The 72,089-nt window shown below is 25.8% G+C and overlaps 3 protein-coding genes across 3 annotated transcripts in view; all 3 read left to right on the forward strand.

Moving 5' to 3' along the window:
* The first annotated feature begins 3,534 nt into the window (after positions 1 to 3,534).
* LOC145837021 (N-alpha-acetyltransferase 15, NatA auxiliary subunit-like) lies at positions 3,535 to 17,742 on the forward strand. Its single transcript, XM_082944787.1, has 19 exons — positions 3,535 to 3,616; positions 3,841 to 3,925; positions 4,343 to 4,536; positions 5,876 to 5,944; positions 6,597 to 6,731; positions 6,849 to 6,996; positions 7,163 to 7,247; positions 8,121 to 8,251; positions 8,342 to 8,521; positions 9,902 to 10,068; positions 10,424 to 10,576; positions 11,595 to 11,723; positions 11,984 to 12,133; positions 12,911 to 13,085; positions 14,036 to 14,112; positions 14,842 to 15,055; positions 15,270 to 15,443; positions 15,656 to 15,747; positions 17,353 to 17,742. The coding sequence occupies exons 1-19, from the start codon at positions 3,560 to 3,562 to the stop codon at positions 17,539 to 17,541; spliced, it is 2,604 nt and encodes an 867-aa protein (XP_082800913.1). The 5' UTR covers positions 3,535 to 3,559; the 3' UTR covers positions 17,542 to 17,742.
* A 14,846-nt stretch (positions 17,743 to 32,588) lies between these two features.
* On the forward strand, positions 32,589 to 37,977 carry LOC145835654 (barrier-to-autointegration factor-like). Its single transcript, XM_082943336.1, has 2 exons — positions 32,589 to 32,745; positions 37,498 to 37,977. Exons 1-2 carry the CDS (start codon positions 32,620 to 32,622, stop codon positions 37,642 to 37,644), a joined length of 273 nt encoding a protein of 90 aa, XP_082799462.1. The 5' UTR covers positions 32,589 to 32,619; the 3' UTR covers positions 37,645 to 37,977.
* Positions 37,978 to 55,586: 17,609 nt separating this feature from the next.
* The window catches only part of LOC145837182 (translesion synthesis protein REV1-like), a 25,745-nt gene continuing 9,242 nt past the window's right edge, over positions 55,587 to 72,089 (forward strand). Inside the window, exons 1-12 of the mRNA XM_082944950.1 lie at positions 55,587 to 55,966; positions 57,251 to 57,456; positions 57,779 to 57,809; positions 57,873 to 57,974; positions 58,119 to 58,192; positions 58,305 to 58,461; positions 59,780 to 59,893; positions 67,677 to 67,897; positions 68,003 to 68,146; positions 69,214 to 69,350; positions 71,616 to 71,723; positions 71,856 to 72,065. Coding sequence (XP_082801076.1) covers positions 55,743 to 55,966; positions 57,251 to 57,456; positions 57,779 to 57,809; positions 57,873 to 57,974; positions 58,119 to 58,192; positions 58,305 to 58,461; positions 59,780 to 59,893; positions 67,677 to 67,897; positions 68,003 to 68,146; positions 69,214 to 69,350; positions 71,616 to 71,723; positions 71,856 to 72,065 — 1,728 coding nt within the window. The 5' untranslated portion in view covers positions 55,587 to 55,742. The remainder of the gene's footprint in view (positions 55,967 to 57,250; positions 57,457 to 57,778; positions 57,810 to 57,872; positions 57,975 to 58,118; positions 58,193 to 58,304; positions 58,462 to 59,779; positions 59,894 to 67,676; positions 67,898 to 68,002; positions 68,147 to 69,213; positions 69,351 to 71,615; positions 71,724 to 71,855; positions 72,066 to 72,089) is intronic.

Genomic DNA, 72,089 nt, shown 5'->3' on the forward strand with positions numbered 1-72,089 from the left:
AAAACACAACAAGAAATACTAGCATATACAAAATTATTAATTACTTTGGTAACACTTCAAAAACTGAAAGCTATTTAAATCTATATCAAGAGACTTAAAACAACAAACTAAAAGTTAAATAAAACTTTTAGTAAACAACAAACTGTAAAATTTTTAATAAACTATTAAACTATAAACCTGGCTTAAATATTTAAACAATTAAACACCAGTTGAAATATTCATTTTTAAAACAAAACACTACTTACAATAAGCATTCACAAAAAAGTTCAAGATATTTTGTTGCTTCAAGCTGCACACAAAACTAACTAACTGTTTACATATAAACTGCCTGTCATGTTCTGATGTTTTGTTGCATCAGTATTTAGTTTGAAACATTTCGTCATATGATTCTCATTGGCTCGTACATTCAACCGTATTAACTCTAAATAATCTCTGAGCTCAACTAAAAACAATAAATAATGCAAGTATTCATTTCAAAGTTTTCAATTTTACAACATATGTAAAGAGTTGCATTTATGAAATGTTTATTTCATAGTTTAAATGTAAACAAATGTAAATTAGTCACGTGTACAAAATGAGCCAATCACGGTAGGTGTTTAAGGCCATAGGGGGGGTAGGCCATGTTTTTTACAAGTTGATCTTATTTTATAGAGTTTTTACTAAGCTTCAAGTTGCTTTTTACCGTTTTTAAAAATTCGAATTAGTTTTTGAGATATGACCGGCCAAAATCGGGCCGCATAACAGGTTCCTTATGGGGAAGGAAAAACTAAAACGGTGAAAAAAGACTAATGCATTCAAAATCTATCTCCTCCTTCATTTTTAAAGCAATCTTCTTCAAACTTTCACAGTCTATTCTTTATACAATAACAAAAAAACGTTATTTGTGACTTTAAAAAATTTAAAGTAAAAATACTTTTTTTTTGAAAAAAAAAAATTTTTTTTGATAAAAAATCACTTTTTTTTTTAAATTTTTGTCATAAAATTTTTATTTTTTAAAACTATTAAAATTCTAAAATAATGTTTTTTTCTCATAATGTAAGGAACATTTCCTGAAAATTTGAAGAAGATTGCTTGAAAAATGAAGGAGAAGATAGATTTTAAAGCCTGTTTTTAAAAACTCGAGAAAAACGGCTTTAAAGTTACCCTTTATATACCCTTTATAAAGACAACCCTTTATATAACCCGTCATAAAAAAAAAGTTACTTAATATTTTTAAAATCTAAAAAAAGGATCCGAAAGATTATGAAATTTACTATAATATAAGTCTATATGTTATTTTTGGTCAAAAAATGGCTTCTACCCCCCCCCTATGGCCTTAATTTTAACTGACGAAAATGACTCTTATTAATTTACACAGGGTTTGTTTTAAAAAAAATATTTTTCAGTATGCTCTTTTTTCTCAGTTAGGATCTGGCTGGACCCGGATCAGGACTTTTTTTCAAATTAGAATCCAGCCAGATCCAGATATCAGACAAAAATGGCAATATCAGGCCGGACCCGGATAGTGAGTCCGGTACATCATTAATCTAGAATGATATCTAGTTGATCCAGTTGCAGTATTTTGTTATTTTATGTATCCAATTTTGTTTAAGAAGATTATTGTTATTGAATTGAAATGCTAATTAAATTTTTTTTAGCCTTTTGGCTAGCTCTTCACTATTCTTAGCAATAACATTGTGGTTTTTGTTTATCATGATTTGAGTTTATATTTAATAGCAACAGTTTAGAAACAAAAAAAATTAACTATGCATTCAAAAATGTTAGTAAAGTTTAAGTTACTCATGTAGTGTAGTAATTTTATATTGTTTTATCGTCCTTAAATCATAGATTAAGGGCATAGGGGTTTAAAACTTTTTTCACAATTTGATCTTATTTTATATAGTTTTTACTAAGCTACAAGATGCCTATTACCTTCTGTAAAAATTCAAAGAAGTTTTTGAGATATAGCCGGTCAAAGTTGGAGGCAACTATAGGTTCCTTATGGAGGCGCAAACTATAATGGCAAAAAAAGACAATTTCACTAAAAATCTATCTTCTAAGTTTTTTGAGATAACTACCTAAAAGTTTCATGAAGTGTTTCTTGATATATTTAGAAAACTCTGTCAAAAAACAAAAAAATGTTTCAACAGAATTTTCTAAATATATCAAGGAACATTTTCTAAAAATTTGAGGTAGTTATTTCAAAAAACGTAGGAGAAGATAGAATTTAGTGATTTCTAGTTATTTGCTGTTTTAGTTTGCGCCTCCCATAAGGAACCAATTGTTGCCTCCAACTTTGACTGGCTATATCTCAAAAATTATTTTTAACTTTTAAAATCTGTAAAAAGTATCTTGTAGCTTAGTAAAAACTATTTAAAATGAGATCAAATTGTTATATGTTTTGGTTTTAAGAAAACAAATAGAGAGATCTCAACTGCTGGAAGAGAAGTAATATATTTGTATATATTTATAATATATAACATTTATTTTAACTATAAGCTTTCATATAAAGCATTTGAGCGGGAATTTAAATTTTAATAACGATTAAAAGCACAAGATTGTTCAAATTTTCAATAATTACTTCACAATTAAAATAAGTTACACCAAATTCAATAAAATTTTAAGCTCATTTCATTAATTACACTTTTGCTTAATCAATGTTTACTCTGTAAATTATCTAGAAGAAAAAGAAAGCTACACACAGCTTTGATTATTATTATTATTGTTGTTATATTTATTTTAAGCTTAGCTAAAAATTTAAACTTCTACTAATACTCAGTCTTAATATTAAAATTAATTTGTTTAGTTTCTTTAGTAAAAATTTTCAGTAATAATTTGTTTTTATTTTAATTGAATTGTTTGAATACTATTTTCCATGACTGTCACATATCTTTTTTTAGATTTATTTAAGCACTGACGAGGTCTTTGACCGAAACTTAGTTTGCAAAGTAAATTTTTGAAAGAATAAATATAAGATCAAATTGTGATAAAAGTGTTTAACCACCCTATGCCCTTAAATTGTTTGTTATAACTTATAAATTCTTGTTATCAGTAAAAAAGAACAAAAAAATGATAATAGACTAATGTTGTTTAATCTTCAAAAACAGCATTTCTCATAAGTTTTGTTAACACCTAATGCCTAGCATACACATACAACTTTGGTTTTATTTATTAAGAAGTAAAATGAATTAAAGGTATAATTAGTTTGCTACATAGGGATTTTTTTCAAGGATTTAAAAAGAAAAACTCAGGGTGACTTAGGGCAGTCTAAGGTCACTCAGGACAGATTTTGGTCACTCAAGGAATTTTTTACTTAAAAAGTGGCAACCTCTATAATGAAGTTAAACATTTTACAATAAAAAATCCAGGTTTTCTAGCTAATAAATTAGTATAAAACTTTTAAAGAACTTTATTTGAAACTTTAGTTGGAACCCTGTAGCAATTTCTTATTGTTCATCTCCTTGGATTTTTAGTTAATATTTTTTTTGTATATGTACTAAACTTAGTTGATATAACTGTTTAAATAATTTATATGTAGTAAAGAAATCTATTTGCAGGTAGTTACGTATAAATCAAAGTAATGCCCAGCAACAATCCATTACCTCCAAAAGAAAAGGCTCTTTTTAATAGGATTGTAGTGAGTGCTTTATAAATTTATTTTTTGTATTTGTTCTTGTACTTTTGTTAGTAAATCAACGAACAATATTTTTTAATGAATTATTTTTATTGGTAGTACTTATTTAAAAATTAATGTTTATTTGTTTTTCATTCGTTGTTTTTTTTTAATGTGTTGATTAAAATTTGTTCTCTGCTTTAAAACATCCTTATTAAACTTTAAAGTTATATATATTTTTTTATTAGAAATGCTATGAGCACAAGCAGTATAAGAATGGTTTGAAGTTTGCAAAACAAATTCTATCAAATCCAAAGTTTTCTAACCATGGAGGTAATATTTATCTCACTAAATAATTATACTCACAAAGTTTTGTTTTTTACTAAACTGTTAGTCATCACTTATTATATTATCATCTAATAGTTTTAAATTATATGACTTAGAAATACTACTATCAGAAGAATATTTAGCTCAAACTTTAGGGATATAAAAAATCTGAAGCATGACTAAAGGTTTTTTTTTTTTAAGATTTTATTTAAACTTTTTGAACAAGTAGACAAATTTCTTCATTCAATTCAAAACTGGGTTATTATTTATAAAAGTGTACATTATTTTACATATACATATTTTTTTATTAAATTATTCACAGAAACTAGGTCATTGTGATGCTTAAATTAAAAACAAACAATTTATTATCACCTTTAATAAATATACCTTGAGTTGTACAATCAAAATTATCAATTACAACAGAAACACTTGCAATGAAAGGATTGGTTGTAAATTGTATGGGAAAAAAGGAAGAAGCTCATGTCTTAGTTAAGAAAGGACTTACAAATGATTTGAAATCTCATGTTTGCTGGCATGTTTATGGGTTACTTTACCGTAGTGAGAAAAATTATGACAAAGCAATAACATGTTACAAGTCCGCTCTTAAAAATGACCCTGTAAGTTATTATTACCTATAGAAATAAATTGACAAAGTGTTCTTCTGTTGCATCAATTTTAAAATGATTAAATTTGTATTATTTTCTATATTTATTGATAAAATTTATATTTGATTAAAACTGTTGTAAACTTTATGTATAAAATAATATTATAAGTACATTTTAATAAGTTGGTGTCAATTACATTTTTAACTAAAGTTCAATCTTTAAATGTAGATTTTTACCTATTAAGGTTGTTATCTTTAATTATAATTATAATTTGGTCGAAAAAACTTCTAAAGAAAATAATTTTTAGCACATTAACAAAAGTTGATACTTTCAAAATAAGTTAAGTGTTTTCCTTAACTTTATTTTTTGTTATAAAGGCAATTTTTAGAGAGATTGTAAATCATAGTTACTACTAAAAACTGCTTTCAAACTGTTTAATTTGAACTAATTAATTTATCAATTAAATTCAAAGTTCAAACTTATTTTTAAAACTTTTTACAAATATTTTATTTACTTAAGGGCATAGGAGGTAAATCACTTTTTTCACAATTTGATCTTATTTTATTAAGTTTTAACTAAGCTTCAAACAAGATGCTTTTTACAGATTTTAAAAGCTCAAAGTAGTTTTTGAGGTATAGTCGGTCAAAGCCAAAGGCAACAATAGCTTCCTTATGGGAGGCGCAAACTAAACAGCAAAAAAAGACAATTTCACAAAAAATCTATCTTCTCCCACATATTAAGAAAATTCTGTTGGAATTAATTCAAAAAAAAAAATACAAAAAAAAAATTTTTTTTTGTTTTTTTGTCATAAAATTTTTGTATTTATATTTTTTTAAGTTTTGTTCTTACAGATTTTTCTAAATATTGCAAGGAACGTTTCCTAAAAGTTTGAGGTAGTTATCTCAAAAAACGTAGGAGGAGACAGATTTTTAGTGATTTTTATTTATTTGACGTTTTAGTTTGCGCCTCCCATAAGGAACCTATTTTAGTCTTGGACTTCGACTGGCTATATCTCAAAAAATACTTTGAGTTTTTAAAATCTCTAAAAAACATCTTGTAGCTTAGTTAAAACTCAATAATTTAAGACTAATTATGAAAAAGGTGATTTAACTCCTCCACCCTATGCCCTTAACTTAAACAATAATGCGGTTAATAATCTTAACTTTTAATATAATTTGTAATCAAAATTCAAATATTTTATAAGTTAGTTTAGTTATACTGGAAGTAACTTAAATCAGTATTTAAGCAATTCGATCAAATTTTACTATATTAAGATCATAAATTTTAATTTTTTTCTGTCTACTTAGCAAATATTTTATTAAAAAATGTGTATATTGACTTTCAAACTTAGGAAAATTTGCACATTTTGAGGGATCTTTCAATGCTGCAAATACATGTGAGAGATATGGAAGGATACAAGGTTATTAATTTGTATTATTAAAAAATTGTTGCTACTAGCCTAAAGCTATTAGAATTATACTTGTTGTTTAAAAATATCTTATAAACAATGCTACAACAAAATTTTATAAAAACTGTTTTCGAATGTAGTATTTTTAATAGATAATTTAATTCGACTATGCCATAGTATTAAAGAATTATTAAAAGATTTTGGTTTATTGATAGCGCTAATATAAGAGATTCCAAAAGTTTCTCCAAGAGCAGTATTCTAAGAAATCTACATTTTGTTTAAGTTTCACTTTTATTTATATTTTAGATTTAAAGATTCATTATAAAAAAGTGGTTAAAAAGAAGAAACTACTTGTTAAGTTGTAATGACATAAAAAAATTGCTGGTCAAATACTTATCAGAAAATTAACTACAAATAAACATTTTTGTCTATCCCAAACAATTTAATACTTACTATTAATCTCAAATCAATTTTGAATAAATCATACTAGTTGGTTAACAAGTATTTTATTACAATTTAATGGCGGCCTTCGAAGACTTTTTATGTTAAATATAACCCGTTACTTATAAAAGGATTCTAAATAACACTATTTTATAGATTGTATAAATTTTGATTAGTAATTATAATACACGATTGTTTTTGTAATGTTTGTAATATTTTACAGCAAACAAAGTTCAAGCTCTTGCAGCTGAAACCAGCTCAGAGAGCACCTTGGATTGGCTATGCCATTTCTAATCATTTGCTAGATGACTGTGAAAATGCTTTTAGTGTTCTCGAAGAGTTTAGAAAAACCCAAAATGTTTGTTTCTTTTATGTGTAAAATATGGAAAAAGTTAAGTAATTATTAATATTAGAGCTTTTTATTTTAGTTCACTGTTTTTTCTGCAAATATGTTTATGAGTTTAATTACTTACAGTCTGAAGATCAAAAGTACGAGTATAGTGAATTGTTGCTGTATCAATGTGCTATTTTGATGCAAAGTGGCAAGTACAAGCAAGCTCTCGAACATCTTCAAAACAACAAAGACTTTATCATGGATGATTTGTCTCTACAGGAAAACCTTGGTTATTAAATTTTTTGTGTCCTTTACCTTTAAGTTAGGTGTTGATGTTTAAAATCTTTAGCTGTATTCGATATATGTGAATTTAAATTAAAATAAGTGTATTTGATATATGTTCCAATATTTATTTTTCAAAGTAATGTAGTCAAAAACAATCAGTAATTTCCTAGGTGAACTTTACATACAGCTTGGTGAATTAGAAAAAGCTGAAAAAGTTTACACTGGACTAATTGATAGAAATACCGAAAATGTCAAGTTAGTTTTGTATATATCAAAGTTATCTCAAATATCTTCTATGAAAACTCTTACCTATTTCCAGTTACTTCTAAAACTTACTTATATAAAGTTTAACCTTCTACTTGGATTATTCCTATATCTTTTAAACATTATAGTTGATTTGTGTAACGATTTTGCTTAATCTATTGTATTCTGAGTATAAAATACACAGACTAATTGTAACTTTTTTGTTTTAGTAATAATAGTTAACATTTTTATAAATAAATAAATCTAGTAACAAATGTGGACTCAATTACAAACCACATTAACACAATAGTTAAAATAAAAAAAAATCAAACAAGCTAAACTAATAATTAAAGTACATTGTCTTACTTGTTAAATTAAACTACAACCATTCGTAAGTTTACAACAGAAAAAATCAAATTTAATGCCAACTATCAAAAAAACTAACCATCTTAAAATATTTTCATTTATCGCTTTTAAAATTAAGTGACTTGTCAATCAATATTAAAAGTTTTACATTGAAAAAAATCACTGCTACAGTTTTTATACATTACAAAGCTATATAAGTTAAATATTTTTTTAATATTATCTGTCATCAAGGGATAGTTTCATATACAAATAATAGAGATAAGGTCTTTACAAAAATTAATTAACTTAAATTTTGTATTTTATTGATTGAATTAATAATATTTTAAAATTGAATTTTTATATATAAAAGTGTTGATAATTATTTTAGTTGATGTTGCTCATATCTTATCCTATGCACCAATTTCTGGTTAAATAAAAGTTTTAATTTTAATTTTTTTTTCATGAAAGCGACTTTCTAAAAAACACCATCAAAAAAACATTTAATGACTTGGTGTATATCAACAAAAAATATATTTGCAGATACTACAAAAAGTTAGAGCAAATTTTTCAACCCAGCAACCAAGAGGAAAAACTTGAAATTTATGATTTCATCCAAAAACGGTATCCTAGAGCTGATGCTCCTAGAATCCTACCATTGCATTTTCTAAGTGGTACATTGATTTTTAAGTTTTTAATTAAGTTGCAAATTTAAACATAAAAAATATATCCAGTAAATAAAATCGTACGTGACATATTTTAAGGTGGTTTACTTGAAGAAAGACTTGACGCTTACTTAAGAAGGCAAATCAAGAGGGGAGTGCCACCTTTGTTGATAACAATCAAACAGTTGTACCAATGTAATGACAAGGTGAAAGTGATTTCCAATTTAGCACAAGGCTATGTTGATTCACTCAGGAATTGCAATAAGTTCAACATTAAAGGTTTCCTTAAACTTACATAATCTAAATAATAAAAAGCATTGACAAATGTTCTAGTTTTGTTTTCACAAAAAATAGCTTTTAAACTAAATTTTTTATTTAAATAAAACTAAAGTTTTAATCGATTTTTATTTTAAATCCAACAGCAACCTTTTTTATTAGAATAAGCTATTTTAAGTTAACTTAAAAAATTTTTAAAAGTTAATGTGTTTTTGGATAATTTTGTTCGAAGATGAATCAGACAGTATCATTGATTTTTGAAATATTATTTTATTGTAGTACAAAAATAAAATCAAGTAGGTTCTTTTATTTTATTACTTATTAATATTTTTTGTAAATTGAGTTTTTTAAAGCAACTGCTTTAATTAATTTACTCAGATTTGATTTATTGTATAATTGTCAGTGTAGAGACAAAATTTTGTTTCATAAAAAGTTGATAAACTTAATAATTTAGTTTGATTTAGATCTAAAAGTTTTTCGTTTTTCATATCATAATTTAAGAAATCATAAAAATAAGGTGGTCAAAAAACCTGGAATGTGGAAAATTTTGAAAAATAACATAGAAAAACTTGTAATTTTGTACAAAATTTTGAAAAAAACTATATTTTTTTTTAATTTTAGTTTTTTGATAATTTTGTTATAAAAAAAGTTAAAAATTTTATCATTTTTAGACTTAAAAAGTATACACAAGTTTTTGATTAGTAGTTGATAAACTTTTAGATAAATTATTACTTTAGTTTTAGAAACTACTTTTTTACTTGCATTTCAATTGTTTGGAATTTTATGAAAAGTCAGTCAACAAGAACTTATTTCTGACTGATGCAGCTTAATAGAGTTTAGATTAAAAGAAAACAATATTTATTATAATATAGTTTCAAAATATATTTTTTTTTAATATTCTTACTTTGCTGTGTTCCCAAGGGTCATTGTTTTTTCCCAAATTTCTAATATTTTGATAATATATACAAATATGCCCGATATTAAATTTCAAAAACCTTCAATTTTCTAACGGTCACTGTAGCAAAATAAAAACTTATTTTAATACACTTAATTATGACTATTTTAAATGGTCTACGCTTTTTTTTAAATCTAAACTGTTTTTATGTAAAACGTGACCCATGCACGTTTTACTAAAATTTTAACTGTTTTTGCCGTGAAAATGCGTAATATGAATAAAGTTAAAACAAACTACAATAAATTTAGCTTAATCATTCAACCCAAAACAACTATTTCATTCCATCAAATGAAATTGTTATTTTTGTTTTACTAAGACTGTACTTGAAATATTAGAAAAATAAGTCGTAAACTTTGATTAAATTTAATATACTATATAGTTGTAATTTTACTTACAGCTTTACATTTATAAAATACTTCACCTTACAGACACTGATACACAAGTTCCAACAACTTTCTTATATGCTTTGAGCTTTTACGGTCAGCATTTAGACAAAGTTGGTGAACACGACAAAGCTTTGGAAATACTTGACGAAGCAATACAACACACTCCAACATTAATTGAACTTCATGTGTCTAAAGCAAGAGTGCTGAAGGTAAAGCGTTTATTAGTTCTTTAAATTTAGATAACTTCGATTCAATAACTTACTACGTTTTAGTTTAATCTGTTTAATGCATTTTCGAGGTTAATGAATTATTGTGTGCAGGGCTGCCACAAGGTCAGGAAAAACTAAAAAAAAGACTAAAGTCAGGAAAAAATGGGGCTTTTTGAAAAAAGTCAGGAAATTAAAATATAAATATTAAATCTAAATTAAATTTTCAATTAAGAGTTTGATTTAGAAAAGTCAGGAGAATTTTAGTAAAAAGTCAAGAAATTTTTCTCAGCTTGATCCGTTGCAACCCTGTATGTGTTAATTTTAGTTAGATTTAACCTGGTAATAATACATGCAGCATGTTGGCAATATACAAGGTGCTGTCGAAAGTATGGATGAAGCTCAGTCTTTAGACACAGCTGATAGATTCATCAATTGCAAGTGCGCCAGATACATGATGAGAAATAACCAGTTGGAAAAAGCAGCTACGACTGCTTCTAAATTTACTAGAGTTCGTTTTATTGTTGTCTTATTTGCTCTGTTATTGTTTAGTTTCTAATTTTATTGAAAAGTTAGATATTTCTATAATTTTAAAGAAAATACTGACTTTTTTTGTTGTATATATAACTGAAATTCTTTTTTCATAAGATCTCTACCTTTTAATAAAATGAAACTTTTACTTGATATCTTTGAAAATTGTTATTAAGCACCATGTGAAAAAAAAGTTTATTATTTAGAAGTCTGTAAAACAGAACACAAAACTATTTTAGTTGGTGTAGTCGATGATTTTTTTTGTATAAATTATTAGCGGAATTCCATTATACTTAATGTAATAGTTTTATAAGTAAATTATAAACAAATATTTAATATATCAAATGCTTATTTAATTTTTCATAGTTAGTTTTTTGATTAGCCCAATAACTTTTTAAAGGTACAATAGTTAAACTTCAAAGTTTGAGGTCTAATAACAAGATTTCATTAATTACTGGGTTTCCACCTATTTAAGCAACTCAGAATAGTATACTTTCTTTGAAAAACTTAAGCTAATTTAGGCTGGTCTAGTTTTTTTAAATATGTTATCGAAAAGTTTAGACTGATTCAGAATAGTTTGTTGATTATTTGAAAAACTCAGTCTACTATGATTTTGTTTAGTAAAACTTGAGCTTATTTTTGTATAAATTTTAATCAAACTGTAGCTAAAGTTAACTTGTGTATTTTAATTTGTATGATTTGTTGTTGTATTATTTAATTATTTAAGCTAAATTTTCAATGATATTTTCAACCTTAAGGCTACCACTACACAAAAACTAATTTGTTAGCACTTAAAAAGACTAACCTCAAAGTTCAGCCTGTTTTCAACAAAAAGCAACAGCATTCTTATAACTAAACATGATCTTCTTTCCAATAGTAGCTCATTTAAAGATTGCTAACTTTATTCAAATTCCAAAGTTAAAGTGACCTTTGAAACCACAAGTGTTCGAGTCTATTCATAATTTTTAATCTGCTACATTAACTTGGTTGTTTAACAGGAAAACACTTCAGTTGACAATTATGCTAGGGAAATGCAATGTATGTGGTATGAAATTGAAAAGTGCTCAAGTTTCTACAACCAGGGAAAGTTGGGAGAAGCGCTGAAAATGTGTCATCAAATTGAAAAAGTTTGTTGATTAGTTAGCATAACTTAAGCTTTAACTTGACTTTACATTTTACTAAGTAGTTTTTACAGGTTTATTTCAAAATATTACTAGAAACACTCGATACTTATGAAATTATTACTATGAATAAATCTAGTTTACAAACAACATTTAATTCAAAAAAATATCTTGTTTTACAATTACGTAAAGTTTTTATAAACATTGTTTTTTTTTTTAAATATACTATACAGTCAGTCATAAATAAAATATTTTGTACAAAATAGCATTTCAATGAAATTACACAAGACCAGTTGGAATTTCATCAGTATTGCATTAGAAAAACTACTTTATCAGCTTACACTAAACTATTGAAACTTGAAGACCAGCTAAGATGTCACGAATTTTATGCACAGGCAGCCGATATTGCAATAAAGGTTATTTTAACTAGCATCACTAACTAGTTGACTTTTTTTTATTCAGTGCTTCAAAATCAATGATAGATTGTTTAGGAAAATCTCAAAATAGTATTTATTAGAAGTAATAAAGAATTATCTATTTATTAGTATGGCATTAACAAATTATGTTTAGTATGCTCTTGTATATACTTATAATAATTTTGTATTTCGTTAGTTGTTTTTTGTACTACACTAATATTTTAGCTATTGAAACTATATGCTTTTTTTTAAGTTCTGGAAGTTTTTTAAAGTAATAGTTTTTTATCATTATAGGTATAGAGATGCCTTATATATATTCTATAGTTTTAGCTTTTTGTCCTAAAAAAGAAGTATTTAGAACTATATTACCTTACTTAAAAATTTTACCTTTTCGTTCTCTATCTAAGCTGTATGATTAAGAAAATGCTATCTGTACAAAAGTTTTATTTCATATATTATATTTTATAGTAGCTATAATAGCGCTCTATTTTATAATATAATAACTATTAAAATGCTTTTAATTTGTTAATTTTGAACAACTTGACGTATAATAGCTAGTAATAAATAACTTTATATTTTGCTAGACGGTTGAGCATTGCATTGTTTTTTTGATACTTTTTTTTTCAGCTATATTATAAATAATAGCATTTTAATTACGAACTAAAATTTCATGGCAAAATATGTTCTATTAAATCTTACTATGAAAAAAGCATGTGAATACAAATATTATTTCATCACTTGTAATAACTGAGAAAATTAAAGTAGAATTTCAACTAGATATACTTGCAACTGCATGATTCGCCGTACAAGTCTTCAAACGGAATGACTATTGAGGAAGAACAGAAGCTCACTCCCCAAGAACTTAAAAAGTTAAAAAACAAACGAAGAAAGCAACAGAAAAAAATGGAAGAAAAAAAGAAGCAGGAAAATAATAAGATAAAACAAAATCCAGGTTTTTTCGGTTTTGATAAACTTGTTTTTAAAATTAAAAATTTAGTGTACTAAGGTCACATTAACATTTTGTTTCACTATCAAGTGTCATTATACATTTATTTGTATAAATATCTGGAAGTGAGTTTTATGAGTTTAGGTTTTTTATCAAGCTACCATATTTTATTACACTTAAACAGTTCTTTTAATTTTTTGACGGAATTCAATTGTATGAGTTATTAAAACTTACCATCCTATTATACCTGAGATAGATAAGTTCTGATTCATCAGTATAAAATTAGAATTATCGATAATTTACAGTAGAATATTTGACGCAAGTTCCGATTATGTATCTGTACTTAAACTATATATTTTTATAAATTTGCATTTAGATCAAATAATTTTTCAGTAAAACACCATATTTTTATTTCTTTTAAACAAAACTATTGTTATCTTTTTAATACCGTCAAAAATTAAAATTCGTTATTTGATTTTAGAATATTTTCCATTGATTATCAGTGAACATTAATTATTTTATATAACAATTTTAAAAATGCTCACCATTTATCGATGTTTATTTTATTTAGAAAAAAAATCTATTAAAATCACTTAATAAACAAACTATTAATGTTTTTTATATAAATTTGTTTTAATTTTAAGACTAGGTATTTAAGTTATTTATAGTAAAAATATAGATTCTGCTTATCTTATAGTTTGTAATATTATAGCATTTAAATAAATCAGTTGTTTGTAAATAAGATGTAAATAAATTAAGAGTTATGGTTTAGTAGTAAAAACTCTTTTTTTAATGTTTTTGTTTTATGGTTATTTTTTCGTCTTAAAGAAGCTGCAAAAGATGCTAAAGTTTTTAACAGTATCTTAAGACTAAATTTTTTTTTACAGTTAGTTACAACAGTTGAGATTTTAAAACTTTACAAATTGAAAAAAGTTTATAGTAAAAAAAACATTCAGGAAACAACAACAGCAACAACAAAAAAGACGATGCGGACAAAAATGAAGATGTATTTTGTGCTGAAACTCTTTTGAAAGTTATTTTTGTTAAAATTATTTTATAAAACTGAAATCTGAGTAGTGAAATAATTGAATATGTTCATAGAACTTTTATTAATTTATATCTATTTTAAAATTTATTCAACTACTTAACTAGTTTTTTAACTCTAACTTAACTATTAAGTTTTTATGTTTTCTAGCAATTTTTTTAATCTAAATTGTACTAATGAATTTAATTGTAGTAATTTATTTTTTTACATATTTGTTTTTGTTCTAGTGTTAGATTACATTTTAAATTGTGTCGAATTATTATTTAGAATTTCATTATACTAAATTATAGACTGAATTTTTTTTTAAATTAAAGCTAGTTTTTGAAATAAACAAACTTAACCATAAACTAAAAAAGTAAACCCTAGGCCAATATTTCAAAGTATTCATATTTGTAGTTTTCTTTGCCTTTTCAAATGTTCTACTCTAGTTATAGATCTTCGGTAGTAGAATTATCTTATGGCTTTTTTAAACCCATTTCAAGCTTTGTTGTAAAATATATTTTTCTTAAGCTTGAAATATTTATTATTTTTATTAAACCTTGAAGTTTTATGTTTTAAAAATTATTCTTTACTATTACTGTAAAGCACTGCAAAGTTTTACAAGTATTGTAAGTAATAAAGTTTAAAAATTTATAGCAAAAGTATTTTGTTAAGACATGTTTTATCAAAAAATGTTTAATAAAGATAGTTGATATATATGGTACTTAATGTTTACAGACAGAAAAACCTATTGAAGAAGCCAAAAAATTTCTTGCTCCTCTAAAAACTTTCCGCAGTGAAGACTTCCAAACCAACTACCTCGCATTCATGATTGCAGAGCGTAATTCTAAACTACTGCAAATGCTGCAATCGCTACTAAAATGTTGCAAAACAGCGGAAAAACAAGATGAACATCTTCTGCAACTTTGCAAAATCATACTTGCTCAAAAAGGTGAACTCTTTTGAAGACTTCTTTAAAGCTCTTTTCGTTTAATATTGATTTACACTTCTCTTTTTCTAAACTAAGGTTGTATTTTTGAAACTCATTTTTAAATACTAGAACTTCTCGGAGTTTTGTAACACCGTTTAGAAGAATAACTGCATTATCAACTATACATTGTTTTTTGATTGCAAAAACCCTTTTATGAAATTAAATCTTGATACAGTTAATCAAATGCATTCTTCTAACCACTCCAACGTGTCTCAAGTTGTTTATGACGTTATCAATCGTCATAAAGAAACCTTGTTCTCAAGTACAGACGATTTTCGCAAGATTGCAGTTGATTTAAGCGATAAACTTTCTGCAGAAAGTTCTCTGTCATTGCCAGTTAGATTTGCTGGTTGGTAAAGAACAGCTTAGTTGTAATAAACTGTATAATGAATTGAGTAAAAATAAAAGTTAGTTGTAAAAAATAAATAGCTTAATTTTATTAAGCACTTTGATTTTTTTTCTAACCAAATAATAAAATAACTTTAGAGATTTAAACATAATACTTATTAAAAACCTAGTTTTTGTTTAGTACAAATATTTAATACTTGAATTACTTTGTAGCTGCGCAGTCAATGTACTACTTAAAAAACAAAGATCAAGCTGTAGATCTTCTCGTAAATTTTGATGAAAACTCTGAAGGTATAACTTTAAAGGTGAGTTTTTATAAGTAGTTGTTCTCAAATACTTATATACAAAATATTTTGTCTGTCAGGTTTCCTGAAAAACTTAAGCTTGAATTTGACAATTTAGGCTAAAAAAACTGGAATTTGAGAAGTAAAAAACAAAAACCTGGAATTTTAAACAATTTTTGCATTTTAAGTAGAAAAATTTTGATTTGACACAAAAAATCTACTATTAAAAAAAGTTTTTTTGTGGTCATCAAATTTTTTTTAATTAAAAACTCATTTAAAGTAGCTTTACATTATCTTTTCAATGTTTTTTTATACTATTTAACACAGTTTTTTACATTAAACTTAACTTTGAACTAAAAATAGACCCAAAAGTGTGTACTTCTAAAAATTTGAAAGAAATTTTAAAAACCTGGAGAAAGTTTGCCAAAAACATTTGGCAACCCTGGTAATGTTAAAGTTTATTTATTAAATATGTTTTTTTTTTGCCTTAACTTTTTTGGTGGTATACGACAATACAAATTTTAAGGGTTGTATAGTACAGTGATTTAAAAACTTTTATTTTGACGTATTTAAGGTTTATTTGCGAAAAGATGAGCTTATTTATCAGTCAGAGGGAGAATCATAAAGTAGTTGTAACAGTATTGCTGTAGATAAAGATATTTATAAAATTAAAGTTTGAGTAAGATAGCTTTCTAAAATTACAATTTTAAATATGTCTGTACTATTTACATGAGAACTCAAATTTTTATGATATTTTATTAGGTCCGTATCTAATTAGTTTTTTTTTTTAATAAATAGTGTGCCAAAATATCCTATTATTGTTAGGCTACGCCAGTACAACAAAATTTTTAGGCTACGATGTTCTTTCTAGATATAAGACAAACTGAGCACCGACTGACAAAAGTTAGAGAAAGATTCAGTCTTAATCAGTAGTTCTTTAAGTAAGGGGGCAGTATCGCGACCTTTAGAAAACCATGGTCTAAATCAAAACATATCAGTCTAGAATTACAAAAATTTTGCGTAGAATCCCTGTAAAATACTTTAAATTTAACTTTATTATTGCATTGTTTAAACTTAAAAAAGTTTTAACATAAGTTTTAAATGAAAATACAGGGGTCTATAGCCTTTTATAAATTGCGGACAATTTTTTTAGAAAAATACTAGTAGACCAAACCGTATAGAGAAAAGTGTTTTGCGGGCCGCAGTTAATTTATAATAATTTTTCTTGTTAATATAAAAACACTACTTTAGAAAAAAAATATGGTAAAATTAATGATATTACAGCAATAGTAAACAATAATTATTAAAATAAGAGCCCAATTTAAAGTTTTTGCCTCAAAAACATATTTTTATTCTAATAAAAATTGAAAATGCCTCGTGGGCCGTAGTTTGCCAACTTCCTCTGTAATGTAAAACTTTTGTTTTAGAAATTAGTTTATCTCAACTCAAATGAATTTAACATTGACTTCATTTAGTTTTCACGTAGTTAAAAAAATACCACTAACAGACTTAGAAACCTAAAAATTTTCCTTAACTTATATTGTTAAAATATATGTACTTTGACTTTTTTTTGCCTGTTGCATTAACCACAATAGTTATGAAGTTAATATATAATCGAATTTTCAGTTGTGCAAGGAAATTTTGCGTGCGATTAATAACAAGATGTTTGGTGAATTACCAGTCGGAAAAAAGGAAGTTTTTGTGAAAAAGTGTGCAGGAATATTCAAGCTTGCAAACTTATTTGGCTATGAACATTTAATTAAGACTGAATCCACTTCAGACAACGCTCAAGATGTTAAAATTAATGGAAAATAGTTCAACAAATTTTCAGCTGTTTTATTTTCTTAGGTCAATTTGTTTTAAGATTTGTACGTTAAGTTTTGTAGCATTAAAAACTACAATTATACTTTTGAAAATATATGCTAATGTTTTTCTTGAGATTTTATTACAGTAACTACGATTTACACTTTGATCCACATTTGACAAAATTTATTTATTTTAATAAACTGTACAAGTTGTTAAAGTTGAATATTCTTTTGAAATATGCATCTGTATAATACATAGTTATACCCAAATTTTTTTTTGAACTCAACACTAAAAGTAGTTTTTAACATATGCACAGTACCTTTTCTAAACAACTTTACATCTTGATAATGTCTTCACAAACAAACTTAATACAACGTTTATGAATATTTTTTTTAGCTTTTGTTTGCTGTATAGTCAAAAACGACTCTAAAAAATAAGCTTCTTTTACTTAAGAATCTAAAAGTTCACGCTCACTCTTGCCGTGCTCGCTTTTAAAATATTTTGCAACCGTAAAGTTTTACTTCGAATTCTCTCAGAACGAACAGAGGCACTTACAAACTTATTAGTCAGTTGATTATTGAAGAAAAACTACTGTGAATTAAGATAAAAACTATTATTTTAATGCAATTTTTGTTTGTAGGTTTATAGATGTTTAACTGCGTTTATGTTCTTTACAGTCATCAAGCAGGAATAGTCGCGAGAAACCGCTTTTGAGATCTGACCAAGCGGGTTTAAGTACAAAGTACTGAAGCGACTGCATTTGGGTTAAGCCCAAGATACTTGTAGCCAATTTTTTCTAAGACTTTGTCAGCTTGATGTGAGATTATAGTGTAAGCTTGTTAAGTCAGTCTTAACCAGTGTATATTTTGCCATCATCATCAAAGTTGAATAGTTGCGCCATCTGTAATAAATAATTAACTTCACCACACGACCAACAACAACAGCGTCTGAAACAACCTACGACTGATATCGTCCTTATTAGGTCTCATGGCCAGAAATCGGTCGTAGGTTGTCTTGGATGCTGTTGTTGTTGATCGTGAAGTTTAAAGCGGAAGTCATTATGGCAAATCAAACTCATATTTTAACTAATTTCGTTTTGTAAGTTGATGTTTATTAAATACTTTTTATTATATTTTAAAATTAAAAAAGAGCTGACAACAAAATAAAAGGTTATAATAGGGTGTTTTCAAAAAATACGTCAGTAAAAACCTACATGTTATATAATAACTACATAAGTGGACAGTGTTTTGTTAGTTTTTTTTATCTACTAAATCTGAGATGAGAAAAAATATAAGGATCTATTTATATTCTTAAAAATATTTTTTTTTCTAACATGTTGAAGTTAGCAAGATCGCCAACCGCTTTATTTAAACTAAAAGTTAACAATCAAATTTATAAAGCTTATTTAATTTTTAAAGTAAAGCAAAAAATGCTTAGTAAATGTGATACAAAATAGAAGCTTAAGCAAGGTTAAATTTAAAACGAATCTATAAGAAAATTTTAAATAACAAAAGTCACATGTAAAACTTCTTAAGGTAGTTCAAATATGCACGAAGGGGCACTTTGCACGGGTCGAAACTTATTTATAATTTTTTTCTTAGTATTTTTATCATCACTGTCACCCCTTACCCTTGGTCAGTTTTATTTTTGGGTTTTTTAATTCTTAAAAGTTTTTGTTTTACTCTCCTGCTAAAATTGACCCACCATACAAAAATAACCCTTCGTGCAAAAGAGACCTTTCGTGTAAAAGTGTCTTCATGTTCATTTAACCTAGGGTTGGGCAACGTACGGCCCGCAGAGTGAAAATGACCGGCCCCTAACCGTTTTTTAAACTTTAATGGGCTCCGGCCCGCAAATGAAAATGACCGTCCCGCAAGCGAAGGGTCAATATTACAAAGTTTTTATAAAACTTTGCATGATGTTTTTACAAATCAAGACTGTAAGAACTTTACTTCAAAAACGTGCTTAAAAAATTACTTTGTAAACTAATGTGTTCTAATAAATATACCATTTTGTCCTAATACTTTGTGTTGAATATCGTTTTGTCAAATTACCCCAAGCAAAGTGTTTTTTTTTAGTACGATGTTTTACATACGTACCTTTGTCAATTACAATGTCGATTATATTCATAAACATTGTTTTAACATCTGACATGTCTCAATATATATCTTAAGTTGTCAGACTTGAGAAAGGTTTGTGAACTTTAAGGATTCAAAAAAGTGATCAACTGTATCAATATAACTAGATTCCGGCCGGAGCCGAAGCTTATATTTCAATTAGAATCCGACCGAATCCGGATCTCGACTTAGAATTAGTATCTAGTCGGATTCGGATCTAAAAGTCATTATTCGACTGGATCCGGTAAATAACTAATTCAAAATGCTCCGGCTTGCATTTAACCCGTCCCTAATTTTTTTAATTACATATTAAGGACTTCACAACAAATCAAACTCTAAATTTTTTGATAGATACTTTACAAGCTTGTTATTTACTATACCCCAGCTAGTATTGGATTTAATCATTTCCTTTCATTTTGATATTTTTTCTTTAAGAATGGTTTTTGTTTAGAAAAATCATTCGTGTAATAATGATTTTTAAATGAAAGTGCTTGATTTGTAGCTAAATTTTCAAATACATGTTTGAAAACAATAAAAAATAGTCCTTAGCTGCTTTTTAACAGTGACCAGATTTATATAAGTTAAAGTAAAATTTTATATTTTTAAATTATTTATATCTTTTTTTACACTTTTATATAAAACAAATAAGTTTATACTTATTAATGAGTTCTTTATAATTTTAACTTCGTTTTTATTTTTTCTTTGATTATAAATTTAGTTTATTCTTATGTGTCGTGTTTAAGTGGCTCATGTTTGGATGCATGAGTTCGACATTGCACATTATAATAATAAAAAATGTTATTATATCTAAAAAAACTAAAATTTGCAAAGTCTAAGTTTTCAATTATTATTTTCTATCAACTAAATGCAAAGTATTTAAAAAACATTTTTATATCAGATTATGTCATAGAAGAACTTAAACCAAACAGTTTAACTAATAAAATTTTTAGTTCAATATTTTTCATAAATTTTTACAGAATGTTATAACTTTTTTTAAGTATTTAAGTTTTTTCAGCAATTTTAGTTTGTTTAGTGTTTTTTGTACGCTTGCTTTAAATGATAGGAGTCTAATTCATATTGAACTTTCATTTTTTATTTTTGTTGTGGTAACTTAGTAGTTTTAAAATATTCGTACAAAGTTAAATGTTTAAGATCGAAAATAATACCTTATTAGTTGTTTTTCTTTTTTACTATGAATTTAAACAAAAAAAAAAAAGATAGTAAATGGTAAAGTTTTTTAATTGTCTTTGACCATGGTTTATTGAATAAAAAAAGACGCTCAAAATATTTAGTCCAAGGACCTGGTGAACGAAGAAGCTTTTGGTTATCGAGTCTCACACCACGGATACCTTTTTACGTCTTGTCCAGAACAATCATTCTCTTCGGACTTCTTGTTTTCCGGTTTCTTGTCTTTCGCCTTAGCAAACGCTCACAATGGTTGACGTTGAAGAACATGAGGCATACCGGATTTTTTTGATTGTGACGTCATATATTGAATTTAATCATAGAATCTTCATATCTTCTATTGTCCATTATCTTTTAAAAACAAACTACATTTTTAATGCAGAATGGTAGTGTTGGGTGAACTTATTAAACAACATATACAAACAACTTTTTATATCAAACAACGTTTACAATAATAAAAACCTGAATAACTTTTAAACGAGCGACTTTAGCTAAATTTAAGCGAGCTAAAAAATCTTAATTTTTATCTATAGAAAAAATTTTAATACGGTTAAATACTTTAACTTGAAACGAGTAAAATTTGGAATTACTATTTCCTATTTTACGAGTTAGAAAAAACTTAAAATTCTTAAAAAACATTTACTTTAAACTTCAGCAAAATTTTGAGTAAAAGTTTACAACCTATATATCTTAGAAAAACAAATCAGTACATCAAAACAATCAACTAGTAGTACTAAACAAATTAGGAAGTTTGTTTTATCAACAAAAACTCAGACGTTATCGAGAATTATTGTTCTGCTCCAATGCTAACAGATGCTTATGAGGTTCTCAGTTTACGTTTATATGCTTAAATAAGTATTAATTGCGCTCTTCTTGGCGACTTAATAAATTGGAATTTTGCACTTAAACACCGTGTCCCTGATGACTTATGTTATTTGTAATATTTTCAATAAAACATTGTGCACTTGACCAAAAAAATTGTGCACTTTAGGATCGGTATACTGCGCCCTCTGGCGATTTATGTTAATTGCTACTAAGAAGTAGAAGTATTATGCTTGTCAGCATATAAACTTTTGCTTTAGCATTAAAAAGCATAGATAAAAGTATAAGTAGAAATAATCGCAAAAAACAAAGGCGCTTCTCATTTTTTAGCAGAAATTTCCGATAACAAGATTAATTTTTTTAATAAAATCAATAACCCAGCACTTCATTAGCTTTCTAAGCTTAAAACTAAATAAAGGAAATGAAAAAAAGTTTGCCAGCTCCTAGGGTTTAGTCAGAATAAAAATCAAATCTTGAAATTTGATTAGAACAAAGATTTAGCTGAACTGTTAAATAAAAAGTCTCAGTAGACTTTTCATGTTTTACAATGTGTCGTTTTAAAACAAGTGATCTTAAAAATGTACATAACAGTAAATTAATATCTGCGCTCTCTCGCAAATGTTAGAGTTAGAGTTTATAAAATAAGTAACTTAAAAAACTTGAAAAAGCAACAAAAAAAAAAAACTCGAAAGTAAGTGGAAAAAAAAAATAATATTTTGTCACGTCACGATTCGTATTGAGAACAGAAATAAATAAAAAGAAGCGTGAAGTATATTTGAGACAGTGAACTTAAAAGTTGTCTTGTAGACGCGCGGGAAAGGGAGACGTTTACAACGACGCAGAGACGAGTGGAGCCAACAAAGCGAATAAAGCACAATTAAAAAGGGCGTTTGTTAATTAATCGAAGATAGGAAAACTACATCGTCGAGTCTATTTCTTGTTAATGTTAAAATATTGTCAACAGAATGTTTAGTGCTTAATTATCGTGTGTTACCACGATTCGTGCCTACAAGACTCTTTTAAGCAGTTGTTGGTAGCACTTTTTTGTATTTTGTTTTCTTAAACTTATTTTACAATATAAATCACGTGCACTAATAACCAGTTAGACAATATTAGCTTAGTAGTAAGAACTAGTTTATTATACTTATCTGACGTTCCATCTGAACGTCTGTTATTTTTAAAATAACCGTTATAAATAATATTATTTAAGAACAGCACTAACTTTATCAAAACCCTACCATCCATCATGATTACTGATGATGGTTACAATTATATAAGTCTAACAGCTTTTTTTTAGCTAGTTTTTTATTAATTATATGAATTTCTCCGATGATCACAGTTCATATAAAATCGTTTTTAAAACTAAACGAGTACACATAAAAAGGTAAAAATGTAAAGACAAAACAAAATGGTGCTTTTTAAGAAATTCGGAAATTTTTACTTTTGGTTATTTCTGTTCAATACCAAAAGTTATAATAAACATTTCTTGAAAGTTAAAAAAAAACTAATCAAGTTACAATTGAAGTTTATGGTTAATTTTAATAAATTAAACTTATCAGGTGAAAAATACAATTTAAATTTTAAAGAAGTTAGAGAGATGGAAAAACTTTACTAAAAAGTAGTTTATGTTAGTGTAGGGTCGGCAACGTACGGAATAAGAATAACCAGCTTGTGTATATTTGCAGAATTTATGTGGAATCCGGTCAGCAAAATGCCCGCTCAACCAAGTTTTGTAACTTACAAATTAGATATTCTCGGACTTGAAATGAAGAGCAAAAAATGTCTCAGGTACATTTCATTGGAGATTTTAAATTTACACTAGATATAGTAAAATAAAAGTTTCACATAGAGTTAGTATCTTTTTAAAGTGAGTTTAATAATTGACTAATTTTTAAGAAGTAAATAAAATTCAACTATTCTGGCCTGCCAAAGACTAAAATGTTTCTCTTTTGACCGGCAGACTAGATGCGTTGCTTCCCCTTATGTTAGTTAGTATCTTTGTATTTTATTTTCTTAAAGTTTTTCGAGATACATATAAGTTATATTAAATAACTATAAGTAATTTTTCATAACATTCAGAATAAAGTATACTTATTAAATGTGCAAAAAAATTATAGGGAATAAACAAGAACTGAGTTATTTAAGCGTTTAATATAAATGTTTAATCATAAAAGTCTATATTTCTCGTTAATTAAGCAAAAAAAAGTGTTGAGTATTTAGTAAATTTAGTTGATTTAAATTTTATAGTATCAGTTTTCTTTCTCGACGCTTGTTTACTTAGTTTGTGTATAGTACAAAAAAATTAAAACGAACTTTAATTATTTTATTTTCAAAAATATGTATAACTACTGTTGATAAAAAAACTGTAGATAAAAGATTGAAAAATATATACTACCCTAACTTATGCTTAAAAGCAAAATAATCGTTATTGCTTAATAAATTAAATCAAAATTTAAATTCATAGGCGATTAGAATTATTCAAAAATTAAATACTAGCTAAATAGTTTTCGATGTAAGAAATTTGACTAATTATGCTTAGTGTTTTCCAAAAAATAAATAGAATATAAACAAAAAATTTTTAACAAACTCATGAACTTAATGCGTTTAACTAGCAGATTTTTATTGTACTATAAGATAACAAAAAAATTAAATTTAGATTCTTTAACGAAAAGTACTTGTTTCTTTTTTAAATTGCAAAAGTTTAACAGTTTATACTTATTATATATTAAATACATTTAGGTAGAACTACTAGAAACTTCAACTGTTTTAAGAAACATATTTGTATTCGTTAGTAATAGTCTTAAAATATAAAATGAAGTGGTTTAAAACTTCCAATACCAAGATAATAAGTTTTTAGATATCGTTGTGTTTCAAAATTTTAACTTTTCACATAATCTATTTTAGTTATTATCCAGTAAATAAGACAAAGTAACATTTAACTGTTTTATTTTCCGATTTAAAGATGAACATTTGAAGAAAAATTTAGCAGGTTAGTATTGTTAGGATATTTTTGAATGCATTGGCAACTGTAATAGTTATATTTTTTAAGGTTGAATTGAAACCCGTTAGTCGACGGGAGTCGCACATAAGAAATAACAAACTAAATAGAAAACATCATTTAAACTTTTTTCTAGATCTATTGAATATAAATTCTGTAGTATTTTACATTATTATCCTTATTTGTTAGTTTTGACATATATAATGAAGATAAAATTATTTACGCCGTTTCGATAACCGAAAGGTTCTTTGTATACCAGGTCCTACGACCAAATAATTTTAGCGTCTTTTTTTTGTCGTTCAATAAACTATAACAATAAATGCCAGATAAAAGTAAATGAATATCATAGTTTATTATTTAACGACAAAAATAACGTCAAACTTTTTAGTCTTGGGACTTTGTGCACGAAAAAACTTTTCACTTATCGAGTCGCACATCACGGTTACCTTTTAATGTCTTGTCAAGAACAAAGTTACTTTTTTAAAATTTATACTTAAAGAACAAGTTTATAACGTAACTATTTACTAGTTTAAAAAGTAATAATCTACCTGAAATTTGTATTTTTTTTTTTTTTGAATTTGCTACAGTCAAAAATTAAAGCCTTTCTACTTAAATAACCTTTGGTGCACCTATTCAACTTAATTTTGCAGCCATAGAATTTTAGCTCCAGTTTAATTAATACATAATGGGACATTTCTGATTGTTGTATATTTATGTGGGAATCTTTAAAAAAAAATTACACATGACTTATCATATAGGTGTGTTAATTCTGCTAAGTTAATATAGTATTGTGGTAGTATAATTGGAAATTTGGTTGTTGGTATTAGTGTCTGTTTGAGCTGCATTTTTGTATGTTACTGTTGTTGGCTAGTTAAAAAATTATTGTTTGTAAATTAGAACTTTTAAAAAGTTTAAATATGTTTGAAAATTTTTTTGTACATGTGTCAACCACTAGGTTTTAATCTTGCAACATTAACTCACTCAGATTGGTACTTACCTAGCATGATGTCTTTTTTAAGTAAAATTTTATGTTTAAAATTAATGTTTTTAGTCTGAAATGTTTAGTCTCAAAAGATACTTTGTTTTAAACAAGCTATTTGAATAGATAATCAGAATTAAATTTATTGATCATAAACTAATAAAATTTATGTTTCGAATTTTTTAATTTTACATTATATAGTGATAATAATTGGTGTATAAAAATTTTCATGAATAATAAACAAGTAATTTTGCTGGAATTGTGTTCCATACTTTTTACACTTTCCACTGCAAGAAGATTTACATAAGTGATTATATATTTTTTAGAGTAAAAGTTACTTTGAAAGATTTTGTACCAATATTAAGCTAAATTTATATAGAAAGCCTTATATTACTGTTTATATTTGATGTATTTTTTCACTCAATGTTCAATTTTAGTAAGAACAAACTTAATACATAAATGTAAATTGTAAAAAATAAAGCAATTAAACGTTAAAGTTTTATTAATTTGTGATAAATAAATTCAATTCTATTTATGTATTTATATTGATTGTTTGAAACAAAGTATCTTTTTAGATTAACCATGACAGGTAAAAAACATTGATTTTTAGCTTAAATTTATAAAAAAATGCAAGTATTAATATAAGACTAACTTCATAATTTCAGCTCAATGTTGGTGCAAAATCTTGCTAGTGAAGGTAATTACCAGTTATCTAATGCTGAGGCATTAAAAAAATGTTCAATTTATAACTTCTAATACAAATAGTTCTTCATATGAACCACTAAAAGCTTGCCAGAATGTAGTACAATGTATGATTTTAAGAAAACTGATTTTTTAGGTTCTAACTTCTGTATAGTAACTTTATATAGTTAGCCAATCACAAAAAACTACAAAATTGTAGCCTGTATAAATTAGCCTAAAAACGTACTAATGTATTTATGTAATAAGTATATCTATATAAATAAGTATCTTAAGTAGATCTTTTAGTAAATATAGTTAAGTTTCATAACATTTAATTGTTTTTTTTATAGTGTCATTAGTAAAAATACTTAGTTATTAGTTTTAATTTAATTAAAAAATTTTCTATAAGTTTCTAATTATGCAATAAATTTTAACATTGCATCTCAACTAATCTAACTTAGTGCATATAGTATAATTAAAATGCACATACTTCACTGTGCTTCTAAAATTAAAGTAAATAGTAAGTGCTGTCATCTGTAGTTTTAAGTTATAATATCTAATATAATATTGTACAAGCTCATCCTTGTATTTTGTTTTCGTAATTTTTCTTATATATCATAACGGTACTATCTCTACTCACTTTATAGAACTCTTTATTGTTATTGAAAAAAAGGAAAGTTGATTAAAAATAAACAAGTGTTTATAGTATTGTTTAAAGTAAATATTTTACTTAACACATAAATTCAGAAGAGTATTTTTTTTCCGAAATAATTTTCAGAATAGCAACTTGACTTTAAATGTTGAAGTTAAAAAAAAACTCTTTGAGAATCCTGGTAATTAAAAAAAAATGTTTGAAAATCCAAATTTTTTTTTCTTTAATCAGGATGGTCATTCAACCTGAAATAACCTGGAGTTTAAAATTTTAGGCTATAACAACCTAAAAATGGAATTTGGAACAGTTTTTTATGAAAAATAATAAATTTAAGACTATTATTAAAAACTTGGAAAAATAGTGAAAGATCAAATTGTTTAAGATAATTTTTTAAAATTAAATCATAAAAGTCATAGCTTGGTTTTGAGATATAGTCAGTTTATTTTGAAGGTTCCAATACGAGTGTAAAGAAATAACATTTTTTACCTATAATCTATTGGTACAAATAAACTGATATATTAAGGGGAGAGGGGGTAAAACACTTTTTTGATCATGTTTTATATAATTTTTCACAAAGCTACAAGATGCTTTTTCAAATTTAAAAAATTCAAAATAATTTTTGAAATATAGCCGGTCAGAGGCAACAACATGTTTCTTATGGGAGGCGCAAACTAAAACGGCAAAAATGGACTATTTTACTAAAAATCTATCTCCTCCTCACTTTTTGAGATAACTACCTTAAAATTTCAGAATATATTCCTTGATTTATTTAGAAAAATCTTACGAAATAATTTATAAAAGAAAAAAATATGTAAAAAAAAAAAAAAAAGTTTATTTATTTTTTTGTTACAAAATTTTTATTTTTTAAATTTAGTTTTGACATAATTTTCTGAATATTGCAAGGAACATGTCTTGAAAATTTAAGGTAGTTATCTCAAAAAACGTAGGAGAAAATAGATTTTTAGTGATTTCTAGTTATTTGCTGTTTTAGTTTGCGCCTCCCATTAGGAACCTATTGTTGCCTCCAACTTTGACTGGCTATATCTCAAAAATTATTTTGAATTTTTGAGATATGTAAAAAGCATCTTGTAACTTGGTAAAAACTATATAGAATAAAATTAAACTGTCATAAAAGTGTTTAACCCCCTATGCCCTTATTTTTTCTTAAATAAAAATAATCATTCTTTCTCTTCCCACTATGAAGATGATTGCTAAGGTTAGTCATAATTACATCATGTCTAATTCTACCTGGCACTTTTGTAAATTACATTTAAGTATAAAAAATTTTTTTTTTAGCTAATTCAAAAATCCCTAAGAGACATCATTTTACAAATACTCACTAAGTTAAAATCTCAAAACTAAAAAAAAATAAGAAAATAATAAAGCTGAAGTCCTCAAGAAAGTATCTGCCATCACTGCAACAAAAATACATCAATAATCCAATCATGTGATCACTGCCACCAAAGTGAACTCATAATCAGCTCTTACAAATTTAAACTAACCAAAATATGTAAGTAACACCATAAAGTTCTATAAAAATTTTGATAAGAAACTTAAAAATTAGTATATACAGTGTAGCCACTAAACCTGGAATACTGGAAAAATCTGGAATTTAAGAAATTTTGGAAATCCTTTAATTTTGAACAATTTTAACTTGTTAGTAGTCATATTTCAGTTTGACACAAAAAAGCTATCATTTAAATTGAAAATACTTGTTATCAACAAGATTTTTTATTAAAAATCACATTTAAGGTAGATTTAAAGTATTTTTTCAATTTTTTTACACAATTTAGTTTAGTTTTTATTTCAAACTTAATTTTAATTAATATAGACCTAAAAACATGTACTTTCAAAACCAGGAAGAAATTAAGAATACCTGTAAGAAATTTCTATAAACCAGTAGCCACCCTGTATATAAAATAAAAGTGTTTTGAAAATTTTGCAGTAAGAACTAAACACAATATTTGAAAAAAAAGTATATTAAACCTTTATTTTTACTGCTAAGTTGTAAAAAACTATTTTAAAATCTTTTAGGGAAAGAAAGGTATTACCTATAAAAGTATAATTTATTTTAATAAATATAGCAGTAACTTTTTCATTAACTGAATCACACTGAATCACTGAATCACACAAGAGAAACCCAAAACAATCTGGTGTTTTTAACTTTTTATGAAATAAACTTCAAGTTTTTAGTATTGTTCCTTGCAATTTAGTCAAGAATATATTGTAACAATATCATTAATATTAAAGGATAACAATTTTGCAACAAAAAGTAAGAAAGTTTTTAAATGTTTTTTATAGACTTCACCATAATTGAAAAAAATCTTACAATAGGTTCTTTGTTATTTAGTTAAGATTAGTCTCTAAAAGTTAAAGAAAAATTGTTAATAAACTGCATGATAAAATATTTTTTTTAAAGAAATTTTCTTTACCTTTTTAGTTTGGCCAATGTAATAATCAACTAGAAGCTGACTAAGTTATTAGAATAAAGTTTGAAATATTGGTTGACTAAGATTTTAGATAGTAGAAGAAACAAACAAAACATTATTTTAGATAGAATAACAATAAATTTCTTTAAAAATTGTATATTATTATTATGTTATAAGATGCGGGGTTGCCACACACTTGGGATAACTCAAGATAATTTGAAATTCTTAAAAACCTCAAGTTTAGTCATGATATTTTAATACATTTAAAATAAAGATGACTCCAGGTAGTTTTTTTTATTGGTTTTTTTTTATAGGTTTTGAATAAGATTTAGTAAGTTAAATTGAAATATGTTGTTTTTTCATAACCAGTATCAGGATTTTATTAATTTTGAAACATTAAATAAAAATTTTAAGGATTTTTTTAAACAACTTTAAAAAAACAAGGATGACTCAGGACAGGGTTGCAAAAAAATCAGGAATTCTGGTAAAACTATTTGGTGGAGGCTAAAAAAAACTGGAAAAATCTAAGTTTTCAGAAAATTTGAGAAAAATCTAAATTTTTGAACTAAAATCACTAAAAAACCTGGAATTTAAAACAATTTTTACATTTTAAGTAATAAAATGTTAATTTGAAACAAGAAATCAATCATGTAAATAAATTTTTTTGTTAAAAAACAAATTTTAAGTGACTTTTAAGGTTTATATCAGTGTTGTTTTACTATTTAAGATAGTTTTATACCTTGAATTTAATTTAAGACTTAAAATAGACTATTTCTTAAAAATATTTAGCAGCCCTGCTCAGGATAGTTTTAAGGTCACTTAAGACAGTTATTTTTTGAATCTAAAAGGTGGCAACCCCTTATTAGGATGATAGATGATTATAACATTCTTAACTTTGCATTTGTTTAAGGGCATAGGGGGATAAACACTTTTTTTTTTGAAATTTGATCTTATTTTATATAGTTTCTACAAAGCTACAAAATGCTTTTACATATTTTAAAAATTCAAAATAATTTTATAGCCGGTTAAAGTTGGAGGCAGCAATAGAATCCTTATGGGAGGCGGAAACTAAAAATCACTAAAAATCTGTCTCCAAGGTTTTTTGAGATAACTACCTCAAATTTTCAGGAAATGTTCCTTGCAATATTTAGAAAATTCTTTTAGATCAAAATTTGAAATATTAAAAAAATAAAAATTTATAACAAAAAACAAAAAAAAAACTGTTTTTTTAGTTAATTTTTTATATAAAATTTTTATTTTTAAATCTTTTTTAAATTCTTTCCAACATAATTTTCTAAATGTATCAAGGAACACTTCCTGAAAATTTGAGATAGTTATCTCAAAATACGAGGGAGAAGATAGATTTTTGGTGAAATAGTCTATTCTTGCCGTTTTAGTTTGCGCCTCCCATAAGAAAATTATTATTGCCTCTGACTTTGACCGGCTATATCTCTAAAATTATTTTGAATTTTTTTAATTTGTAAAAAGCATCTTGTAGCTTAGTAAAAACTAAATAAAATAAGATCAAAGTTCAAAAAAAGTTTGTTTATCCCCCCTATGCCCTTAGAGGCTTTCATTTTTAATTTTTTTCAAAATATTTCATTTAAATGAAAAAAAAATATGTTATGCCATTTTAAAACAACAAAAAATTGTGCAGGGCAATTTTTTTTAACAGTTGTGTATATCAATAAATATAGATTAGTTAATTAAAAAAAGTTTAAGAAAAAATAATGGCTAGTTTTTAGTGACTTTATTAGTTTCTGTACTTAAATTAACCTGCCTTGTAACTTTTTAGGTATTTGCAGTGTTCCAACTTCCCTAGAAAACCCTAGAAGTTAACAATATTTTAAAAAATCCCTTGAAGTCCCAAGAAAAAATTTAAAATTTGTGAAAATCCCTAGATCTCCATAAAAGTTACACTTTTTTGCTTCGTGATTGAAATTTATGTGATAATATAACCAATATTATTTTTTTGATTTCTAATTTTATTTATACTTGAAGTTATTTTAACTCCAAAAAGCATCAGATGGCTGATGCATAGAAAAAGTAAAGTTCTGTATATACAAAAAATATTTAGATGTCCAAATAAACTGATGTTTTTTAATTGTTTTTGCCACCTTCTCTTTCATCTTCAACATAATCCCTATAACTTAATGTTAATTTAGTTTATTTATTACTTATTAGTTTTTTAGTGTACTTATCTACCATATTTATGTTAAGAAATAAAAAAATGAATTGTTTATAATATTTTAAGGTTATAGAAAACAGTTTAGGCCTTTTAAAACTATTCAAAGTGTTAGTTTATAACTTAAGTATTTTTTGGTGTTTTAGAATATTTCTCCTGCAATCATTTTAATACTGTCCATATAACACGGTTGCCACAAAGTAAGGAAAATCAGGAAAATAACAAAAAAAGACACAGGGTAAAAAAAATCAGGGTTTTCAAAAAAAAAGTCAGGAAACTTGTTACAATCATCAATCATACAATGATTGTTCAAATGGTTCAAAATCGAAGTTAGATGTAAAATCCAGCAAAAGAAGTGTTTTATTAACCTGTGTAAAAATAAGACTGAAAACTTAACATGTTTTAAATTCTTTGGTTATGCATTTTAAAATCAGTTATAATTAAGAAATTGATTTAGAAAAATTAGGATTTTTTTTCAGCTTGATCTGCTGTGGTAACCCTGTTAGCATATAGTTTTCATAATAAGCTAAAAACTACATAAAGTTTACATGAAGACTGTGAAACATCTAATATTTAAATATACATTACAATCAAGTTAAATAAGAGTATGAATCAGTAGCTTAATACAGTTGGTCTCCAAAACCATTCAACAGACAAAAGAATTGATAATTTTTCCTTTAAACTTGCCATTTTTCTTGGATTCCCTGTATATTTTTTTCTGAAATTTTTGTGGGAGCCCTGTATATTGTTTATTATTACTCTCTTTTTTTTTAATTGGGATAAAAAGCTATAACTTTAAAGATACAATTTATAAGATAAGTATTTTGGTATAACATTATAAGTGCTAATTTATAAAACCTAATTAAGAAATAAAAGTTACACATTTAATTAAGTTAATTTTTAATGATGCTGATACTATATACTGTTATATGTATTTATTAATTGCAGAATTGCTTAACTTCCCTTAGAATTGTATATTTTTTATTATAAACTACTGTTTACAGGTAATTTACGCAACTGATATTTAACCAAAGCAAAAATGTCATCTACATCTCAAAAGCATAGAGAGTTTTGTGGAGAGCCTATGGGAGATAAACTAGTTACTGAAATTGCTGGTATTGGACCAACTATTGGAGGTAGATTGAAAGATAAGGGGTTTGATTATGTAAGTTTAGCTTGAATTATTTATAGTTATACTTATTTAGTCTGTTGTTTTTAAGCCATATTTAACAATTTTTAGTTTTTTTTTTAAACCAATTATAACAATTTTTTTTTTTTTTTAATATTTTTGAATATTTTTAGTAGCTATATTTTATGTTTTAGGTTATAAAATAATATTATTATTAAAGATAGAGTTAAACAATGCTTGTGAAATGTTTGTTAAACTTAATTTGTATTTAATTTACTAATATAAAAACTACAATAAACTTAAGTGTTAAGTAAGTTTGACCACTTTTTAGTTAAATATATTTAGTTCATCTAAATTTACTAAAACTTTAATTCATCTTTTGAAAATTAATTAAGCATCTACAGTTTTGCTTGAACGTAGTTTAGCATATTAGAAACAAATCAGTATGTTTTTTTTTAAACATTTATCTTATTATAACATCAATTTGTACAGCACTTTTCTTTCCTCAACTTACGCACATTTCTCTGTGTTTAACTATTGAAAGCATGGAGGGTAAATAAATTTTTTCACAATTTAATCATATTTTATTGAGTTATAACTAAGCTACAGATTGCTTTAAATTCAAAATAATTTATTGAGTAATAACGTGAAAGTCAAAGACTACAATAGGTTCCTTATGCGAGGCACAAACTAAAACGTCAAATAACTAGAAATCATAAAAAATCTATCTTCTTCTATATTATATGAGATAATTATCTCAAACTTTCAGGAAATCTTTCTTGCAATATTTAGAAATTTCTGTAAACCTAAAATTATTTTAAAAAACAAATTTATACAAAAAAACAGAATGAAATTTTTTTTTGTTTATTTTTATTGCATTTTTTACTGCAACACTCTTTTTGTCTTTAATATACGAAGTGATACACTTAAGAACATGTTCCTTTATTCTAGTTGTGAGGTGTCAAGAACTTAGACAAATGTATCTGCTGTCACAGCAGCATTTAAACATGTAAACTACAAAACTATTTTCTTCTGGTGACATTAGGTCTTTTCCCAAACGTTGAAGTATTCGATTGGACATGAAGAGAACCCTAGGATTCACCGCATGATATGTTTTACTTGTTATATCCACTACTTTCTTCTCAATTAATTTCGATTCAGCACCAATATATGGAAGTTTCAATAATATTTGGAGTTTATCTGGTCCATAAGGTTTAGCTATATTTGAATTGGTAGATTGTGACTTTATTACTTGGTTTACTAGCATTTCGCATAGTATACTCACAATATACTCATATACAATATACAATTGAGTATACTCAGTGAGTATCCCGAAATGCTAGTAAAACAAGTAATAAAGTCACAATTTACCAATTCAAATATAGCTAAACCTTATGGACCAGATAAATTCCCAATGTTATTGAAACTTCCATATATCTGTGCTGAATCGAAATTAATTGAGAAGAAAGTAGTGGATATAACAAGTAAAACATATCATGTGGTATATCCTAGGGTTCTCTTCATGTCCAATCCAACACTTCAACGTTCGGGAAAAGACCTAATGTCACCAGAAGAAAAAAGTCTTGTAGTTTACAAGTTTAAATGCTGCTGTGACAGCAGCTACATTGGTCAAACTTCTCCACACCTCACAACTAGAATAAAGGAACATGTTCCCAAGTGTATTACTTCGTATATTAAAGACAAAAAAGATTGTTGCAGTCAAAAATGCAATAAAAAAATCCGCGATAGCAGATCACCTTGTGAATAATCCAAGTTGTGGAAAAAAAATTGCATTATCTAATTTCAGTGTAATGTGACAATGTTCAAATACATTGAAATAAAATAGTCTTGAAGCCATTTTAATACATTTAATTAAACCAAATTTATATAATTTATTTAACTTTTCAAAAGTGTAGGTTTAATCATCTGCTAACAAAAGATCTTAGTGAAGTAACTTTACTGGAATATAAATAAAAACAAATTGTACAGTAATCTTCCTTTATTGTACCAACATATGTTTCTGTGTGTTAACGAATCAACACACTTCAACTGGGTTGTTAATGGAAAGAAAACCTTGAATGGAGTTTTCTTTCCATTAACAACCCAGTTGAAGTGTGTTGATTCGTTAACACACAGAAATATATGTTGGTACAATAAAGGAAGATTACTGTACAATTTGTTTTTATAATTTATTTATTTATATTTTAAATATTGCAATGAAAATTTCCTGAAAGTTTTATGCAGGAAATGTTGCAGCAATTATCTATGAAGATAGTTTTGTAGTGAAGTAGTCGTTTTTCACCTTCAAGTTTATGCCTCCTATAAGGAACCTATTGTCTTTGACTGGTTATGTCTTAAAAATTTATTTTAATTATAAAAAACCCTAGAAAGCAACTTGTAGCTTAGTTAAAACTCAACAAATTAAAATAAAATTGTTTAAAAAGTGATTAACTTCCATAGGCCTATAACACAGTCCCATTGAGTTTTGAATAATTTAACTACTGTAAAAAAAAGATGAATATGTGTTTTTACTAAATATAAGTTACTACAGATTAAAAACTAATAGTAGTTTTAATCTATGTAAATCACTCAAAGTATAAAATGGAGTAAATCAATAAGCATTATTTAATAAACAAATTTTCCAAAAAACTTGGGAGTATTAGAAAAGCCTAATTTTGACAATTTAGGCTAAAAAAATAGTTTGTAAAATTTTGAAAAAAATCTTGAATTTTAAATAAAAATTCTTGAAAAACCTAGAAGTAAAAAAAAAAATTATGTAAGGTAATAAAGTTTAGATTTGACACAAAAAATCTGTCATATGGATAAGTTTTTTGTTATTAATATTTTTAAATTTAATAAACATATATTACCACAGATGTTTTTGTATTAAAACTTTATTCTGAATAACAGTGTTTCACTGCTCTCAAATAAATTTAAGAACAGATCTATGGAGTCTAAAATGTATTAACACACATTAGAAAAAAAGCATGTATAGTATAATTATGTATAATATTTATGTGAGTAGTAACTATAAATGAACTTTATGGTTTAAAACAAAGTTTGGAATAAAAACATAAAAATATAAAATTGTCTACAAAAACTAAAAATTTAATAAAAGCATGTACTAACCTCAAAAAATCTCTAAGAATAGGCAAGTTTTTAAAAAAGAAACATAAGTTAAGTTGTGCAGAAATGTTACGTCATTAAAACAAACTAAAAATAAACCCAAAAAATCGTACTTTTAAAAACCTGGTTAAAATTTAAAAAATCTAAAAGACATTTCTTTAAAACCTTTGTCAACCCTAAATAAATTTATACTTTACGTGATATGAAACTTTATATGTTGATATTTAAGTACAACTTGATAAATTCAAATTGTAGTTCTTTTGTAAAAATTATTAAATACAACTTAAAATAGTTAAAGCTGTTTACGTTAGGAGTAATATAAAACAGTTTTAATATTAAGAAGAATAAAGGTAAATTTTAAATATAAAAGGTACTCATGATATAAATGTTAAAGTTAAAAGTTATAATTAAATAAAGGTTTTACAATTTATCTTGTTGTAAAGTAATGAGACAACTATGTGTTAAATTAAGTCTGCTACCTGCAGTAATTTACTTTATTTTATAACTTAGGTTGTATAAAACAGTTAAGTCGTACTGAATAAACAGCATACAAATTTTCATAGCACATAAAGTTCATTTTTATTAAATAATGCTAATTAATTTTCTCCTTTCGATACTGTGAGTGGTTAACATGTATTGTAACTACTATTAGTTATTAATTTATAATAATTATAGTTTATATTTAAAAAATAATCATATTAATCTTTTATTTTTAAAAGTACTTACATTTCTTATAACTTTGTGGAACTATGTTAATTTTTAACACTAAGAAACGTGTGTCAGTTGAATAAAAGTACTGCGTAAATTGTTCTTATTATTTTATACTCCAACAAGCTGATTTCGTTAAGATTTTTATAAGAAAAACTATTCGCAAACAACTTTCTAATTTTTTTTATACTCTAGTGATTTTAATTTTTTTTTATTTCTTTGCTATGAAATTTTTTTTATTTAACAATTTTACTCTTCATTTTCAATTATTTAAATTAGGTTTACTTCAGCTAAATAATGAATTTAGATTTTCCACAACTTTATTATAAGTTATAAAAACGAATTTTATTACATATAAATATTTTAATCTTCCTTAAATAATGCATAAAATGAAAATAACTCATACTTTTTTGTGTTCTACTGCAATTTTGAAGTGTTAAATCTTATTTCCTATCTAAAATTCATGAAGTTTTTATCCTATTTAAAATTTTGTTATAAAAGTAACTTCTTGGATATTTCTTAAAAATGTTTCAAAATGATTAAAGTTTTTTTATTTATTTAATAAATCACTTAATTAACAGACTTTGTATATTTTTTACTAAAACTATGTTTTTATTATTGATATAAAAAAAAGTTAAAGTTTCATATCCTCAACCTTTTAAAAATTACATCTGCAAATTACAAGATAAACTTTATTATAAGTTAAGAAAACTTTGTTTGAACACAAAGTCATATCTAATATAATGCCAGTATGATTTATAGAACAAATTATAAACAGTAAAAACAACAAAAATACGGATTAGAAAATGTTTTTGAAAAAAAAAAAAATTAAAAGTGAATTAAGTAAATTATTTTAGAAAAAACGAACAGTTTTGATCGTGAGTAATAGATCTATGGTCTTTTCTGCTAATTTTAATTACACAGTTTCACACTTTTACATTATAAAAAAAACAGGCTTATGTCTTGCTCGGTCAGTTTCTTGTGTTCAAAAAAGATAAAGATCTTTTTACTGATTGGTTCCAAGAAGAAACGGGAGCCAATAAAAAGTACTCAAAAGATGCGTATGAGTGTCTGAACGAGTGGTGCAATTCTTTTTTGTGAGCTGCTATCACTTAAAGCCAAGCAAAAATTTTTTTTTGTGTTCACATGTTCTTTCACAAAATTTTCTGTCTTTATTTTAAAATATATTAAGTGTTTATAAACAAAACTTGAGATTTATTTTTAGTTTTTTTTGTAAACACATATTTTTCTTTTGTATTTAATAATGTAACTTTAAAGTTATTTAAAATAGAAATTGTAGTTTGATTTCGTACAAATTATTGACAATAGAACGGTTTAAAGTTTTTACAAATATTATATATCTTTTCGTGTATTATCTTTTGTATATATAAAGCTTATTTTTAGCTCTTCTCATGAATAAAACTCAAAAAGTTAGTTTATAATTGTATTTACTAAATTTTTAAGATAATTTGTTTCTGCAGTAAAAAGTATGAAATTTATTGTTTATATAATAATTGATAAGCATTATTTTAAAGGTTTCATAAAGCTTTATATACTAAAATAAATATAATAGAATGTCTAGAACTATACTAGAATGTCTTTGTTAAATTAAAAATTGGAAGTCATCATAGTTTTTTGTACAATTAAATTTGGTATGTTAATTATAAACAATGTTTTATAGAGTTTAGCAATGCAGTATGATTTATGTAGTGTAACAATTTGGTCACTTGAAGATGGTTTGTGTTTCAAAAAAATTTAAACTATTGAGTCATACGTGCCAAAATGATTAATTTTTAATTTTATTCTGCTGTTTTATTCTAACATTTTGCTGTAATGTTTTAAGTTTAGAAGGCTTTTAATTTTTAAGCTTTAACACTTTACACTTTCATAAACTCTTAAAGTCAAGATACTAGAACTTGTAAATTAGATTTTAAACAGCTAGATTTGTGAAAGTTCACTTCTAGACAGCATGATTGAATCCCTGACGTTTTATTATTTTAAAAACTATGAAAAGCAAAAAATTGTTTTTCTGTTTTAAATTGGCACAATTATATTGTAAATATTTAGTTTTTACTTGGTCTTAAAATTCATAAATGTATACTAGAAGTTAAAATTTACCAGTGAATTTGTTACTGAAACCTCTCGCGAGTATACGAACTCGTTTTTCAACGCATTCTCTTTTACTTATACATTTAAAAATTCTCAAAAAGTACAAAAAAAAAAATAATGAGAAATGTTCATACAATATCGTACAAATTTTATCTATTTCATGTATCCAATTACAGGATGGCCACTTGACCTTGAATTTGACATTTTAGGCTAGAAAAAACTGAAGTTTTTAAAATAACTTGGAATTTTGAACTAAAATCAATGAAAAACCTAGAATTTAAAACAGTTTTAATATGTTATCTAGTGAAAATTCAATACAACTCAAAATATCTACCACATAGATAAAAAATTTATGTCATCAACTTTTTTCTAACTAGGAAACAGATATAAAGTAGCTTTACAGTGTTTCTCTATGTTGTCACACAACATAACAAAGTTATTCTCCTTAAATTTAATTTTAAACTAAAAATAGACTCAAAAACAAGTAATTTTGAAAACCTGGAAAAAAATTGCTGAAAGCAAGTGGCCACCCTGCAATTAACAAAGTATACAGTTTTTATATATAAATTTTTGGTTTTTTAATTGTTTCTTTTGCTACTTCTAGTTTTTCCCTCTTTAAATTACGCATTTTTGCTGTGGAATGAACATAAGCTTGCGAGAGGTTACTGTAATAAACTAAAACAATTTTTATTTTACTTGATAAATAAAGCAGTATGTCTTGGTGTAGAATAGTTTTATTATATTGTTATGCAAAGCAATATTGTCGCAGTCTCTGAAAAATATCAACTTTTTAGTTTAAAAAACAAATAAGTTTTAATGAGTTTTTAAAATTATAAAAATTAACTAATAACGATCAATTGAAGGTAATGTAACAACATGTAGGAATTTTCATAATCAACTTGTATACTATGATGATGTAAGTAAGATCATAACAGTTAAATTTTTAAACTGGTGCGTAGCATAGCATGGTGCCCGAACGGTCTTTGTAGCGATACTTACTTTAATCCTACCGTTTCGTTTGATTAAATTATTTTGAAAGAGAAAAAGTTGAAGAATCACAAATTGTTATATAACGTCACAATTCATACTGAAAACATGAAGTGAGAAAAAGAAGCGTGAAGTAAGTTTAAAAGTTGCCTGGGAGACGCAGAGACGAGTGGAGCCGGCAAAGCGAATAAAGCACAATTAAGAAGGGCGTTAGGTGATTAATCGAAGATAGGAAAACTACATCATCGAGTCTATTTCTTTACACAATGTTAAGTATAGTTTATCGAACGACAAAAAAGCGTTTGAAAAGTTTGGTTCAAGGACCTAGTGGACGAAAAAACCTTTCGGCTATATAGTCGTACATCACGGATACTTTTTAATGTCTTGTCCAGGACAGTATTTAGCTGTCGTGCCTACGAGACTCTTTCCAGCAGTTGTTGGTAGTATTTTTTTTGTATTTTGTTTTCTTAAACTTATTTCACAATATGTTTATTAATCTTGCATGTAAATCACGTGCACTAATGACTAGTTTTAAAATATTAGTTTAATAGTAGCAACTAGTATACTATACTTATCTGAATTTCCATCTGAAAGACTGTAATACCGTAAGTAGTGATTTTATTTAAGAGCATGATTAACCTTACCAAAACCCAACCTAATCGCGTTGTAATTGATGACGGTTACATCTTTTTATACATCAGGTTTTTTGAGCGTGGATCTATGTATTTTTCAACTAACGTAAACAGCATATCTACTAATGTCTTTTTTAATTTAAACAACTTTCTAGAACTGATACTAGACTGAATTAACAATATGTTTTAATCAAAAATTTTGAGATTATTGGTTAAACATTATTGTAAAACTACACAAAATTTTTAAATACTGATAAAATATCTCATTAAACAACGGAAAAAAGTACAATAGTATATTTATTATGTTTATTGGACTAAATGAAAAAAAAGTAAGTTTATATAGTCTAAAAGATAGTAAATAACTATGATCTTTTTTTTTTAATTGAAGTAAAAATTCTAAATAAAACATAACTAAAGTAGAAAATATGTCTATTACTACCAATACTTCTCACTATATGTTTATTCAAACTCAAAAATAACTAAGTATGCCGGGATCACATCACAAAAATCACTTACGGTCAAAGAGTAGTAACTATCAAACAATCTGTCTCTTGCTAAACTTCTCCTGCTGTCTTTAAGAAATTTTTTGTTTTTAAAATCTGGATCATGTTATTTATCTTTTGAACGTACGACAATTAGGAATGAGATCCTATTTACTCTATTCTCAACTTCACAGTGACTAAAATTTTAATAGTTTTTATTCATGTAAATAAGTTTTATGAAAGTTTTTCATCTTTATGATAACCGCTTATCAAGATAGCTTTTACGCTATTCAATTTAATTCTACCTAGATAAATAAAATTATGTTTAAAATAACGATTTCATTTTTATCAGTGGGGTTAATTTTAAACAATTATCTAACTTTTGGGCAATCTTCAGCTTTTTGTTTTCCGAATGAACGGAAATTAAATTTTTAATCATCACTCCCTTTTTGCAAAAGCTCTTTACTAAACTTAATTTCTAGTAAAATTTTAGATTTAAGTATATTGCTAAATTGAAAAGAAAGATGTTTGATGGAAAAAAGAAATTAGTATACGCTATTAATTTGGAAGTTAAACAACTAACTTTTGCATGATGATTTGTATAAATTTCATCCTCTAACTGTTTTTTAAACACTGTAAAAGTGTAAAGGAATATTGTAAAAATGCATTTTGAGTTTTGATTTCTTTTTTGTTTTCAATTTCATTGTAGAATTAGCATATGTTTTCTGGATAAATTCCTTTTTTTAATCAACTATAAAGTATTCCTATACCAATATCAACTAAATCATTTTTCTTTGATTTCAATTAAATAAGCAGGCACGACTAGGTTGTGATAAGCCACACTATCTTTGTTCAACATTTTGAAATCAAGTTATTTTTTTTTAGCTATCCAACAAGTCTAATGAAGATTTTTGAGAGGTTTCGCTAAACATTTTTATACATTTTTACTGATTGCTCGTTACCTAGATAAACTTCGAAGATGTATTTCTTTCAAATTTTTTATGCAATAGTAGTTTTCAATCGTTTTCTACACTGCTCACAAAAAAGTATCTAAACTTTTTAACCAACTTTTAAGCTTTCCTTTGTCGCAACACTTATACTGTATCTGTATGCATAATCAATACTACAAGTTAGATACCTTCCAGGTCCATAACTTGCAGCTTTTGAGGGATTAAATCCTATCTTCAGGATTCCTTCTACATTTGGTGCATTTTTCCTACGAAGCAAAAAAAAATTGAGTGATTGGAACCGCTTAACTTTTTTAGAATGTTATTGTTCGATACTATTTTGTACATTTTTAAACTCTTAGTGTTATTTATGTCCAGATTTAAATTTAGAGTCGTAATCTGTTGAAATAACTTTAAGTTTTAATAAACTTTTAAAAAGTTTATGATCTAAATCATTGTTTTTTAAGATCTCAAGTTTGTATTGAAATCCGGAAGAACAGATTTTTTGTAAACATTAACACCATATTCACATTATTATTTTTGCTTCATCAAACGCTTTTTTTTTGTAATCGTCGTTTTCATTTTTCATTTTATCTGCCTCCTTCTTAACAAAAAGATCGCGAAAGTCTGCAGAGCAGAAGCCTTGACTTTCGTATGCTTCGAGACAAGCTCAAGTTTAACAAAAGGGTTAATCATACCAATTCGATCACCAGACCACAAGCCTTAAGTAGACTGAGACTGGTTTTGTAGTTATTAGGGCTGATCAGTCAGTAACAACCTTGCAGTCTTAAATCTACAAACGGTTTATGATGCTTTCATATGAAACAACCATTTATTGGTATTGTTGATCATGGTTTACTATCATTTTTAACTCGCTATCATTTCTAACCTGATTATTTCTAACCCGATCATCTTTAACCCGATCATTTCTAACAAGATCATTTATAACCCGATCACTTCTAACCCGATTTAACCCATTATTTCTAATCCGATCATATCTAACCCGATCATTTCTAACCCGATCGTTTCTAACCCGATCTAACCCGACAGTTAATGACCCGATCTGTATTAATATGTTTGTTTATTATCGTTTTGAAAAAAGGGTTTGTTTTAAAAACAAATTAATCTCAACAAAGTTGCTTTTTTAATAAAATTTAGTTTGTTTTGTTTAAAATAAAACTAAATGTTTAGTTAGCTTTTGTTAAAGTTTAATTTTTGATATTTATTGCTATTGGATGTGTATTATCCTACGCTAGACCCAGGCATCGAACTATGGGTCATTTCAACTGAATGACACTTAACATAGAGACGAAAATTTATATACCTTAAAATCAAAAACTACAGTTTTATCTAACATTTATAGATTATCAGAAAAAGAAATTAACACTTTAGTATAATACTAATTGACTTATTTATGATTTGAAGGAGAAGGTTTTTAACAAATTTGGTTTTAACTCCATAATAAACAAGTTTAACATAAATTTTTTCATCGGTCAGTGAGTTTCAATAAAACCAAACACAGCTGCAAAATCTCTCAATTTAGAATTAATTTCCGATTTTTTTTCAACAAAAATCCTTCTCTTAAAAATTCAGCAATACATATTGAGACGATTTTGTAAATTATTTCAATAATTTTAGTGCAGCAATCAGCAAAATAGTCTGAAACACGCACTTTTTCATTAAAATAAGGTTCATGGTTAATTTTTTAAAATTCGTTTAGAACATACTAGTATGTCAGAATTCAAACAAACTACAAAAGTTCATGAATAAAATTTATTCTTGTTCAAACATCATCTGAATATACACATCCTGACTTTTAGAGTTAGGTTCTAAACATTTGTTCAACCATTTGGTATTTCATTGTTTTTTATCAATTATTTTTGTCGCTTTGCCAAAGCATAATCGATACAACTAAAATAAACATTATTTGAATTAAGTTACAGACAATTGTAAAAAAAAAATCAAAATTTAAGTGCATTGACTAACCACTAAATTTAAAATTTCAAGTCCAAAGCACATTCAGAAAATAGTTTAAATAAATATTTATCAAACATATTGAAAAACGGTTTATTATTTACAGAGGACATGCGCTGCTAACAAAATCAAACTATAGAATAAACCAAATTCTACATATTAAATCAATGGTTTATAAGTTTAAAAACTCGTTAAACTACTGATAGTTTCTAGTATATAGTATCTTATCTTAATCAATTAAATTTCAATCAAAGTTGTTCATTTTTTTGCAAAAATTAGTTTTGTTTGAAAGCTAACTCCACATTTAAACTGAAAGATAATTATGACTGCATGAATTTTTCGATTTATTTTCGTGATAATTAATTATTTTAATAAGGTTGAAAAATGGATTAAAAATTAATTGTAGTTAATTAGTTTTAAAAAGCATTAGGAAAATTATAAGTATTTTGAATTATAAAGATTAAATATTAAGTTTTGATAGTCGTAAATGTAAGAAATATAATGAGTATTGCAGCCGTTAAATACTACTCCGTACTTTATAAGAGATTCTATTTGGTTAATATATATTTTTCAAATATGGAGACCAGATTGGCAAGTTGCATTCAAATTTAAGGCGAATTTATATGAAATACAACTTTTTAAGAATATTAATACCAGTATATATGAAACTTGAAATAATACAGTTAATAAAAATTAGTATTTAGTATGGTGGTTTCATTAAAAATGATCATTATTAAAACTATAAGTTCTTTATCGAAATTGTATACTATTTAATAAGTCAAAAGTAGAGGTATACGTTATTTTAATACTTAAAAAACCTGTCATTTACTAGAATTTCAATTTTAATTTCTTTCCTTTAGACAATGGTAAATTATATTTAAAGATTAAATAAGACATATTATATAATAAACATAACTATAAAAGTTAAGTGTCGAAAACTTATTATTTAGCTTTTTTTCTTTCAAAATATGATGTATATGGAGTAAAATAAATTAACATTTATCATGAAAGTTTGAAAGTTTAAAAAATTTTAAATCGCAAAAACAGTTTTTCACGATTAAGAATAGAAACTTTTAAAAAAAGTTTCTTGTTTTTTTTTTAAAGTTATTGTTTCACAGGTTTCCAAAAACACAAAAACTAACGATTATTTAGCGAAATTTAAATATGAAACATGAGTTTAAGTTAATTGATTAATTTATATAACTTAAAAAACTTATAGTAGGTCCTGGACAAGACGTTAAAGAGTATCCGTGGTGTGCGACTCGATAAGCGAAAGGTTCTTTGTGCACCAGGTCCTAGGACTAAATATTTTTAGCGTCTTTTTTTTTTCATTTGATAAACTATAATAATAAAACAATAAAAGTTGTTTGTATTGTGAAATTCTGATATAGGTTTAAATTTCTAATGAAGAAAAAACTCTTAACATTTATAGAAATTTAAAGGAGCAGAAAAACACCGAGAATAAAGTCAATAGACTTTAAGCTGGCTTTACTGTAATGAATAAAAAGTAAATATGCTGCTTGTAATAATCGTCTGAAAAATAGTTGATTAAAGGAAACAAAGAACTTGATGAAGTTTATAAACTTCTGCTCCTAGTTATACTTAACTTAACTATACATCTTTTAGTGCTCTATTTCAAAATGTTTTTTCAGTACTTATTTAGTTTTTACTTACATTATTTTAACTGTTCTTAATTAAGTTAATTTCAAAGATTTCAAAGAAATTTTGTCAACTAAAGTACTAATTTAAGTCGTAACCGAAACATTTTGTATATTATATAGATTTAAGTGAAGGTTTTAAAAAAGATTACCTGGGCGAGATTTGATTAACTTCGGACTTGTTATACAAATAAACATCTCTGTTTAATTATTAGTGACTTTTTTTTCTCTAGAACCAAGAAGAAATTTATTAATGATGTGAAATCAAGACGGTCAATCGACGTAACTTACTTTTGCGGTTTGTTGTATGACATAACTGTTTCAATATTTAGGTTATACCTAAACCTCATGCTTTTCACTTAGTTTAACAAAAGTATTTAATTTCTCCGAGTGTTTTTTTGAATTTCATTATCAAAATAGGCCTATGCAAGTTGTATAACAATTTGTAACAGTTATTAAAATGATACTTAAAACTAATCTACTATAAAACGTTAATACATTAGTCAGTAATAATACAACATTTACAACAGACTTAAAATGTAGTTTTTAGACCGTAATGTAAAGGTTTTTGTATCTGAATATTACAATTGTAATAGTTTAATTTTAAAAATTTGCTTATGTTAAAGTTATTATAGTCACGTGAATTATTATAAGATCCAACTAAATATAAGAATTTTCGTGCACCAGGTCCTTGGACCAAACGATTTTAACTTTTTTCTTTTATCGTTCAATAACAAATATATTTGATCAAAAAGACGAATATCAAGTTAAAACAGAGTAGTTGAATAAATGTAAAATAAAACTTACATTGCATGCATGTGAGTAAATACCATACTACATATAAATGTCAATATGTAAATAATCATACAGTACGAAGTTAACAACTGTAGACAGACTTATAATAGTCTCACTAATAACTTTTAACTTCACATCAAAATTAAATCTCAAATTTAATATTAAGCTAATATGTTATACTACATCCAAAGTAAAACTTTTAAGAAATGTGGATTGTGTTTAATTTTCAATTATGAAGAGATACATTATTATTTAATTAAGTCTTGACATTGGTGTCTCTTTGGGCTACCTTTTTCTAGACTACCTTTTTGTGATTGGCTAACATATTAAGGTTATTATAGTTCAACTTTAAAAAAGGTAGCCTAGAAGTAGGCTACTTATTGTAAATGTTTAGCCGTTATAATGTCCTAACTAAAGAGCAGAAAAGCAAATTTTTTATAGTTTATGTTTAAACGTTTTAATAACTTTTTTAATACAAATTTATAATAAAAAACCTGTTTGAAACTTTAGTTCGCTCTAAAACAAACAATTCTCAAAGCTTAGTTAGCTCCCAAACTTACAATTCATAACATAAAAAACTTTTTTCAAACTTTAGTTTGCTCTAACTCAAACAATTCTTTACAGAAATAGCTCAAACTTTACATTAATGTTCTAAAGTGTATTAAAAAATTGCGCTTTAAATTTAAGAGCTCTAACTAAAGTATTGTTAAAGCTATAGCCATTTAAAGTTGTACTAAAGGAAAAACTAAAAAATACTTTTTTCAAACTTTAGTTCGCTCTAAAACTGACAATTCTTTACAGAAATAACTAAAACTTTGCAGTAATGTTATTAGGTGTATTAAAAAATTGCGCTTTAAATTTCAAAGCTCTAACTCAAGTATTGTTCAACTAACAGCCTTTTAAAGTTGTACTGAAGTAAAAGCCAAAAATACTTTTTTCAAAGCTTAGTTAGCTCTCAAACTTACAATTCATAACATAAAAAACTTTTTTCAAACTTTAGTTCGCTCTAACTCAAACAATTCTTTACAGAAATAGCTCAAACTTTACATTATTGTTTTAAAGTGTATTAAAAAATTGCGCTTAAAATTTTAAAGAAAAAGGTAGCCCAAAGAGACACCAATAAGTCTTGACCACTTAGTTTTGATGTAACAATGTTGTTGTTAGGAATCCTACACCCATTAGGCTACACATTTTGTTATTTTGTTAATTGCTTTCAAGTGAGTTAATGTGTAGGAGTAAAATATGCACGAAGGGACACTTTAGCACAAGTGGTAACTTTTGCACTAAGACTTTTTTGCACAGGTTTAAATTAAAAAAAAAAGTTATAAATTATAATTTTTTTAAATTTTGTTTTCTATTAATTTTATTTATTTCTACTATCACTGTTACCCCTAACCCTTGGTCATTAGCTTTTTTTCTTTGATTAATTAATTTTTATTTATTTATTTTTTATCTTGTTTTTTTATTAATGATAATTTTTCTTAGTTATTTTTTTATTTTTTATCACTGTTACCTATTTTGTTTAAATAAAAGAAAACAACTCTGATTTTACTCTCATGCAATAATGACCCTTTGTGCATATTTTACCTGTTCTTATGTTTAATACCTTGCCTATAAAGCGTTGATTGTTGCAAAGGGTATAGTTTGACTGATGTGTTTTATTACTACTAAAAAAATAATATCAAGTTATTATTCCTAAAAGTTCACTTCAAACTGATCATGTAATTTTAAATGTTAATGTTTTGTTAATGAGATAAAGTTATAGTGCCATATTAACTTTCTTATTAGTTTTTTTTTAATTTAGAAAAAAATAGTCTCACTATTTACTCCACAATGCAAAAATAAAAAAAGCAAATAATTTCAATTTGGATGGCTCACATATGCACAAAGGGACACTTTTGCACGATGGGTACTACTATGGTAAGGGATAACAGTGATTGTAAAAATAAAATAAAAATAAATAAAGAAATTAAAGTTGCTAAAAAAACTTATCCCCTGAATTAGTGACTTCTTTTGCAAAATTGATGCTTTAAAAATTTTTTTTGTGCTTAAATGTTTCTTTGTGCAAAAGTAATCTTTAGTGAAAAAGTGTATTTGTGCATGTTTGACACCTACCCAGTTAAATTACATGTATTTTTACCAATTGTATATTTAACAATTGAATTAGCATTAAATTATCCTAATAAAGAATTTTTGTTTTTATTAAAAGGAACATTTGGTTAAAAGTTGTTTGGAAAACACTCATAAGGTTAAACTCTCAACATTAAAAAAGACAAAGTGTAGAATAGAAAATCATGAAACTCAAATCCTTAAGCATATACTAAAGTAGGGTACTTATAAAATGGCAACCTTTGAATATTCAGCTGCACTATAATTTATTGAACAATAAAAAAACGCTCAAAATATTTGGTCATAAACCTGGTGCAATCCTTATTGTTATGGAGTCGCACACCACTGATACCTTTTAATGTCTTGTCTTTCAAATTAGTTAACATTTAGAAATTGTCAGAAAAACACTATGTGAAAAGTTTAAGATGATTTGATAAAATGTAGATAGAGGAGAAGTCAATTTTTCTGAATACAACCCTGTTTATAAATTATATGAGACCTTAAAAATTAGACCTTCAATTTTTTGCTTGTAAATTTTTCTACATATTGCAATTATCATAAAAACACATTCTACAAATTTTAGGACAATTAAAAAAATGTTTCATAGAGGCTTTCTTTGGTTTTCTCTAGTTTTATATATATTTTTTGTAAATTATATTTTTTGTGCCTTCATGAAATTTTCTTCAAATCATCTAAAATACATTGAATATGTTTCAAATGATAATTGGTACATGTAAAAATTTTCAATCAAAATTAAGATCAAATTTTAAGGTCCCATACAGTTTAAAAAGAGGTTCTTTTCAGAAAAATTGGTTTAGCCTCTATCTACACTTCCTCAAATCATCTTAAGTTTTTCACATTATGTTTTTGTAATATTTTCTAAGCATAAACTGATTAAAAATTTAAAGGTTGCCATTTATATAAGCACCCTAATCTAAAGTTGCTTTAAGAAAATACACCAACAATCCAATTATGAACAGGGTTGTCACAAACTCCGGAGAGTCAGAACTTTAGGTTAACTCAGAATATTTTATTTTTTTTGTTAAAAATCAGAATAGTTTTAAACATTTATAACTATCTTAGGACTAATTCTTTTATAAATTTTAGATGAGATTTAGTTGGTTTATTTTCAATATTTTTTTACTTAATAACCAAATTTGCGGAAGAACTTCATTTTTATTAATTAGAAAGAAAGTTAAAACAACTTTTTTAGGATTTAAAAAACTCAGAATGACTTACAACAGTTTAAGTTTACTCAGAACAGTTTTTGTTCATTTGATCAGTTTTTTTCACTTCAAGAGTGGCAACCCTGTATGAAATTATTATCATCAAACTGAATCCAGAATTAGCTGTTGCCAATTAAAAAAAGCCAATACTAAACTTAATGTAGAAAAGTCTACAAAGTTTAAAAAACAGTTATGATAGAATTTTTTTTTTACAAACAGTTTAAAAATTAATAAACTAGACAAGTAATAAAACATCTTATAATTTTTCAAGTGGTCAATTTTTTCTAGTAAAAACAGATTTTAATATCAAGTAAAAATAAAAAAATATATACTTGCTTTGTAACAATACTCCTTTAATTGTCAGAAAGTCCCAGCACAATCTGGTGTACACAACATGCATCAAAATACAGAACACAAAAACATTCAATCAAAAGCATTGTAAAGTATATTGTAGCAATGTGATAGTAAATTTTTCAGTTCTTAATTCATTTGGGACACTTGACCAAAACTAGCTTCCCTAGTACCAAAATACTTAACCAAAATATAGTGCTACATCTTTCATTTACAAAGTTTGTTTTCTTCAAAAGCCTTGTATTTTGTGATTGAAAGGAATTAGCAAGTGTAATTCTTTTGTGTTTAAGGTTGCATGCTCTCAAAGTATCCTGCAACAGTTTACAAGCTTGTCATTTTAAGAAATCATTTAGTTTTAGCAGACTAGTTTTTTTAAACAAAATAATGCTGAATGTGTGGATAAAACAAACTAGTTTCACATAAGTATTTTTTTTGCCTGACAGCTTTGATTTAAAAGATCTTAATTTGCCCTATGAATCAGCTTAACACCCTAAACTTTATTAACAAGTTACTTTTAACATCAATTAAAATTGTTTAATTTTCAAAGACATTTTAATTATACCAAGACTAAAAGATTTACATGGAATTTAAAGTTATCCGTTCTAATTACCGTTTAAACCTAAAACTAACGTTTTAACATATATAAGGTTGCCACAGATTCAAGTCACTCAGGATAGTTTACTGTTTTAAAAAAAAAACAAATTGTTTTTTATTGCTAAATTCTAGCTAGTTTGGAATATTTTCAGATATCTCAAACTAGTTTTTTTGATTTAAATTTATTTCTTTAAATTTATTGTTTTTACTTTAAAGTAATAAGTTCTTTTGTTACTGTTATGGTTCTAAAGGATTTCCAAACTTTTTTATCAGTAATTTTATTTAGGTTTAGGCTCTTTATGTTATTTAAAAATTTTTCTCACAATCTCAGACTGACTCAGGCTAGTTTGATCTAACTCAGTCTGGTTATTTTTAATTCAAAGAGTGGCAGTCTTGATCTACTAAACACTATCAGGACTTAAATAAGAATCCAGTTTCCTTTAAAAATTGTGGTTTTACAAATATCAATAAGTATCCTTAGATAAACTTGTATTAATCATAAAAAGCAGAATTATTCTGTATTTTAATTTTTTACCCAGAGCTGAGCCAATTAATTATTATATGCTAAAGGTAGCAAATACAATCCTATAAATTACAGACCAATTTATTTGACAAGTAGCTTTTGCACAACCTTTAAACATATAATTAAAAAAAATACTTAGCAAAGGTAGAACTCAAAAAGTAGTAATTAATAACACATTTCTAGAATGTTTACCTACTTTTAGTGGAGTCTCTCAAGGGGGGTTATTGGCCAACTACTATTTATTATTTACAAAAATTATATAGCCTCAGAAGCTGATGTTGGCAGCAACAATAACATCTTTGCAGATGACACAAAAGTTTTTAGCCAATCGAACACAAATTTACAGAATTCCTTTTTAGATTACTTTTTTCACAATTTGATCTTATTTTATTGAGTTTTAAATACAAAATGCGTTTTACTGATTGAAAAGTTCAAACATTTTTTTAGATATCAGAGACTACAATAGGTTTCTAATGGGAGGGCAAACTAAAATGACAAAAAAAAAAACTATTTCACTAAAAATCTACCTTCTTCTACGTTTTTTGAGATAAATACCTTAAACTTCAGGAGGTGTTGCTTGGAATATTCAGAAAATTCTGTCAGAAAGAATTAAAAAAGATTAAAAATTGAAGTTTTACATAAAAAATAAACAAATAAAAACTTTTTTTTTGTCATAAATTTTAAATTTTTTAAATTTTGTTTTGACATAATTTTCTTAATATTGCAAGGAGCATTTCCTAAAGGTTAAGGTAGTTATCCCAAAAAACGTAGGAGGAGATAAATTTTTAGTGAATTTTAGTTATTTGACTTTTTAGTTTGCGCCTCCCATAAGGAACCTATTGTAATCTCCAACTTTGACCAACCATATCTCATAAGTTATTTTGAAATTTTTTAATCTGTAAAAAGCAACTTATAGCTTAGTTAAAACTCAATAAAATAAGATCAAATTATGAAAAGGATGATTTAGCTTAGTCCAAAGTTCAATTTTTAAGGCAGTGCCTTTTCTCTATCAATTATTAAAGATGAGTCCTTTTTCAATATCTTTAATGATTTTTTATCCGGCCAGTCTATTGTTAATGGGCTTAAGGTTTTTATTTTTGTTGTTAATCAATTCATTTAAATATTTCATGTTGATCGTTCTACATCAATAAGTTGGAATAAATAAGTATAAGTTTGTGGTTTAAAATTTTGCATTTTATGTTGATATATAAATTATACATATATTATATTAAAATATGTTTTTACATTTGTTTTAAACAAAATAAACTTTTTGTGTCATTTTTAATTTTTAAAGTTTGATTTATTTTTTTATGTGTCTTTCTGTTTAAGTGGCCTAGGTTTTGATGCCTAGGTCCATCATGTGGACAAAAAAACTTAGAATAATAATAGTAGTATGTAAAAATTTACTAATAATTTAACAAAAATAATGAAAATAGATTGCATAAAAAGTTTGTTCTAATAAATATCAGAGCTTTCTAGACGTTCAAATTAATTTCATAATGTTTTTTTAGTTTTTGTTTTTCAATCCTGAATTTTTTATGTTTTAGTGGTAACCTTATAGAAATAATACTGTAGCTCAACAAAGATAAAAATTTGAATCTCAAGTTACAACTAATCAGTTAGTTAGTTTAAAAACATTTAAAAACAAAAGACATTCATAGTAGTATTCAAGTCCATTCATACTAGTATTTTTCATTTAAGTCTTTTTCAGTGGCTCATAGCTTTAAGAGTGGCAGCCCATTAACAAACGGCTAAATAATGCACTTTAAATTTTTGTACAAATTTACAAACACTTGACTAGTTTTGAAAAAACCGATGTTAAACAACAATGCATTAAGAACAAAAATACATTTATGAATTAGATTTAGGTTGAAACTAACTTGCACATAACTATTGTTTTATATTAAGCAAGTTTGTATAATACTAAGAAAAAAGCATAATTTAACAAAATATGCTTGATAATTTTGATTAAAAACTTTGAATGTAACAACAATAAAAAAAGTAATTTAGTAAACTTAATATAGACTTGAGTGAATACTATCAATTAATTTAAGTGCTCAAAATTTCTGTACAATATAAATAAGTTTATTTCTGCTTTATTGATTAAATGGGTTTTTTAATATTAGTTTGTATAAGTAATTAATTATTTTAGCATATACAGTAACCTCTTGCTTATTTACGCACATTGTGTCCACGGAAAAAGTGCGTAACGATATGAAAGATCGTAAAGATACAAGAGGTACCAAATATACTTACTATAATGGTTGTTTTTTGTTAATGCTTCTATTTAAAAGCATACTGGGGAACTTTCTACTTATAACATTTTGTTTACTTTGTTTATATGTACAAAAACAAAAGATAAAACTATACATGTATTAAAAAAAAACGAATTTAAGTTAATATAAAATAATAATACTTGTAGAAAAATTTTACTAATTTTAATAATAAGTAGATTTTATATTTATTTATATGTGACTTATTTGATACTTAACATTTACATTGTGTTCTAGTTAGCAAATTTAATTTATAATTAAGCATTTGTTTTCAATTAAGAAATGGTGAGGTGTCTATATTAAAATTTGTTTCTATAGCTTTTTATAAAAATATGCATTTGGTTTTGTGTTAGATTTCTACTTTTTTACAAAAATATATAAAATATAAGAAAAATGTCGGAGTAACTGATGCTGGTGAGCATTACAAAGAATTGAAGGCAACGTGCTAAAAATTTCAACGCTTGCTGTGTTACAAAAGATAAACTTAAACTAAAAAAAGCGTCAAATAAAAATTAGTGATATTTTTACTAAAAAAAAAACAATTGAGATTTGTGTTAAGTGTAAGCTCTATATTTATAACTGCTACTTTTTGCTAGGAAGTTTTAAAAGATTTCTTTTTTAGATGTTTATTCATATATAGGGCAAGAGTGTTGATTTATTTATTTGTGTTTTAAAATTTAATTATACCTTTATAATTTAACAAAGTCATATTTCTTTTAGAATTTTAACTTAATCCCTTATTGTCAACAAAGTTTCTTGTGTACTAATAACTATATGTTTTTTAATTAGTCAAGGAACATAAGTTTACAAAGTCTAAATATATAGAGAGGTTAGCTAGCATTTAAAAACATACTTTTAATTAAAAATATACAATATACCTAGTTTGTGCAATATCGAAAAAAATTTTTTTTTAAGTTTTTAGAATTCTAAAATGCGTAACTAAACAAGAGTGCGTAAAGTCACGAGTGCGTAAAGATGCGAGAGGTTACTGTAATTTTTATAAACTTGAAAAGTTTTTAAGGTTTAACGTTTAATACCACAAATAAATCTTAAAAATCAATGTAATAATTTTATTTTAGTAAGTGAAATACAGCAAATTTCAAACTGTTTTCTTTTATTAATTAAAAAATTTCAGAATAAAATTAAATATAATTATGGCTGTTGTTAGGTACAAAAAATACCTTAGAGTACTTAAACTATGGCCAACATCATCAGAATCCAGAACAAGGTTTCTACCTAGTTTAGATCAGCATCTTGCTCAACAAGTTAAAAAAGAGTATGAAAATGAAACAATGGATAAAAGTGAATGCGACAAAAATTTGAAGAGTTTAGAAACATTATTAGAGGACAAATATCTGAAAATGTACCCAAGAAGTGGAAAAACTGGATGTTTTCTTCAAACTCATGATGAAACAAAAAATGCACTAGAACACAGCTTTGAAAAGTACGCAAAGAGACAAGACAAAATTGCAATGATTAAGTCAGTGTTTTCATTTAGTAAACCAAAAAATGACTAAGCACTTGACTGATGATAAGCTGAAAACATATTCAGATACTATTGACTTCAATAAACTTTTATTGTTTAGCAAATTATTTTATTTTTTGAAAAACTTAAAAAAAAAAAATATCAGACAGAAAACTGGTACTTTTGCTTTAATAATTTAACAAATTATATAATTAACAAATAGTTAATTAAAGATTTAACACAATTGTTTGGTGTTAATTATTTAGTTTGATAAATTTTAAATTAAAAAAGTAACAATACTATATGATTGCATTTATAGATTTTGATAATTACATTTAAGTTTTTTTTCATGTAGTAATATCAAAGTTAAACTTTTTTTTTTCATAGCTTTTAAAAATGCCAAGACACGAGATAACTTTAATAACAAAAATTCTTCAAAGAAAGGAATCAGCTGATGTTTTGAAGTCTGTGGTAAGTCACATGCTTGGTAATGGTTTTGTAGTAAGAAAAGTAGAAAGCCTTGGTGACAGATGTCTTCCATTCAAAATGGCAAATTATGAAACGGGTAGTTATTTTGTACTAGATGGTGATTTTCCACGTGATGCAGTTCCTGACCTTAAACAGTTTTTTGGCATACATAATCAGATTATCAGGTCAACAGTTTTTGAACACAAAAAAGTTTATTCTGACGAAACTTTAAAATGTTGTGGAATGGAGCCGGTAGACTATGAAACCGAACTGAAAGAGATCAGTAAACCAAAACCAAAAGAATATTATTCGAATAGACTGAATGAAGACATTATTCCTTTTCCAATTTAAAATTAAATTTTAAACAGCATAAAAATTTACCCTTACTAATGCTAAATTTTATGAAATAAGTTGTTAAAAGTAAGCATTACTTTATATATGAATTGTTTAGGATACTAATGGCTAAGAAATATAATCGTTTTTACAGTTGCCTTAGAGTTTATATTTTTTTCTATATGTACATGTAGAAAAACTAAAAAAATAGTTCTATAATCTAAAAACATATTGTCATTTACTTTTGAGCTTTTAAGCATCAGCGGCTGAAATATGTCTGGTAAAATAGAAGATTGGGAGAATTGCGACAGTTACATGAAAATAAAAAATAAAAAGTTGATTCAGCAGTTTAAAGAAGACAAATTAAGACTTGGTGAACTTACTGAAATATTTAAAGGTGTGTACGTTTATGTAAATGGCTATACACAGCCATCAGCAAATGAAATAAAAATGCTAATGACACAGAATGGTGGTGGTTACAGCTTATACTATTCCAGGTAAGATTTTTATTTATGAACTTTTATAAATTATTAGTTTCAGTCCATAGTAAGTTTAAGTATAAAACAGTTCATGAGCTCTTATAAGATATCTAAAAAAGTGTTTGACTTGTTTTATTTAGATTAGTAGTAAACTGTTTAATTTTTGAGATATAATCAGTTAAAATAAAAGATTTTAGAAAACTTATAAGGTAAAACTAAATTTTAGTTAAATAAAAATCTGTTTGCCTCAATTAGTAGTGAAGATCACCCTATTATGACAATAAAAACATTATATAAATTAAAAAAATATTTTTTTTAGTTTATAAAAATCTTATTTTAAAACTTAAGTTTTCACAAATTTTATACTATATAATAAATAGCTAACATGTGCTAAGTTTATCATGGGCGTTTCGATTTATAAAATAATTTGAATGAAATAAAGAACTGTATCTCTTTAGAAAACTTTTGTTCATATATCTACTTTTTAGATTTATGTACTTTTACAATCTTGATTTTTTACTTTCTTTTAATAGTATTCGTTACACGATGACTTAAATAATTTCCGAATTAACTTGTAATAGTTTGAATATTTATCCTTAATGAGTTGGTTGAAAAAAAAATAATACATAAGTTTGTATTATTATAAAATTGATCATGCAAATGATTTTATGAATAGAATTACTCATTCTACGAGTTTTAATTTATAAAGACAGATATAATAAATAAGTTTTTTGTTAAACTCAAAATATCTAGTTGATAAATAAAAGTTAAATTATAGTGTTGTATAGGTAAGGCGCTTATTATAACTTAGAATATGTGGTAAAGTTAGAAACTGTTCAAAATTGATTTTGTTTTAGATTATATATTTTTATTTAAAAAAAAGTAGTTATTCAGATAAAGCAAAAAAAAAGTTTACTCAACAGGCAACTAGGTATCGTTTTTATTAGTTTTACATGGTTTTGTTCTTTTTGTAAATGTTTTAAGTCTTTCATTTTTAAGTGTTGATATAAAATAGTTCAGTTTATTTTTGTACATTTTATAAAATCATTAGAACTAAGTTATTAAATTATGTTGTATATTATAGTCAAAAAACTAAATTTAGACTATTAAAATGTTTTGATTTCCACTGAAGCTATTTGTTTACTTATTTATTATTTGAATTATAAGCTTTGTTAACTAAAAATATATTAGCTTCGAATATTTATAGAATTTAGCATATATTTGATTTTTGAAAAACTTAGATATATTTACATAAGTTTTATTTCTACTTGTCAATGATTTAATAAAAGATAAACTAAACAGAAAGTTGACAACACACATAATAGCAACAAGTCTTGCTGGTGTAAAGCTACAGAACATGCGATCTGACCAAATAGTAGTAACACCCAATTGGGTTTCTGATTGCTTAAAACAGGGCAAGCTTTTAAGTACAAAACCATACATTCTTGCTACTGCAAATCTTAATAAAGTTAAAAAATCTATTGACTCCCACTTCAGTTCCTCGAAAGGTTTTTGTTTATTAACTTTTATAGTGTAGATAATTCGAAATAATAGTTATATAATTTAGAATATTTTGTCTCATGAAAAAAGTTAAATAATAACATTATTATCAAGCACTAGATAACTTATTGGCTTTTAAAGAAATATTATAACTGAGAGTTTAAAAACTTAACATGAGTTTATTATTCTTTACAAGATACTAAGAGCATGAGCAACTTTAAAAAAAGGTTTAATTAAACAAGATGAATATAAAATAACATTAAAGCATGTTTTGTGTTTTTCAATTTGTACTTTTTGGAAGTACATTTGATTTAAAAAGAGTATTTTTAGGTGGACCAAACAACCATATTGCAGACTCAAGGTAAGCTTAAATGTTATTTATTTTAAAGTTTAAATCTTGTTTCAACTAATGATTATTACAAAGGATGACAGCTACAAGTGATAAAAACTTTATATCTGAATTCTACTCAAGATCACGTTTGCATTTTATTTCAAGTTGGAAAACAAAATTAGCTGATTATTTAAAGTAAGTTTATTAAAAAGATACTTTTTTTTTGCAAATTTTACTACTCACTACATTAACAGACATTATTTAAAAAAAAAGAATAAGTGATAAGTTATTAATGAAGTTGAATCTTTAGTAGTTTTATTTAAAACGCCTTTTTTTTAGATCGCTCAAAGAAAGTGATGTAGAAATGAAAGGTTATGAAAAATTACTTGAGAAGTACCTTAATTTTCAACAAAGTTAGTTTAAATGAACAAACTGTATAAAAGACAAATTACTTATTTTTATATAATTAACTTATTTTATATTTTTATTTGTAAAAGCAGTGTATATAACTTAAAAAAAATGTAGAGCCTTCTTTACTTAAAAGAATCGAAAACAAAGTAATTATGCACATTGATATTGACTGTTTCTTTGTACAAGCCAGCTTGATGTCTCACCCACATTTAAAAGGAAAGCCTATCGCTGTCACCCATAAGTCACAAAATAGTGATATATCTACATCAATGTTAGTTTTATTATATTCATATTTAAATCTTGGCATATTAAACAAATAACTCTCATAACTATAATAATTATTTAAATACTTGTATAAAACTGTATATCAAAAATAGAAAAAAATTTAAACTTTTTAAATAAAAATAAAAATATCTTAAGTGGTAATTTTTATAGTCTTACCGCTTGTAATGACATTTTTTACTGATAACTTAAAAACTATTTAAATACTTCTACATATTTAATCTCAAAATATTTTTTTGAATATTTTGGTTCAAGTCTAACATCAAAGGTTACTGTCTCTTTTTGTTAATATTAAATTAAAATATACAGACAAAAAGAAACTTGATTTTTTTAAAAGTTAGCAAAGATTCTCCATTACATATATACAACACTTCTTTTAATTGACGTTTTGCTTTTTTTTTCAGTGTTAAGTAATTTAAGTTGCTAAAAATTTAAGTAACAGTCTATTTTATGCTGTAGTGAGATATGTTATTTCTAAATAGAAATAGGTTATTTCACATAAGTTACAACTAATAAGCTCTATAGAGCGCTTGTACTAACACGAAATCACGCGAAATAGTAAGAAGCCGAACAGTTCTTAGATCAGTGTTTCTAAAAGTCTGCATATAAGTTTAATTAGTAGTGTAAACATTTATTTATTTTTGTTACTACTTAATGATCTGTTTATAATTTATATTTACATTTTAAGTATGTTATGATAAAAGTAGTAGTAGTTTGTTTAAAAAGTAGGTGATTACATGCTTTGCACAAAGTAGTGATATGAAATTTTCAAGTTATTCACTAAGTGTGCAGTCCACAGTTTAAATGATTTAAAAACTACTAGTTTTGAACATAGTAATGTAATCTATTGTTATATCTTCTACTTCCTGTTTATCATGTTGATTTGAGTAATAAGCTTTGTACTTGTATTGTGTTCTATAAATTATACATATTTTGTGTTCTCCGTATGTTAAGTACTAGCTAGTTACTAGCAGTATGTCAGACTTATAGTAGACAATTAGATAAATAATCATGATTTTTTTTATACTTGACCGGCAAGATAGTTTGTACTACTTATACCACCGGCAGTGCAAACTTGAGTTACTTAAAGTTTAATCAGTTTAACTTACTTTAAAATATTTTCAAACCATTTATAAGTAGGTTTGTTTTTGTAGTTCAAATCATACTTATTAGATTTATCAAGAAAATGTAAAGTATATAAGCAATAAAAATATTTATAATTCACCCCCTTAATCTTTTTTTTTTTTAATTATGTGTTTTACAGCAAAAAAAAATATATATTTACTTAACATTTTTTTAATTAACAGGCAAGACAGCTCAAGTTATTCGGAAATAGCTAGTTGTAACTACGAAGCAAGAAAGTTTGGGGTAAAAAATGGAATGTTTTTTGGAAATGCCAAGCAACTATGTCCTGATATTGTGTAAGAAATATTTCATTGATTTCATATATAAGATTAAATGTTCTGATTAGTGATGTACCGGACCCACAATTTCGGGTCCGGCCGGACCCGGATCCGGACTTTTTTTTCAAATAAGAATCCGGCCGGAACCGGATCCGGACTTTTTTTTCAAATTAGAATCCGGCCGGAACCGGACCCGGACTTTTTTTTCAAATTAGAGTCCGGCCGGAACCGGATCCGGACTTTTTTTTCAAATTAGAATCCGGCCGGATCCGGATATCAGATAAAAATGGCAATATCCGGCCGTACCCGGACCCGGATAGTGAGTCCGGTACATCACTAGAATAAACTAGCCTGAGTCAGAATGAGGTTTTTAATCTAATAATATAAGTAGAACAGCTAGCCACAAGGTTTACAAATTTAGGTGTTATTTACAATTAAAAATCTGAAATCAAGTTCTTGAACAAAATACACTAGATAATTACAAAATATTGAAAACTGGATCAGCTCAAACTCATTCAAAATCTAAAAGAAAACTAGCCTGAATTTTTATAAAAAACTAAACTAGCCTGAGGCAGTCCAAGATTTTCTAAAATTCCCAAAAATATTCAAACTAGTAGGGTTGCCACTGTTTAAGTCAATAAAACTAGCTAGAGTGAGTATAAACAAGCCTGAGTTAGAATGAGGTTTTTAAAAACTGAAAAAATTACTTTAATCTAATAATCAGTAGAACAGCTAGCAAAGGTTGACAATTTGGTAGTAAAGTTGTGGACTGATTGTGGTACAGTTAACTTATTAGTACTACCCATCATAATTAAATCCTACCTTATTTAATTAATATCTAACAAATACTAAATTCTAACTGAGACTACTTTTTATAATCAGACACGACAGTTTTGAGTGATGAATCTTTTATATAAAACACAACAAGAAATACTAGCATATACAAAATTATTAATTACAGTAGACTACCGCTTAAGAACGCAAATTGAACCTGACCAAAAAGTGCGTACTTAGAACGAGTAGTGCGTACTTTTTGACGACATAGTATTATATGAATTTTAGTTGTTTGTTTTCTTTCTTACAACAAGCCACCAAATAATTAAGCCAAATAAACAAGTTTTTTTATTTTAAATAACATTTAATACATAATTCTAACCTGCAACATTTTTTAATAGATTTTAAAATGATTTATATTTTCTAAAAAAAGTTTCTACACAATTAATTCCTACATTTAATATAGAAAGTCAATTTCAGTCAATGACATAAAAAAGAATATTAAGCCATTTTTTGTATTGTTAGAGGGAAAGTACCAAACTACATTTTGTTTACCAAACATTTTCAAAACATCAATGTGTGTTCGTTTAAATTAAGTTATGACTTAACTATGTTGTATTTGTAGGTTTTTTTAACCTTGTCATCTAGATTTATTTGTTTTATAGCATTACAGCTCAAATATCATTATTCTTTTCTGCAACCACTACATAATTCTTTAGTTTATTAACATTTAATAACAGGATTTTCACAATCTCAGGCCACTTAGACTACTCAGGATTACTCACCGTAGTTTAAAATTTGATATATATATATATATAAAATTTAGATTTTTTTTTGTCTTTCTGGATAAGTGCGTACTTAAGACGAGATGCGTACCAAAAAAAGCGCAAACTTAAGCGGTAGTCTACTGTACTTTCGTAACACTTTAAAAACTGGAAGCTATTTAAATCTATATCAAAAGACTTAAAACAAAAAACTAAAAATTAAATAAAACTTATAGTAAACAAGAAACTGTAAAAATTTTAATAAACTATTAAACTATAAACCTGGCTTAAATATTTAAGCAATTAAACACCTGTTGAAATATTCACTTTTAAAACAAAACACTACTTACAATAAGCATTCACAAAAACGTTCAAGATATTTCGTTGCTTCAAGCTACACTCCAAACTAACTAACTGCTTACATATAAACTGCCTGTCATGTTCTGATGTATTGTTGCATCAGTATTTAGTTTGAAACATTTCGTCATATGATTGTCATTGGCTCGTACATTCAACCGTATTAACTCTAAATATTCTCTGAGCTCAACTTTAAACAACAAATAATGCAAGTATTCATTCCAAAGTTTTCAATTTTACAACATATGTAAAGAGTTGCATTTCATGAAATGTTAATTTCATAGTTTAAATGTAAACAAATGCAAATTAGTCACGTGTACAAAATGAGCCAATCACGGTAGGTGTTTAATTTTAACTGACGAAAATGACTCTTATTAATTTACACAGGGTTTGTTTATGAAAAAATACTTTTCAGTATGCTCTTTTTTACTAACTAGATCCGGGTCTGGACTTTTTTTTCAAATTAGAACCCGGCCGGAACCGGACCCGGACTTTTTTTTCAAATTAGAGTCCGGCCGGAACCGGATCCGGACTTTTTTTTCAAATTAGAATCCGGCCGGATATCAGACAAAAATGGTAATATCCGGCCGGACCCGGATAGTGAGTCCGGTACATCACTAGTTCTGATTGAAAGATATATATTGGAAGCTGATGTCACATTATTTGTCAATTCAACTAAATTTTATTATTCTATATAATTTTTTTTGATTCTTTCCTGATAAAAATTGAAGCTATATAAACTAGTTTTTTAACACCATTAAGAGACAATTTCAGGGTTTCCCAAAAACCTGAAATCCTTTAAAAACATGGGATTCGAAAATTTAGGCAAAAAAAAAACCTGGAGTTTTAAAACATTTTAAAATACATAATGAAATTGCCATGTGATACAAAAAATCTATCGTATAGAATATATATAAAAATATTTATGTATAATTAATTAATTTATAAACACTTTTTTATTTGGGTTTAAGTATCTTTTCAATGTTTCTATACTATCTAAGAATTTTTTTACCTTAATTTTAATTTTCTATTAAAAATAGATCAAAAAACATGTTCTTTAAAAAAACCTGAAAAAATTAATAAAAAAAACCTTTGGTAACCCTGTAATTTTTTATTTTGAAGAGGAGTCAAATAGCTTAAAATTATTTTCTTAACTAAAAAAATTGATAAAATAATAATACTTATCAGGGTAAGTAGCAAGCTCAATAAATAATTAAGCTGCAAAAATATAAAATATCAGTGACAACGCCATATAACGTCATAGGGGGCATAGAACAATTTCAACTCTCTTTATTGCAATTGTATTTTATATTGATGTGTAGTGTGCAGTTGTGATAAAACTTCAAAGTTAAATAAAATGATTAAGTATGAAGGATAATTGTATACAATTCAGTTTATGTTGCTCCACACCTTTTTGTACTCCCTAGTCCTTATGGTCACCACTTGTGTACAATTATAAATTTTTAATTCAAATAAGTATAAAAAAATTTTTTATTTTATTAAAAGAAGTATGGTAGTTAGGCTGAGAGTTAGTATTTTTGATACAGTTTATAAAATTTTAAAGTTATTTACAAAAGTTGTTGCTAATATAATCAGATAAAAATGCAAAGTTTTTAGAACTTTATTGTAAAATAAAAGAAATATTTAGTATTAAAGTTCAACATACTCACTAATATTTTTTAACTTATGATATTAATAAATATCTAGGAGATTTACTAGGTTTTAAAAAGTATAGTTACTTAACTTTTATCAAGCATTATTTTATAAAAAAATGAAAAATCTCTATTTTTTTATTAATTTTTGTTCTTACTTCTTTGGTTACATAAAAGAACAAACATTTTAAATAAAGAAACTAAAATTTAACCTGTTAGAACAATCAAAGATGTTTTTTATATATCTAGTTTATTGAAAAGTCCTATGTATATTTTTTTAACATATTTAAAAACACACAGAAAAAGTAAAAATTGAGAAATATTTAAAAAAAATTCTAAAATTTTGAACCACCTAAAAAAATATTTATTAAATAAAGCAAAGTTTTTATATTAAACTTTTGTGTTAATAAGTTATAAATATTTAAAACAGAGAAAATATTAAAAAAGTATTTTTCTTCATTTTCTAAAGAGTCTGGTATGATCCGAAAATGTGTCTTAATTTACTTAGTTTAAAACTAACGTCTTGTATCTAAATTTTTATTTTAAGAATTTTATTAAGTTCAATGAATCCAAAAAAAAATCAAAATACTTTTTTATTTTCAAAATGTCTGGTACGATCCAAAACTAAGTATGAAATAACTTGTTGTACCTAAAAATGTATTTAAAGAATTTAATGGGGTCCAGTAGTCCTAAAAAAAACAAAAAGCTTATTTTTTTTTCAAAACTTCTTGTCAATATATAAATAAGTCAATTTAGGGTTGCCACAAAACCTTGAATACTTGAAAACCTTAAATTTGAGAAATTCTTAAGAAAATACTTGGAATATTAAACAAATAATTATATGTAAAATTAAAAGTTTTGATTATACACAAAAAATCTATCATTTACAATTTTTTTTTGTATCATTAAGTTTTCTATTTATCATAAAACACTTTTAAAGTAGCATTACAGTATCTTTTCATACTTTTTATACTAAATAACACAGGTTTTTACCTTAAAATTAACTATAGAAAAGACGAGCAAAAAACGTTTACTATTTGTATTAATTTATATTGATTTTTTATATGAATGCTTTTCAATTGAGGAAATGTCTACTAGGCTCATTGATTTTATATCAAAAGTTTTCAAATGAGTTTTAGTCGTTAAGATTAGGTACAATAAAATATCTAAAGACCAGAGTAATTTATGTAAAGGAATTAATTTTTTTTTCTTTTAATCCTTTGCTCACTACTGGTTTTAAAGCACTCTCAAACTGCAGCATGATGCACAGCAGCGATGAATTAATCTTAATAGATTTTAAGTGCTCTTATTAAAACCATTCAATTACCAATGAGACTCTCTTCATGACCAAAATGTACAACCAAACCGCAAAATTCATCAACAAGATGCGATGGAAAGTTTTCTTTCTTGACAGAGACAAACTGACCCAACCAGCTGATGAATTTGCAAATATTTACACCAGTCGAAGATCAGCACATGAATCAGACAAGCTCAAATCCTTTGGAAATGACCTTTATGAAATCATCAGAAACCTCAAGTTTTCAAAATTCAGATCAAAATACCAAAAGACCCTAAACAAAGACATAAAAAACCTACTCAGTAAAAAAATAGTAATAGTTTTTTCAGATAAATCATCAAACTTGTACTATATGAATGCAAATAGATACAAAAAGCTAATAAAAATAGCATAACAAGCGAATATTCAATTGACAATGAAAATACAATTAATGCTATTTACAACGAGGCAGCCCAGATCCTAAATAAACAAATAAGTTTAAAAAACAAAAGAGTTCCAAAATATGAAATCAACAAAGCATTCCTTTCTATCAAAGACCATAAAGCGAATATTCCGCATGATATCAGCTGTAGAACAATTAATTCATCTAAAACTCACTTAGGTAAACTATCCAGAACCATTCTACAAAAACACATCACAATCATAAGAAACAAATCCATGCATAGACAATGGAAAAACTCTGACAAAATGATAGATTGTTTCGAAAAAATCAACAACAAAAATCGCAAGTGTTCGTGAACTTTGACATGAAGCACTTCTACCCTACCATTAAAAGAAAGCACCTAGTAGATGCCATTAACTTTTCCAACTCTTATTCAAAGTTCACAGATTTTGAAATAGATACAGTTATGCACACATGCAAATCAGTCATGTTCTATGATAATACCATGTGGAAAAAAACCAACAGCAATGACAACTTTGACGTACCTATGGGTTCATTTCATGGCGCTGAAGTATGTGATCTTGTAGGTTTATACCTATTACACCATTTGTCCACGATAACTAATACTTAGTAAATTGGACTCTACAGAGATGATGGACTTGCCATTATCAAACAAACAAGTAAGAGTAATATTTGCAAAATGAAAAACAAAATAACACGAAATTTATCAGACATAAGATTCGATATTACAATTAGCGCAGGTGAAACTTCTACTAACTTCTTCATACATTTAAACCTCCTAACTGATGACTATTGCCAGTATATAAAGCCAAACGCAAAAACTATTTATTTTGACAAAGATTCGAAACATCCTAGAACAATTAAGAAAAACATCCAAAAAATTATTGAAAATAGAATTGCAAAACTAACAAAAAGCAAAGTATCATTTGATAACGCAAAATAAATTTACCAAAACGCTTTAAACAAAAGCAACTTTCATTATAAGCTCGAATATAATCCGACAATTGATAACAACAAAGCAAAAAACAGAAAAAGAAAACGTATATTTTACAATCCACCTTTTTGCGAATCAGTGAAAACAAAATTCGGAAGCCTCTTTTCAAAACTGCTGGACAAACACTTCCCGAAAACAACAGAACTCTACAAAATCTTTAACAGAAATTCCATCAAAATATCATATTGTTGTTCCCCAAACATAAAAACAATCATAAGTGGTATCAATAAAAAGCTGCTCGAAAAACTACCAACAGAGCTGAAGTGCAACTGAAATGAATGAAACAGAAAGCAATGTCCAATCATGAACAAATGTAAATGCGAAAAAGTAATCTACAAAGCAATTGTCTCATCTGAGAAAAATGAAAAAGTGTCATATATTGGATCCACCCGAAGACCCTTCAAGAACAGATTTTACGAACATAGAGCATCATTTCCGAAACCCAACGAGAAGAAGCCAACCAACTGTACACAACCCGCCAACTACATATGGAAATTGTATGAAAAAAACAAAACATACACAATTGAATTGAAAATACTCAGACTGACCAACAGCAGATTTAAACCAAACTTTATGTGCTCATTATGTAACCTAGAAAGACTGTATATAGCAAACGCTAACCAAAGAAAAATCCTTAATGAGAGAAATGAACTGGTCACTCGATCCCCTCATTACCCTAGGGAATATTTTTAGTTTATATTTAATCGCATTAACTGTTCTATTTAATTTAGTTTTTCAGTTGTATTTATGTTTGTATTGTGTGTATATTTTTGTTTTTGAGTTACAACCTTTTCGTAAAAAGACCATTTCTGTTTTCTTAAAATCCCCTATAAGTCTTAATATATAAAATGTATACTTAATAGACTACTAAAATGAAACTTACCTATATTTCATTTTAAATTAGTTTAACTTTTGTAGACAACATATTTAATGGTAACTCGTATTTTAAATTTAACTTTACTTTTACTTTTATGTGTACTTTTATTTGTTAATTCATCGCTCTGTATACTTTTGTTTTTCATCTTTTTTAGTGTCTGATGAACTGATCTGCAGGGAAACGGCGTAACGCAATAAAAGTTAGACAATAAATTAATATAACAGAAATTAAGTTTAATAAGCGCTAACCTAAGTACAAAAGCATATTAAAACTAATAAAGCAGAGTCTTTCTAAACCAAATAATTGAAAGAAAAGCATGCTTTTGTGAAAGAAAAAACATTGCTGCAGATTTACAGTAACATACCAAGCAACGTGCCTGGTACTAACTATCAAGCTATTTTCAAGTTGTTAAGCTATCAGTTAGAAATTTCAATTTCTAGTTACTAATAACCTGGATCTTTTTTTTCTTCTCTCTAGTTTTAATAAACTGTTTCATTTACTACTTAACCAACTATAATTGATTCAATGATAGCTTCTATTTAGCATTAATTCATGGTTCTGTTTAAATAGAAATTAAATTAGACTCATCAAAATGTAAATATTATAATTTGATATGCGGTAATTGTATAAGTTTAAATTTCGGCTGACATTTACCTAAGTTTAGCCGTTATTTTTATTAACAGGTGTATTCCGTACAACTTCGAGGCATATGAGCAAATATCAAAGAAGTTTTATGAGGTAGTAGCCTCATTGACACATGACATACAGGCAGTATCGTGTGATGAAATGTTTGTTGATCTTACTTCTCTTATCAATCAAATACCAAGTCAAATTACTATAGACGAAGTTTTAAAGTTTATTAGGCAGCTAGTTTTTGAGACAACTAAATGCACTTGTTCTGCTGGTTAATGCTTTGAATACTTACTTATGTAGATAGTTAAATGTATCCTATTTTAAAAGTTTTTAAGAATCTGACTGCTGTATAAAAAACTCTTAATATTTGAACTAGGTCTTGGACCAAATATTCTTGTAGCAAGATTGGCAACTAAAAAAGGAAAACCAAACGGTCAGTTTATTGTCAAGAATAATGATGTTGAAGACTTTATAAGTAGTTTAAACGTGGATGATTTACCAGGTGTTGGAAAAAAAACTGGTAAGTATGTTGTGTGTAATGTTTTTATATTTATTTAGTGCTTTTGATATTAGTATTAGATTAAAATAAATATAAAAAATACTGCTAATTTTTACTTAAAATATTTACGTTAACTTTACTGTGGATAGGATCCATGTGGTTTATTTAACTTCTTTTCGGTCGTTCTAAGCGTAGGTCGAAAAACTTTAAGTTAAAAAAAAATAAATTACAATATGAATTTCTGTCTTTAATTTTTATTTAATTATTTATTTTGTAAGATTTTAATTCTTCTCCTAGTTGTTTGATTTTATAAAAGTTTAAGGTGATTCCTATAAACCCTGTGATGTTGATTAAGTTTTCTATTTTTTTTTGATTTAGTGTTTTATTTTTATTTGGATTTCAGTAAATGAATAATTTTCTAAAAATAAATCATGGACTTTTTTTTGTTTAGATTAAATTAAACTTGGTAAGATTTAGTAATTTTCTTATTAAAATTTTTAAATAAATGAGTAATTTACGTATTTAATACAAGATATCAAGTTAATTAACAGAATTATGTTGTTCTTTTATAAAGTATTTAGTTTGTAAGTCTATACGCATTACCATGGATGAAATCCTATCAAAATTTCTAACCAATAAGCATGTTTTGTAATTGATTTTTCTATAATTGATTTTTTTGTTATTTTTTATGAAGATTATAGGAAAAAAAAAAACCTTGTTTGTGTTGTCATTCATCATTTAAAAAAGAAATAAACGCATGTACTGTCATAACTTTAGAATTGAACAATATGTTTTAATACTATCATGACACATCAAAAGGTAAATTTTAGAGGTATTTTAAAGATATATATATTTAAATATTAAGTAAAAAAAGTATTTTTTTCTCCGTTTTGTAAATATTTATAATAATAACAAATTAAAGATTTAATTATGTTTTTATAGACGGAAAATACTTTGCAAGGTTTATCTAAAGTCTCACAAAACGTTTTACATATACAACATACTTTTTATGCATACATTAAAAAATATTTAAATTGCAATAGAAAATCAAATATTTACTACATGTACTAAACAATTTTTTGCTCCAGGACGTAAGCTTCAGCAAATGGGAGTGGAATTTTGTTCAGAATTAAAACAACTTACTTTAGAAAAATTAAAAGAAGAGTTTGGCTTAAAAACTGGAAAAAAACTGTATGAACTTTGTAGAGGTATTGATAGAAGAAAGGTGTGTACCCAATTTTATTTTAATTTTACTTAAACTAACATGGTCTGGAAATTAAATCTGGAATATATAGACTTCTGGAATTTTAAAACTAACGCAAAAAAAAAGGAAACTCGTGGAATTTTAAACAACTTTAATTGACAAACCTAAAAATTTTAACAATTTTCTTTGAGATATGATTTAAAATATTTGAGCCAAATATTCTAGGATTTTTAATTAAATTGTTGTTATAAATGTCAACTATGAAGTTAAATAATTTAATAATCTAAACATTAAATATCAGTAATTAGAAAACAACGTTTTACTTAATCAAATTATTTAAAGTTTTCAAAATGCTTTACTTTTTTGTTTAAAATTGATACTTTTGCAGAAGCTAAGAACGAACTATTTAATTATATATTTTTATCAACTAATAAATTTTTTGTGCAATAAGAAAGTACAACAATATTTTTTAAAGACAAAATATTATGCCAATATATGATATTTTGAAACAAAACTGATTGTTACCACACTTTAAGCTGATGATGTGATTTACCATAGAGTAGCAACTCTTACAATGAATGTTCTTAAATTTTTTCAAAGTTGTATGTAAAAGTTAAGTATTTTATGGTAAATAAGAAAATTATCAAAAAAAAGAGGTTAGGGACTATATTCTGTTAAATAATAAAATAATGATGAAAAAATGTTTAAGGCTAATTTTAATTGTAATTAGGTATTAAGATTATATATGTTTACTGGTGCTGGACTTTAAAATAATTTATTACCATGACTTGGAAACAGAGTTTTTATGAGTATTTTAAACAAAGAGGTTGTAAACGCAATGCTATGTTATAACTAGACCAGTGGTCTGCATTTTTTTAGACTGGTTTTCTGAGTATTTTTTTTGGGTCTGCTAATTTTTAAAACACTAAAATAAATAGTATTAAGCAATGTAAACGTAAAAGTAAAATTTTAGTGAATTAACTGTTAAAAAGTTTTGGATGTGGCTTATGGACCGAAGTTTGCGGACTTCTGACTTAAAACACCACGATTATATATTTAATAAGCAAAAGGCAGAAAAAAAAAAAGAACTTCAGGTTTAAAAATCATTTATTCAACTGCCTTTTTTAAGAAACTGTTTAGATTTGTTAATTGACAATATGTTTGGAAGAACTAGATTTAAAAAATCATATGCGCTGTAATAGAATAAAGCTCTTTTTAAATTTTTTGTATTTTTTATTTAGTTTATTACTAAAAAAAACAAGAACATTTTTACTTAAAAAAAAAATAGTCGCCACCCTGTAATACCTTTTGATCGAAGTTTGAAAATATATAAGTTACACGGTTACAATTCCTTTGGTGATTTAGGATATTTTATTTAGTTTTCATAAAACTGATACAACTCGGACTTGTCTGTAACTTAGTAACGAGTATTTGTTAAGAGATAAAAATATATTACTTAAATTTGCTTGGTTTAGCTTAAAGTGTCCAACTATATATCTAGTCACGTTAAATCAAAGTACTACATCAGCTATATACTAATAAATTTTAGTATAAAATTGAATAAATTTAAATTTAAGATACTTGAAAAATTATGCTTAAACTGTATACAAACAAAGCAAATTTTTTTTTGCAGTAATGTATGATAAGTTGTTTAAAACAAATCTGAGTACATAAATATTAACTTTCTAAACATTTATTTTAGTCTTCATTATTATTAAATTTATATAAGTTTACAGTTTCATAGTGTTTAATAATCTTTATTAACTTATAATAAAGTGAATTTTTAAATTACATTGTCAGTCAGTGATTGCAAAGCAATGTTTCATCAGTATGCTTAAAGATCTTAATAGTTTCTATTTGTTTTAAGCAACTTATAAAAATTTAATATTTAAATTAGTTTTAGTTTTTCTTACCTGTTTATGAAAAATTGATTTGTGATGACATACAGTAGAATGTGTCTTAATGTATCACAAGTAATTCTTAAAGCTATATTTATATAAAAAATAAGCCAAATACTTTGGTTACATTTCAGAATTACAGCAAAATAATTTTGAGCTTTACATACTGATTAAACATTTTTATATTATGCTTTAATTCATACTTATTCAAAAAAAAGCTTTATTTTTTCTAGCGTTTTAAAAATCTAAATTAAAAAGCTGAGTTTAAATTGAAAACTTTGTAGTTATTTGCATTAAAATAGTTTATAATACCTATTTTAGTCACTTTTCAGTAATTGATATGTTTTAAGATACAATTTTTTGATTAAAAGTAAAGTTATTTTTGTAGGTAATTAGTGACATTGATCGGAAGTCCTTATCTGTAAATATAAATTATGGTATTAGATTAAAAAATCAAGCTGAGGCTGACACCTTTATTCAGAACTGTGCAAAAGAAGTAGGTATAAAGTAAAGTGTTTTTGCAGTTTAATATCAATATAAGTTGTAGGTTATTTAAAAAGTATACCTCAACTTAGCTATATAAAATGGTTATTATAATCAATGTTTCACTTGAAGTAACTTTTTTTAGCTAAGTGATCGTCTTCAGAATGAAAAGCTTTTGGGACAAAAAATTACAGTAAAACTAAAAGTCAGAGACCCAAAAGCACCTGTGAATCCGAAAAAGTTCGGTGGTCATGGCATCTGTCAAAACGTTTCGTCAAGCAAAAATATGAAGAAACCAACTGATGATGCCGATGTAATTGCTACTGAAAGCTGCCAACTACTACTTAAACTAAAAGTAAATAAATTAAATCACGAAAGA

This window comes from Thalia democratica, chromosome 5 (genome assembly GCF_965202585.1).
Source record: "Thalia democratica chromosome 5, ktThaDemo2.hap1.1, whole genome shotgun sequence".
Classification (NCBI taxonomy): Eukaryota; Metazoa; Chordata; class Thaliacea; order Salpida; family Salpidae; genus Thalia; species Thalia democratica.

What these genes read in the sequence shown, in the direction of transcription:
- LOC145835654 (XM_082943336.1), top strand. Translation starts at nt 32,620, where the DNA reads ATGTCATCTACATCTCAAAAGCATAGAGAGTTTTGTGGAGAGCCTATG. An exon ending in AAGATAAGGGGTTTGATTAT is followed by an intron (nt 32,746 to 37,497) that starts GTAAGTTTAGCT and finishes TAAAAAAAACAG; the next exon opens with GCTTATGTCTTGCTCGGTCA.
- LOC145837021 (XM_082944787.1), top strand. Translation starts at nt 3,560, where the DNA reads ATGCCCAGCAACAATCCATTACCTCCAAAAGAAAAGGCTCTTTTTAAT. An exon ending in TAAGATAAAACAAAATCCAG is followed by an intron (nt 13,086 to 14,035) that starts GTTTTTTCGGTT and finishes AAAAACATTCAG; the next exon opens with GAAACAACAACAGCAACAAC. An exon ending in AATCATACTTGCTCAAAAAG is followed by an intron (nt 15,056 to 15,269) that starts GTGAACTCTTTT and finishes ATCTTGATACAG; the next exon opens with TTAATCAAATGCATTCTTCT.